The following is a 72,089-nucleotide window of genomic DNA, read 5'->3' as shown; positions in this document are numbered from 1 at the left end:
CAGTCCCTCGGAAGAGGAGGATGACGAGGAGCAAGAGGAAGGCGGCACATCGGGGGAACCCTCATCCGCGCCAGGGGATGGCAATGGCGGGGACACGTCTTGCCTGGAGGAGAGCCGGGGGAAGTGTTGCAGGGGAGTGTAGCTCCTGTGCCCAGTGGCATCCTGCCACGTGGGAAGGGTCGGACAGCTCGGCGGCCTTCTCCACAGAGGGGGGAAGTGTTGCAGGGGAGTGCAGTTGCTGGGCCCAGTGGCGTCCAGCCACGCGGGAAGGGTCGGCCAGCTCGGCGGCCTTCTCCCCAGAGGGAGAGTCCGGCCTCCAGTCCGGAGACGGTCCTCGCCCAGGAGGTGCGCCTCCTTGATCAAATGTCCGCGGACTCGGATCGTCGCCACACCGAGTTCATGGGGGTTGTGGCACGGTTGCCTGAGGCCATTGAGTCCCTGGCTCATAGTGTGGCCGATTTCGGGGCCTCACAGGCCAGGGGTTTCGACCAACTCGCGGCAGCACAGGCCAGGGGTCTCGAACAATTCGGGGCATCACAGGACGCGAGTCGGGCAGAATTCAGGGCATCACAGGACGCGAGTCGGTCCGAATTCAGGGCAGCACAGGCAGCGAGTGGAGAGTTGACGAGTGGTGCCGTGCAGTCACTGGCTGGTCTGATGCGGGCACAGACCAGGGCAGTACGGGCACTCACTGCTGCCACACTCGCTGTGTCACGCATGCATCGCCAGGGCACCCGCCGCGCTGCTGCAGCACAGCGGTCTGGCCTTCACCAGATTGCTGCGCTTGCTGCAGTGCCAGCCCGGCCGACTGCCAGTGTCTCTGGCGACCAGCGAGCGCCTGGCATCAGCCAGCTTGCCCCCATTGCTGCAGCCGCCACTGCCACTCCCCCAGCAAAGCTGCGACGAGCTGCTGGAGAGACTGATGCTGCCCAGCCACAGCTGCAGCAGTCAGCAGCCGGCCCCTCCAGGGCCGGAGCTCGTCTAGGCCGACCCCCAAGGGCATCTGCCGTCACGCATTGTGCCCCTCAGGAGCCTTCCCCCAGCCTTGCAACACCCACAGGGCCCAGATTGAGGCGGAGCAGCAGGTCGGCCAGGGGCCGGAAAAGCCTGGACAAGGACTCGCCCTCTCGGCACACAAAGTAGAGTGTGTTGCCAAATGTTTTGTTATATGGGGGTGTTTGTGTTCTGTATGGGGGGGGTTTATTTTGGTAAGGCCGAAGATGAAGGCAACTGTTTTTTTATATGGGGGTGTTTGTGTTCTGTATGGGGGGGTTTGTCTTGGTAAGGCCGAGGATGAAGGCCATTTGGATGGACAAGTTTTGTTATTCCTCCCCACGTTGTGGGAGTGAGATATGTTTTTGACTGTTTTTTGGGGGTCTTGTCTGTTTTTGGGTTTCATGTGGGAAGGGCCCTGAGTTTGTTCAATAAAGCTTTTTATTTATTCAGCTTGTCCATGTGTGATGTTTCAAGTGGTTGTTGCGTTAACCGGCTGAGGGCTTGCGGAGCGGCTGCATTCATGTGCCTTCATTGCCACAAGCCATTCCCTGACAGGGGGCCTAGAAGTGTCATTCAATAAGCCGCCGACGGACGGCCCTTGGACCTTGTGGCTCCCTGCTGGGCTGGTACTCCTCCTCCTCCTCCTCCTCCTCCTCATGGTCCTCCTGCTCGTCCTCCTGAGGTGGTGGTCCAACGTGAGGTGGCAGTGCCTGAGTCCTGCAGATAGCCAGGTTGTGCAGCATGCAGCAAATGATGACGAACTGGGAGACTCTATCCGGTGAATACTGTAGAGATCCGCCGGAACGATCCAGGCAGCGGAACCATTGCTTGAGGACGCCAATCGTTTGCTCTATGATGTTCCTTGTGGCTTGATGGCTTTCGTTGTATGCCTCTTCAGCAGGGGTCCTGGGCGCGCGGAGCGGGGTCATGAGCCATGTACACAAAGGATAGCCTTTGTCCCCGATAAGCCATCCTCTTGGGGGAGGCTGTGCCTGGAACATGTCAGCCACAGTAGTCTGGCGCAGGATAAATGCATCGTGGCTGCTGCCTGGAAAGCGGGCATTGACAGCTAGGATGCGCTGCCTGTGGTCACACACCAGCTGTACATTGAGGGAATGGTAGCCCTTCCGGTTGCGGTAATCCTCGGCATTGTCGATAGGTGCCCGCATAGCCACATGCGTGCAGTCAATAGCGCCCTGCACCATGGGGAAGTCGGCGATCCTCGCAAATCCGACTGCACGCTGCTCCTGCCTCTCTAGGGTCATGGGGAAGGAGATGAATTGGTGTCTCCTTGCGAAAAGGGCATCGGTGACCTGCCGGATGCAGCGATGCACGGCGAACTGGGAGATGTTCGCTATGTCCCCAGCAGCGGCTTGGAAGGAGCCGCTTGCATAAAAGTTCAGAGACACCGTGACCTTCACTTCCACCGACAGAGACGTCCTGCACATCAGCTGTGGATGCAGATCTCTGTGAAGCAGCTGGCAGATCTCTGCAACCACCTCCCTTCTGAAGCGCAGCCTCTTAACACAATGCGCGGCAGTCATGGTGAGATAGGACACCTGCTGGCGGTATTCCCTGAGTGGGTAAGGCCTACGTTGCCGACGCCTGATGGCCCCTCTGCGTCTAGGCATGGCTGCCCCTCTCACACAGCGTCTGCGAGCCCTTCGCACATAATGCTGGAACTGAGGGTTGGAACTCCATGCAGCCCCCATAATATACTTGCAAACAGTGAAATCACAATGAGTCAAATTTCCAAGCTCTGGCCAGAAGCCAAAAATACCTCTCCTATGTTGGCCCAAATCAGTAAGGTCTCTTCCTTGGTCTCTGTCCAGAAATCCGTAGCACTAAAGTCATTGCAGCAAAATGGCTGGCCTTTATAGTTCAGTCTAAGTGTCCTTTAATTAGCGCTCCCCGAGGCCCGCAGGGCCTCTGCTACGTTCCACTTCACAGTTCTTAACAGCGCCACGCCCACATTGGGCGGGCGCCACCGAAGTTCCGGTTTGGGGCGCACAAACGGCGTTGCACGACGAAATGACGTCATAAGCTGTGCGCGCAGCTGAGCGCGCGCAAACACTTTGCGCCGGCGCTAAATGTCAACTGAAGTTGGGCGTAGGCGCAGATCGGTCTGCGCCCGGGCGCTAAGTGCCTAGCACTCGAAATCTACTCCTCTTATGGCGCTAACGGCTGGCGAACGCAATTGAATTTCTAGGCCGTTCTGTCTTAAAGGCACATACACTACAATTCTTCCCCTTTTAGATTAGTCGTACCCATAATATTCAAATAACAATTAACACTTTAACATTAAACAACAATAGTCCATTTATAGATACAGGGCTAGATTTTCAGTATAGGCAGTTTTGGGGCGCTAACCTTAGCGCCCGCCCGAAGTTAGCGCCCGCCCCAAAGTAGCGCCCCGTTGCCGGGAATTCAGTGGCTTCGCCCTAAGAGGTTGGTGGAGCGCTAAAAGAGGCGTTCCACTACTCTCTTTAGGCGCTAAGCCGGCGGTCCAGAGGGATAGCGCCCAGGCGGGGCGCAGCACGGGTGCGGTCATTTTTGCACTGACAGCAGACCCCGTGGTGCCGACCAGCTCTTAAAGGGGGAAGGGACGAATTGGTCTGCTGCCACGCCCTGCACACTGCAGCCTTGCAAAGAGGCCTCAACACTGCTGCTCAGCCCCAGGGAGTCATGGCAACGCCAGAGAAGGCCCGTCAGCGTGCCCTGCGCTTCTCAGAGGGTGATCTGGACATAATGGTCACAGCTCTGGAGGTGAGGCGCAAGATCTTGTTTCCAGAGAGTGGGAGGAATCCAACCCACCACGACTACACCAAAGCCTGGAAGCAGATCGCCCAGAGGGTGACGTTCACCGGCGAGGCCCCCAGGACCCACACACAATGCCGTAAGAAATACAACGATCTGACCAGGATTGTGAGGGTGAGTAGCCTTTCCAGTCTCCTCCTCATTCTTGCATGTACACCTGACATGATGGGCAAAGGGACCTGAAAGTCCTTTTGGCCAGCCCTCAGCCAGCAGCATTGGGACAGTCATGAGCATCAAATGGCCATTCGGCACTCTACACTTTGGCCAAGCTATTCCACCATGGGAGGCAGTGGACAGTACATCAGGGCTTCACTCTGTCCAAGCTATTCCACCATGGGAGGCAGTGCTCACTACATCAGGGCTTCACTCTGTCCAAGCTATTCCACCATGGGAGGCAGTGCTCACTACATCAGGGCTTCACTCTGTCCAAGCTATTCCACCATGGGAGGCAGTGCACACTACATCAGGGCTTCACTCTGTCCAAGCTATTCCACCATGGGAGGCAGTGCACACTACATCAGGGCTTCACTCTGTCCAAGCTATTCCACCATGGGAGGCAGTGCACACTACATCAGGGCTTCACTCTGTCCAAGCTATTCCACCATGGGAGGCAGTGCACACTACATCAGGGCTTCACTCTGTCCAAGCTATTCCACCATGGGAGGCAGTGCACACTACATCAGGGCTTCACTGCGCACTTACAGCCCGTCCTTTCTCTTGCAGGCTAAAGTAGCGTTTAATCGCCAGGCCCGTGCCAGGGGTGGCCGCGCCAAGCTGCAGAAGCTCACTCAGCTGGAGGAGCGCGTGTGTGTGCTCATGGGAGCACGTGTGATTGTCCCCACAGCGTGCGGTGTATCCGACCCTCCACTGCCCGGCAATGGTAAGGACCTCACCTTTTGGCCCTCTCGCGTCGCACTGGCCCATCCGAGCTACCTCCTTTGCCACTGTCCCACCAATGCGCTGAATCCCACCAGTCCTAACTCCCTCGCTGACGCCGTCTCCTCACTCTGAAGCTACTCTTGTGCATTCCTGCTTTCAGCTGGTGACGACCAGGACCCTGAGGCTGCCAGTGACAGCACCTCCAACCAGGAGGAGGAGGAGGAGCAAGCCGGACCTTCGGGGGAACAGTCACGTCCCGCAGGAGAGGAGGAAATGCTCGACACCTCCTCACTGGACGAGTGCCTGGAGGAACTGTCGCAGGGCAATGCAGCTTCTGGGACCAGTGGCGTCCAGCCACCCAGCAGCCGTGCGCGTGGCCCGCGGCCTTCCCCCCAAAGGGGGGAAGGATCAGAGGGGAGTGCTGCTGCTCGGCACACTCGCCGTCACCAACGCGGCAAGGGTCCCCTAGTTCGGCCCCCTCCTCCCCAGCGGGAGAGTCGCGACTCCAGTCCGGACACCTTCACTTCGGAGGAGGTGCGGAAGCTCGATCAGATGGCCGACGACTCGGACCGGCGCCACACGGAGCTCATGAGCGTGGTGGGGCGCATGCCTGAGGCCATCGAGTCGCTGGCGACCAGTGTGCGCGAGTTCGGGGCAGCAACTGCCGCGACTGGCCGCATGCTAACTGATGCCGTCAAGACCCTGGCGGATGTGATGCGCGCGCACACCAGGACCACAGGGCCACTCACTGCTGCCACACGCGCTGTCTCAGGCAGGCATCGCCAGGGCAGGCGCCGCGCTGGACCATCCCAGCAAGCCGGCCGTCGGCTGATTGCTGCGGATCCTGCAGTGCGGGCCCGGCCGAGTGCCACCGCGCCACAGCACCAGCCAGCGCATCCCAGACGCCTGCTGGCCCACATTGCGCCATCCGTCGCCGCCATTCCCCCTCTGGGCCGTCAAGGGCAAGCGGCTGCAGCTGATGGTGGCCAGGCTCAGGTGCGCCACTCAGGAGACGGCCCCTCGAGGCCCAAACGCCGTGTAGGCCGCCCCCCAGCGGCATCTGGCGGAAGGGCATCTGAGCCTCAGGCGCCTTCCCCCAGCCTCGCAGCAGCCACTGGGCAGAGCTTGCGAAGGAGCAGCAGGCAGGGCAGGGGAGGCAAAATGCTGGCCAAGGTCTCGCCCTCGCGGGCCACTCAGTAGAGGGTGTGGCCAGCTTTCCTTTAATATGGCGGTGGCCATCTTTATTTTGCCCATGGTTGTGCTTTTGGAGGGCTTTTTTTTTGCGTTAGGCCGACGTTGAGGCCCGGTTTCAATAAAGGTGGAGTGGCTCCTCCCCAGTTTGTGGGAGTGAGTCGTTTGTTGGGCTTTTTGTGGGGCCCGTTTATTGTTTTTGGGGATTCATGTGGGAAGGGCTTTTCATTTTTGTTTAATAAAAAATTATCTTTATTCATGCAGTCTCCATGGTTGTTCTTCTTAGTGTTTGTTGGCTTCGCCGGCTGAGGGCTTGCGGAGCGGCTGCATTCATCTTCCCTCATGGCCCCTGGCCATTCCCTGACAGGGGGCTTAGAAGTACCGTGTAATAAGGTGGCGTCGTGCGGCCCTTGGCCCTGGTCGCTCCCTCCTGGGAACGTACTCCTGCTCCTCCTCCTCCTCCTCCTCCTCCTCCTCATGCTCCTCCTGCTCCTCCTCCTGAGGTGCTGGTCCAACGTCAGGTGGCAGTGCCTGAGTCCTGCGGATAGCCAGGTTGTGTAGCATGCAGCAAACCACCACAAATTGGGAGACCCGGTCCGGCGAATACTGGAGAGCTCCTCCGGAGCGATCAAGGCAGCGGAACCGCTGCTTGAGGACCCCAATAGTTAGCTCGATGATGTTGCGGGTGGTTTGATGGCTCTCGTTGTAGGCCTCTTCAGCAGCGGTCCTGGGCGCGCGGAGCGGGGTCATGAGCCAGGTGCACAAAGGATAGCCTTTGTCCCCGAGTAGCCATCCTCTTGGGGGAGGCTGTGCCTGGAACATGTCATGCACAGTACTCTGCCGCAGGATAAAGGCATCGTGGCTGCTGCCTGGGAAGCTGGCATTGACTGCCATGATGCGCTGCTTGTGGTCACAGACCAGCTGCACATTCAGAGAATGGTAGCCCTTCCTGTTGCGATACTGCTCGCCATGCTCCAGAGGGGCCCGCAAAGCCACATGCGTACAGTCAATGGCGCCCTGCACCAAGGGGAATTCCCCGAGTCTGGAAAATCCCAATGCGCGCTGATGCTGGCTCTCCAGGGCCATGGGGAAGGAGATGAATTGGCTTCTCCTTCTGAACAGTGCTTCGGTCACCTGGCGGATGCAGCGATGCGCGCCGTACTGGGAGATGTTTGCTATGTCCCCAGCAGCGTATTGGAAGGAGCCGGTGGCATAGAAGTTCAATGCCACTGTCACCTTCACTTCCAACGACAGAGACGTCCTGTACCTGAGCTTTGGCCGCAGATCTCGGCGAAGCAGGTGGCAGATCTCTGCAATCACCCCCTTCCGGAATCGGAGCCTTTTAACACATCGCGCGGCACTCATGTTTAGGTAGGAGCGCTGCTGGCGGTATAGCCTGACTGGGTAAGGCCTACGTGGCCGACGCCTGTAGCCCCCTCTGCCTCTAGCCAGGGCTGCCCCTCTCACAATGCGTCTGCGAGCCCTACGGACATGGAGCTGCAGCTCCGCGTTGGCACCCCATGCAACCCCCATCAAATCCTGGCAAACACTCTAATTTCCAAATGGCCACTTGCAGCGCTGTTGCCTGAGTCCAAAAATACCTGGCTCTTGCTGCTTGAAACCAGTTAGCTATCCTCCTTGTTGTGTCTCCAGAAATGCGTTGCACAAGACTGTTTTCTGAAATAATGGATGGCCTTTATACTGGAGAGGACGTTCCCTTTAATTAGCGCCCCCCGGGGCCCGCGCTGGTTGTGTTGCGTTCCTTTTTCCAAACGCTCCGGCCGCCCGCCGCACAATGGGGCGGTCCGACTGAAGTTTGCAATCGGGGCGGCCAAAGGGCGTTGCACGAGGATGTGACGTCATTTTCTGCGCGCGCATCCGGGCGGGCGCTAAACTTTGCGCCGGCGCTAACGGGCAACTTAATTTGGGGCGGGGCGCAAACTGCGCTGCGCCCGGGCGCTACACGCATAGCGCCCGGAAATCACTTCTCTTAAGGCGCTAACTGCTGGCGCAAGCAACTGAAAATCTAGCCCACAGTCTTTGGGGCGGCTTCCTAAGGTTCTTGTTCTTGGTGCAGAGGCGATTCTGACCCCTTTTCATCGGGTAGTTCATTGGGCTCCACTGCTACTGGTTCTGAGGTAGATGCTACCGGTATGTCGGGTTCATCCCCAGGTACTCGAGACATGGGGTTGACGCGTTCTTGTGACGCTAAGATCTGATCGACGTGGCGTCTCACAATGTTCTCCCCGACATCCACTGTGTACATTAATGGCCCCTGCCTTGTGCATATCGTTCCGGGTTGCCATTTCTCTGTTCGATAGTCATGGGCCAAGACTGGTTGTCCTACATTGAAGCTTCTTGTCGGCTTCTCATTGATGTGCTGGAATTGTTTGTCCTCAACATTTCTTCGCACATTTGGTCTGAGCAAGTCCAGACGAGATCTCAACCTTCGGTTAAAGAACATCATGGCCGGGGTCTGGTTGGTAACTGCATGTGTCGCGTTTCAGTAGGCTAATAAGAAATTGTCCATCTTATGCTGTAGTGGAAACTCATCGTCGCACATGGCCTTTATCGCCTTCTTAAAGGTTTGTACGAACCTCTCAGCCAATCCATTTGTGGCTGGATGATACGGGGCGGATGTGCAATGCCTTACCCCATTCCTTCTCATAAATTTTTGAAACTCTTCGGACACAAACTGTGGTCCATTATCAGAGCAAATCTGCTCTGGCAAACCGTTTATGGCAAATATGGTCCGTCGGACTGCAATCGTTTTCTCTGTAGTGGTTGAGGACATTTTTATCACCTCAGGCCACTTCGAATGAGCATCCACTGCTATTAAGAACATTGAGTCAATGAATGGACCAGCGAAATCAATATGCACCCGTTGCCATGGAGAGGAGGGCCACTCCCATGGGTGTAGAGGGGCATGTGGTGGTGCATTTTTGGACCTTCTGGCATCCTAAGCAGCTCTTAGTTAGGTCTTCGATTTGTTGATCAATTCCCGGCCACCACACATAAGCCCTAGCAAGGCTTTTCATTTTCACCCCTCCCAGATGACCTTCATGTAGCTCATTTAGCACTCTCTCCCTTAACTTGGGTGGAATCACCACTCTGGATCCACACATCACTGTCCCCTGGCATACTGACAGCTGTTCTCTTCTGGATGAGAATGCTGGCAACAGTGAGTTGCCATGTGTTGGCCATCCCCTCACCGTCAAATCATATACCCGAGACAGCGTCGGATCATTGTGGGTCTCCTTCTCTATATCTGCGTTCGTTACTGGCAATCATTCAATTATTGACGAATAAAATATCTCGATAGGGTCCACTGCTGGTGCTTCCTCCACAGTAGGCAGTGGCAGCCGCGATAGCCCATCAGCGTTCCCATGCTGTTTCGTGCCTTTATATTCTATTTCATATTGATTCACCCCTAGAAACAGGGACCATCTTTGTAACCGTTGTGCAGTCATCACTGGAACACCCTTCTTAGGATTAAAGATGGAGACAAGTGGTTGGTGGTCAGTCAGCAAGGTGAACTTCTGCCCATGCAGATAGTGGTTGAATTTTTTTACTCCCCATACTAGGCTGAGGGCCTCCCTGTCAATCTGGACGTAGTTGCGCTCGGCTGAGGTTAGTGACCGAGACGCAAAGGCTACTGGCCTCTCCAACCCGTCTGGGAATTTGTGCGACAGCACCGCTCCAATACCATAGGGTGATGCATCACATGCCAAACGAATTGGTAGCGCTGGGTTGAAATGGGCCAACACCTCTTTTGATGTGATCAACTCTTTACACTTTTGGAAAGCTCATCTACGTTCGTCGTCCCACTTCCATGGTACCCCTGTTTGCAGTAGGGTGTTCAGTGGGTGTAATACCGTGGACAAATTTGGTAAGAACTTGTGGTAGTAGTTTACCAGCCCGAGGAACGACCTCAGTTGTGACACATTTTCCGGTGCTGGAGCCTTGACTACTGCCTCAATCTTTTCAGGGGACTTATGTAACCCCTCTTCATCGATGACGTGGCCACAATACGAGATCTGTTTCTGGAAAAACTCGCACTTGTGGCGATTAGCTCGTAGCCCTGACTCCTTTAATCTGGTGAGCACCTTCTCCAAGTTGGCGAGGTGATCACTGTCATTTTCGCCCGTGACCAAGATGTCGTCCAAATAACACTGGGTCCCTGGAATCCCTTGCAGGACTTGATCCATTGCCCTTTGCCAGATAGCCGGAGCTGAGGCTACCCCGAACACCAGCCGGTTGTATTGATAGAGACCTTTATGAGTGTTAATCGTAAGGTATTGTTTCGAAGCTTCTTCTACCTCCATTTGCAAGTACGCCTGGGCTAGATCAATTTTGGTGAAGCATTTACCTCCAGATAGCGAGGCGAAAATATCCTCAATTCGTGGAAGCGGATATTGTACCGTGTGAAGGACTGGGTTCACTGTCACCTTAAAATCCCCACAGATGCGGACCTTCTTTGGTTCCCCAGGTGTATTACTCAACGACCTCTTCATTACAGGAATGATGGGTGTAGCCCACTCGCTCCAGTCCACTTTGGACAGTACTCCTGAACGTTCCAACCCTTCCAGCTCCGCTTCGAAGGCTGGTCTGATCGCATAAGGCACTGGTCTGGCCTTAAGAAACTTTGGACTTGCATTTTCCTCTATTTTAATCGTTGCTGTTATGCCTTTTAGTGTTCCTAGTCCCTCCTGGAACACTTCTTTTGCGTCAGTTAGCATTTTTGACAGTCGTCCAGGTGTGACGTCGTCATCCTTTTTGGCCCCAACCTTCAGTGCCTGTATGGAATGCCAATCTAATTGTATCTTCCGGATCCATTCACGTCCTAGCAGTGGTGGTCCTCCATCTGGCAATACATACATATCCATTTTAGGTATTTCCTGGCCTTTATATTTCACTTTCACCCTTATTTTTCCTTTGGGGTAGACTTTTTGCCCCGTGTACGTCCTCAAGACAATCTCTGTAGCTTTCAAGGGTATATGTGAAAATAGCCGCTTGTAGTCCCTTTGGTTTATGACTGTTAGGGCTGATCCTGTGTCCAATTCCATTTTCACTTGGACTCCATCTATCTTGAGTGTAACCCAGATAGTCTGGTGATCCTCCATTTTGGTTACCTTATGTAGTTTCAGACAACCCAGCTCCTTGCTTCCGGAGTCTGTGTCACTTTTCTGTTCATCTGAACTACTGTCCATCACCTGGTGTGCCTTTTTGTACTTCTCCTGTGGAGATTTCTTACTGTTGGTTTTCTTCCCAGACCTGCAGACTCTTGCTATGTGTCCTGCTTTTCCACACTGTCTGCACACTTGGTCCTTGAACCAACAATCCTTCTGGTCATGTGTTGTTCTGCCGCAGCGAGAGCACTTCCCTGTTCCATAGGACATTTCATTGGTGCCATATTCTTGCGGTCTCCATTGTATCTCTGCAGCGCCCCTTGCGGCTGCTTTGTGTGATACTGCCATACTGAAAGCCTTGTCCAGCGTAAGATTCTTTTCTGATAGAAGCCGTTTCTGGGTTCCTTCACTTTGTAGCCCACACACAAACTTGTCCCTTAACGTATCTGCTAGTCCCGCTCCAAACTGGCAGTGTTTCGATAGCTTGCGCAGTTCCGTTAGGTACTCAGCATTGCTTTCGTCTTTGTGTTGGTTCCTTTTATGGAACTTAAATCATTCTGCTATCAGCAGCGGTGTGGGGTTTAAGTGGTCCTGTAGGATTTCTACTATGCTTTCGAAATTCTTGTTCGCCGGCTTCTCTGGAGTTATTAAATTTCACAGTAACCCATAAGTTTTTGCACCCATGCAATTTAACAAAACCAATGCTTTACTAGCATCTGGCACTTCATTCGCCCTGCAGTACACCTCAATACGTTCCACATATGTCGCCCAATCTTCGACTTCATTGTCGAACGTAGAGATACTGCCACTCTTCGGCATCCCTGGGTGTGATTTAACTGTCAAAAATGGCGTCTCCCGCACTTCCCCTTCTTCTCCGCTGGCACAAAATGGCGTCTCCCGCACTTTCCTTCCTTCCCGCGCTCGCCCTTCTTCTCTGCTGCGGCTTCTAAAAATGGCATCTCCCGCGCTCTTCCTTCTTCTCCGCGGCTCAATGGCGTCTCCCGCACTCTCCCTTCTTCTCCCCGCGGACACTGTTCAGCCCTTGAGCCCTGGCTGTGCTCTGCGCGTTTTTTTTTTGTTTTTTTTTCTCGACGCCGCTCGGTCCTGAACCCGACTGTTGCTTTACCCTCTCTCTCTCCGTTTTTTTTTTTTTTTTTCTCGACGCCGCTTGGTTTTCAACCCCCGGCTGCGCCGTGTGCGCTTCACCCTCTGTCTTACCCCGTCGACGCTGCTCGGCTTTCTCTCCGCCGTCGGTCGGCTCCAGTCGCCGCTGTCTGGGAAGGGTCTGCGCTGGACCTGTCGTCAGTCTCTTGCTGATCGTCGTGGCTGGGGAACCAAGCCTGGCTCTCCACAGCCTCCCCTGTGATGTTCACTCTCTGCCGTATGACTGGGCGGTTGCTCGTGGTCGACACCCATGTTCCTGGCCTTGACTTTTTTTTTGTTACACTGCCCTCCCGGAGCGAATCCTCGAAGGGAAATGCAGAGTTGCAGGTAGATTCAAATCGACACTCGTCGCCACTGTTGGATCCGTGATTCTGAGAGTATGATGTTTTTCAATAACCACACGGATGCTGTAACTTAACAATAAACAGGTCTTTACTGGAGGAGGGTAGTCTCAAGACTGGGGGTACAGAGACATGCGCAAGGCTTATATACAGGTGTGGCCACTGCCGGTACTACAGTATACAGGAGCTGTAAAAGTTGTTCTGTCTTAAAGGCACATACACTACAGATGGTGGGGGGGGGAGGCAAGAAAAAAAGGGAAGGCCTGTGATAGGGTGGAAGGCAGGAGAGATTAAATGACAAAAGGCACTGATGTAATAAAACTCATTACACACTTGGTTTGAGCATAAAGCAAGGCTTTAATCAACTTGTTTCAGAACATGGAAGTCTAGTTGTATTTCACTAGCTCCTTGTCTTACAAAATGTCCCTGACAAGCTGGGCCCACGCCCGAGTATTTATACTCCTTGGATGGCGCCACCAGCTGGCCGTCCAGCGTTATTTCATAAGTAGTTTGTTGATGATGAGATTTATAACATTCTTCCTGCCTAAAAGATTTGGAAATCCGACGACTTCCTCTTAACGGATTAGGCGGACCACGAATAGCCGCAGTCATTTAGATTTTTGTTTATGGCCAGAAGGCACATCTCCCCGGACCGTGTCTTGGTCCCTGGGCTGCTTGATCCGTACTGGTGGATCGACAGGGCCCGTGTTGCTCTGATCGACCCGAGGGAAGCTGGGGAGATCGCGACTCCGGGTGCAGGTCCCCACAGGCGCAGAACTGGCTTCATCCTGTTGGATGGCCGGGGATTGACCGGGGTCCTGGCCTCGGGGTGGCCATCCCACGGGGAGCGCTCAGCTCCCCGAGCGGATCCGGCGGGGCAGCCGGCAGATCTCTCGATATCCCAGGTAGGGCATCATCCTCGGGGGAGCGCAGAGTGTCGGCATCATCCCCGTGGGTCCCTCCATCAGTTGGGTCCGTGGAACCAGCTGGACAGGGAGCCAGGTCCCGGGGTGAAATTGTGGACTCCCAGCCATCCGTGTACCACACGTGGGCATATGTGGGGTTGATATCCGTAAGTTCTACCTCGTCGACAAGAGGGTCAGTTTTAGACGATTGGACGAATCTTCGGAGCAGCACAGGGCCAGGAGCTGCCAACCATGACGGTAGAGACGTCCCATGGGTGGAGCGACGCTGGAAGCTGAAGAATCGCTCATGAGGTGTGACATTGGTAGAAGTAGAAAGGAGAGACCTGATGTAATGCAACGCGTCAGGGAGCATAGTTTCCCACTGCTGGTCTGGTAGATCGCGTGACCTCAGTGCAAGACGAACAGCGTTCCAAATGATAGCGTCGTATCTCTCAACCTGTCCGTTACCAATGGGATGGTACGGTGTCAGTATACTTGTGGTGATTCCCCGTTGGGAGAGATAACTTTTGAGTTTGCTTGACATGAAGGAGGGACCCCAATCAGAGTGGATGACATTGGCCGTACCGCAAAGGGAAAAGATTTGATCAAGGCATTTGATCACTGTGGAAGTAAGCATATTGGGACAGGGGAAAGCAAAGGGAAAGCGTGAATATTCGTCCACCATAGTCAGTAAGTAGGTGTTTCGCGTTGAGGAAGGCAATGGCCCATTAAAGTCAATGCTGATTCGCTGCATAGGCTGCATAGCGTGTATGAGCGAGCCATCCGATGGACGGGAGAATTGCACGTTCTTTTCACATCCTCCGTAGAAAATGGGAGATTTTTAAATCGCACAAAGTGCAACATACGGGTAATGCCAGGATGGCATAAGTCAGTATGAAGATCCGCCAGAGTCGAAATTGACATAGAAGAGCAGAATGCCCACGTGAGGGTATCCGGGGCCACATTCTCTTTGCTGGGTCAATACTGTGGTGTATCCAAAGGCAGCCAATTCCATCCTCCAGAGTTGTATTTTGTTATTCTTGATCTTAGTGCATTTCCGGTTATCCAGCATAAAGGCAACGGAGCACTGATCGGTTATAAGTGTGAAATGGCGACGAGCAAGAAAATGACTCCATTTACATACAGCTTCGATGATGGCCGTAGCCTCCTTCTCGACAGGAGGATAATGGAGCTCGCTACCCTGCAAAGTTCTGGACAGAAATGCAACGGGTCAACCACCTTGATTCAAGGTAGCAGAGATCGCCACATCCGATGCATCACATTCGACCATGAAAGGAAAATTTTCATCAATGGAACGAAGCGTGGCTTTTTCCAGTTGTCGCTTGAGGAGGTTGAAAGCTGAAATAGCCATTGCCTCCAATGGAAATTACTTAGCGTGAAGCAGGGGCTGGATCTTGTTGGAGAAGTGGGGTATCCATTTCGCATAATAGGCGAACATGCCGAGTGCCCGATGAAGAGAGCCGAGATTCGTAGGGGGAGGGAGCTCCTGAAGCGGACGAAGTCGCTCCAGATCCAGTTTGATGACACTGTTGCCCACCCAGTAGCCAAGGATGTTGACTGATGGTGCTGATTTCACAGATTTGGACTCATTTAAAGTTAAGTTGCGATGACGGAGAACGTCAAAAAATTTCTGGAGGTTGGCATCATGCTCCTTCTGGTCATGACCAGCAATGGTGATATTATCCAGATATGGAAAAGTGTCCATTAAGTTCTCCTGTTTGACTAGGCTATCCATTGCCCGTTGAAAGACAGCCACCCCATTGGTGACCCCAAATGGAAGGCGACAAAACTGGTAAAGCCGACTATTGGCCTCAAAGGCTGTATACTTTTTGTCAGAGTCCTTTAACGGTACTTGATGATATGCACTCTTTAAATCAAAAGTTGAAAATACCTTGTATGTTGGCAAGCTTATTGACCATGTCATCGATGCGTGGTAGTGGGTAGGCATCCAGGTCGGTATACTGGTTAATAGTTTGCGAGTAATCGATGCAAAGATGTTTCTTGTGTTGCTTCAGTGGATTTTTAACAATGACGACTTTAGCCCGCCAGGAAGATGAACATGGCTCAATGATACCATCAGCTAGAAGGCAAGAGATTTCTGCCTCGATAAAGGCTCGATCATCTTGGCTGAAACATCGTGATTTAGCGACTATGGGCTTACATCGGGGGGGAAGATTGGCAAACAAGGAGGGCTCGTCGAGTGAAGCTGCCGAAAGCACACAAAACGGTACTTTGGAAATAGTAAGCTCTGGCTTTGACCCTCCAAACTCGAAAGTGAGTCTTTTTTGTTGTTTCTGGAAATCCTGTCCCAGGAGCTCATCACTGCATAGGTTCTTGAGCACCCCGAGCCGGGTGGAGAAATAAGTGCGGCCATTGAGGATAAGATCGACAAGACAAAAGCCGGAAGAATTGGTGGTCAGTGTCATCAGAGCCATTGCAATTTCCCTGTCCGAGGGGTAAATATGCAGTTTTAACTTACTGACAGCCTGCTCACTAATGAAGCTGTCAGAGCTGCATGAGTCGATTAGTGCACTCAAAATGTGTCCATTTACCGAAACCTTCGTGGCTGCATGGGACAGACTTTGGGGAAAAACAGCTGTGATGGGAGGAGGGGCAGTTTTACCCTTGACAGCTGTAACCTTAGTAGTGGTTCTTGGGGGAGGAGCAGTTTTATAGATTGCAGCTGTAACCTTAGTAGTGGCTCTTGGGGGAGGAGCAGTTTTATAGATAGTAGCTGCAAAACTAACAGGAGCTCTCGACCGGTATACCTTAGAAAAGTGGCCTTTCCTACTAACAGTGGCTCTTGACTGGCATACCTTAGAAAAGTGACCTTTCTTGCTGCAATGATTGCAGGTTGCGTTACGAGCAGGACAAAATTTCCTATAATGGAACACACCTCCACAGAAGAAACACTTCCTTACAGATTGCCAAGATGCCGCTAGGGTGGGGTTGTCATCAGTGTAGGTTTCTAGGGTAGGGTTGCCATCAGCCAGGTTGGAGTCGTCATCCGTGAGGGCTTCCGCCAGAGGCCTATTGAAGGAGTCACTAAAAGTGATAGCAGCAGCCCATGCTCATGGTGAAAGATAGGTATCTGCATTCCTCTTTGCTAAGTCCAGAGAACATGCCTGGTCATAGGCAGCCTGTATCTTGAGGGTTTTATTCTCCAACAGACGCTGACGTATGAAGGGAGACGCAATCCCATTAATAAAGGAATCACGAATTAACTCCTCCTGGTACTGCTCAGCTGTAACAGCTTTAAGATTACAATCCTTGCTGAGCCTGTGAAGTTACTGAAGGAATTCATCAAGTGATTCCCCGGGTTGTTGTCGAGTTGTGGCCAGCAGATGCCGAGCAAAAATTTCATTTGGGGGCTTGACATATAGCTGCTGTAGTATTTGGATAGCGGCGTCATAGTTTACACAGTCTTCGATATAATCAAACACATGAGGGGATATATAATTCACAAGTATCTCCAGTTTATCAGGAACATTTTCACCACACACCCTGAGGAAGTTGCTGAAAGTACGATACCAGTGTTTCAATACTTTAGCAGCTGTAAGTGAATTCGGGTCCAGGTCAAGATGGGCGGGGCTGAGTAGTTTCTCCATGATGGATCGATTACTTGTCTGAGTTCCCTTCTACAGTTCGAGTCGTAGCTGGCTGTTCCCGAAATCACCCAAAGCATGGAGTCGATATCAAGTTGATTAAATTGACGTAATAAAACTCACTACGCACTTGGTTTGAGTATAAAGCAAGGCTTTAATCAACTTGTTTCAGAACATGGAGGTCTAGTTGTACTTCACTAGTTCCTTGTCTTACAAAATGTCCCTGGAAAGCTGGGGCCAACGCCCGAGTATTTATACTCCTTGGACGGTGCCACCAGCTGGTCATTCAGCATTATTTCATAAGTAGTTTCTTGATGATGAGATTTATAACAGGGATGATGGTGCAAGGCAAAAGGAAATGGTAATGTGACAAGTAAAGAAACAAAAGATGAGCCTAGAGGAGCTTTAAATGGCAGAATCATCAACAGCTTCCATCCGAAAAAAAGGGGGCAGAGGTTATGGTCTGAAATTGTTGAACTCGATGTTGAGTCCAGAAGGCTGTAAAGTGCCTAATCGAAAGATGAGGTGCTTTTCCTCGAACTTACGTTGAGCTTCATTGGAACAGTGCAAGAGGCCGAGGACGGTGAGGTCTGAGTGGGAGTGGAGCAGAGAATTAAAATGACAGGTGACCAGAAGCTCAGGGTCACTCTTGCGGACTGAATGAGATGTTCCGCAAAGCGGTCACCCAATCTGCATTTGGTCTCCCCAGGAGACCGCATCGTGAGCAGCGAATACAGTATACGCAATTGAAAGTAGTACAAGTAAATCGCTGTTTCGCCTGGAAGAAGTGTTTTGGGCCCCGGACAGTGGGAAGGGAGGAGGTAAAAGGGCATGTATTGCATCTCCTGCGCTTGCACGAAAAGGTACCGTGGGGAGGTGAGGGTCTGTTGGGGGTGATTGATGAGCGGTCTAGGGTGTTGCAGAGGGAACTGTCCCTTTGGAATGCTGAAAGGGGAAGGGAGGGGAAGGTGTGTTTAGTGGTGGGATCACACTGGAGGTGGCAGATATGGCGGAGGATGATCTGTTGTATGTGGAGGCTGGTGGGGTGGAAGGTGAGGACAAGGGGAATCCTTTCGTGGTTCTGGGACGGAGGGGAAGTGGTGAGAGCAGACGTGCGGGAAATGGAACAGACACAGTCGAGGACCCTATCAACCTCAGTGGAGGAGAATCCTCGGTTGAGGAAAAAGGAAGACATATCGGAAGCACTGGTATGGAAGATGGCATCGTCAGAACAGATGTGACGGAGATGGAGAAACTTGGAGAATGGAATTGAGTCCTTACAGGAAGTGAGGTGGGAGGAAGTGTAGTCAAGGTAGCTGTGGGAGTCAGTGGGCTTATCGTGGCCAATAGCCTATCCCCAGAAATACAGACAGAGAAGTCGAAGAAGGGAAGGGAAGAGTCGGAGATGGAATCTTTGGAATTCTCTACCCCAAATGGATGCTGAATCGTTGAATATATTCAAGGATGCGATAGATAGATATTTGGACTCATGGGGAATCAAGGGATATGGAGATAGTGCTGGAAAGTGGAGTTGAGGTGGAAGATCAGCCATGATCTTATTGAATAGCGGAGCAGGCTCGAGGGGTCTTATGGCTTACTCTTGCTCCTAATTTTTATGTTCTTATGTTCTTATGGACCATGTGAAGGTGAAGGAAGGATAGAAATTAGAAGCAAAGTTGATGAGATCTTCCAGTTCTGGGCGAGAGCAGGAAACGGCACTGATACAGTCATCAATGTACCTGAAAAAGAGGTGAGGGAGGGGACCTGAGTAGGACTGGAACTAAGAATGTTCCACAAATCCCTTTTGTCATTTAATCTCTCTTGCCTTCCACCCTGTCACATACTTTCCCTTTTTCTCTTTCCTCTCCTCCCCTCTTTCCCTGCATCAGTACTTGCTTAAAACCTGTTACACGTCTAACTTTTTCCAGTTCTGATAAAGGTCATCGGCCTGAAAAGTTAACTCTGTTTCTCTTCTAAAATTCTTCTGTGCATTTCTCTCAGTGCTGGGCCCTGAAATTCCATCTGGGAGCATTTGCCATTTAAATCTGGCATTGTGAGACCAACAGGTGGCCCATAATAGCAAGATTGCCTGTAGGCTTTTAATTTGTCAGATTGCTCATCCGACATCCAGTACTGGATGAGCAGAAAGTTCCTCCAACTAAATATTGGGAAAACCGAAGCACTTGTCTTCGGTCCCTGCCACAAACTCCGTTCCCCAGCAATTGGCTCCATCCATCTCATGAGCATCTGTCTGAGGCTGAACCAGACCGTTCACAACCTTGGTGTCATATTTGACCCTGCGATGAGGATTCAACCACATTTCTGCACTATCACCCAGACCACCTATTTCCACCTTTGTAACATCGCCCAACTTCACACCTGCCTCAGCTCATCTGCTGCTGAAACCGTCATTCATGCATTTGTTACCTCTAGACTGGACTATTACAACGTTCTCCTGGCCGGCCTTCCATCATCCATCCTTCATAAACTTGAACTCATCCAAAGCTCTGCTGCCCATATCCTAACTTGCACTAAGTCACATTCACCCATCACCCCTGTGCTTGCTGACCTACATTGACTCCCGGTCCTGCAAAGCCTAAATTTTAAAATTCTCATCCTTGTTTTCAAATCCCTCCATGGCCTCACTCTTCCCTATTGCTGTAACCTCCTCCAGCCCTACAATCCTCCAAGATCTCTGAACTCCTCCAATTCTGGCCTCTTGCCCATCCCCTATTTTCATCGCTCCACCATTGGCGGCCGTGCTTTCAGCTGCCTAGGCCCTAAGCTCTGGAATTCCCTCTCTAAACCTCTTTGCCTCTCCACCTCTCTCTCCTTTACAACGCTCCTTAAAACCTACCTCTTTGACCAATCTTTTAGTTACCTGACCTAACATATCCTTATGTGGCTTAGTGTCAAAATATCTTTGCTGACGCAATGTAAAGCGCCTTGGGACGTTTTACTACGTTAAAGGCACTAAATAAATGCAAGTTGTTGTTGTTGTAGGTACACTTACCACTGACTGCTATAGAACCATATCTGGAGGATTTACAAAGGAGCCTGCGACCTCCTCAGATATGTCGGGGCAGAGGGGACACAGGTAGAAAAAGCACTGAACACCTTCTATTGGAAGTTTCCAGTTCTGCAAGGAAGGGGTGGCGGGGATGCCTTCCGCCCTAATTTCCAGCTCTTCCACTCCCAGGATATCTGATTTCCCTCCCCAAAAAGAAGCAGAAGTTCTTGGCTCCGATGTTTAACTCAACCGGATATATCTTACATACCATCTTACTGTGTGTTCTCAACTTTATAACTGGCAAGGGATAAAAATTAAATGCATAGGTAAAGGAATATACATATAAAATAAAAGCCACTCATTTATGTTTTTCACAGAATAATGGGCAAAGTACCAATAAAATTCCCACAATTCCCTTTAATAAGCTTCTTATGTGATGATTCAGAAACTCAAAGCTGCATCCAGCTAGTCAGCTCCTTAGCTCCTTCTTAGAGTATTGTTATAAAAAATAACAACAACTTGTATTTATATCACGCCTCTAACATAGTAAAACGTCCCACAGGAGTGTTATGAGACAAAAATTTGACACCGAGCCACATAAGGAGAAATTATGGCAGATGACCAAAAGCTTGGTCAAAGAGCTAGGTTTTAAGGAACATTTAACTTAAAGTAGAAAAGAGAGGCAGAAACATTAGGGAGGGAATTTCAGAGCTTAGGGCCTAGACAGCTGAAGGCACAGCCACCAATGGTCGAGCGATTATAATCTGGGATGCTCAAGAGGGCAGAATTAGAGGAGCAGAGATACCTCAGTGGGGTTGTGGGGCTGGAGGAGATTACAGAGGGGCGAGGCCATGGAGGGATTTGAAAACAAGGATGAGGATTTTGAAATCGAGGTGTTGCTTAACTGGGAGCCAATATAGTCAGTGAGCACAGGGGTGATGGGTGAACGGGACTTGGTGCGAGTTAGTACATGGGCAGCCGAGATTTGGATGACCTCAAGTTTACGTAGGGGAGAACGTGCGAGGCCAGCCAGGAGTGCGTTGGAATAGTCAAGACTAGAGGTAACAAAGGCATGGATGAGGGTTTCAGCAACAGATGAGCTGAGGCAGGGGTGGAGACAGGGTGATATTATGGAGGTGGAAATAGGCGGTCTTAGTTATGCTGCAGATATGTAGTCGGAAGCTCATTTCAGGGCCAAATATGACACCAAGGTTGCGAACAGTCTAGTTCAGCCACAGACTGAAGTCAGGGAGAGGGATGGAGTCAATGGCTAGGGAACGGAGTTTGTGGCAGGATCCGAAAACAATGGCTTCGGTCTTCCCGATATTTAATTGAAGAAAATTCCTGCTCATCCAGTACTGGATGTCGGACAAGCAGTCTGACAATTTAGAGACCGTGGAGGGGTCGAGAGAAGTGGTGATGAGGTAGAGCTGGGTGTCGTCAGCGTACATGTGGAAACTGACACTATGTTGTCAAGGGGCAGCATGTAGATGAGAAATAGGAGGGGGCCAAGGATAGATCCTTGGGGGGCACCAAAGGTAACGATGTGGGAGCGGGAAGAGAAGCCATTACAGGTGATTCTCTGGCTGTGATTAGATAGATAAGAATGGAACCGGACGAGTGCAGTCCCACCCAGCTGGACAAAGGTAGAGAGGCATTGGAGGATGGAGTGGTCAACCGTGTCAAAGGTTGCAGACAAGTTGAGAAGGATGAGGAGGGATAGTTTACTTTTGTCACATAGTATGTCATTTGTGACTTTGATGAGAGCCGTATCGGTACTGTGGCAAGGGCGGTAAACTGATTGGAGGGATTCAAACATGGAATTGCGGGAAAGATGGGCATGGATTTGGGAGGTGACAACACGTTAAAGCACTTTGGAGAGGAAAGGGAGGTTGGAGATGGGATGGTAGTTTGCAAGGCTGGAGGGGTCAAAGGTTGGACTTTTGAGAAGAGGGGTGATGACGGAGAGGGAGAGAAGCACAGTATCTGAGGAAAGAGAACTATTAACAATGTCAGCTAATATGGGAGCCAGAAAAGGAAGTTGGGTGGGAATAGGGTCGAGGGAGCAGGAAGTGGGTCTCATGGACAAGATGAGCGCGGAGAGGTCATGAGGGGAGATTGGAGAGAAACTGGAGAAAGATGCGAGTTCAGGGCTAGGGCAGGGGGGAACCTTAGAGGAATTTGACCCGATGGGCTAGGTGAAGGAAGGGAAGTGGCAGAAGCAGCTGAACGGATGGTTGGAGGCGAGGGTGGAGGAGACACAGGAGAGGGGTTTAAGAAGAAGGCTAGCAGTAGAGAATAGAAGCCGGGGTTATCTTTGTGTTCCAGGGTGATTCTGGAATAGTGAGCAGTTTTGGCAGACGAGAGCAGGACCCGATAATGCTTTATGTGGTCCAGCCAGATCTGGCAGTGAATGGCTAAACCAGTTGTCCGCCATATCCGTTCAAGTCTGCGTCCCTTGGATTTAAGGGAGCAGAGATGAAGGCCGTACTGGGGGAAGGTTCAGGGTGAGAGAGAGTAATGGTTCTAATGGGTACTAGGGCCTCAAAGGTGGTGGTGAGATTGTGGTTGAGGAGATCGATAGCTGCAGAAATGTCATGGTGAATGGAGGGCCAAAGGCTGGACAGTGGGATTTCATAAGTGCAGTTGTAAGAGAGTTGGGAGAGAATTTTTTCCAGGGACGGAAGTAGGGTTGGGTGGGTGGATGTGGGTGGAGAGCGATACGAGGAAGTGCTCAGAAATGGCCTTATCTACGATTGACAGGATGGGAGTAGCGAGGCCACAAGAGATGGCAAGGTCAAGGGGGTGGCCGTGAATATGGGTTGGGGCATTTACATGGAGGGAGAGATTAAGGGAGGATAGGAGGGTAGTGAACTCAGAGGAGAGAGAACATGATGAATTGAGATGGAGGTTGAAATCACCATGGATGAGAACTTGCTCGGTGCAGGTGCTGAGGGAGGAAAGCGGTGAAGCTTTCTCGGTAATAAAATTTTGAAGGTACTTGGGTGGGCGGTTGAGAACGAGAATTTTAAATGAGAAGTGAGAGGGGTGGAATAAGGTGAGATGCTCAAAGGAGGAGAAAGTGCCAGAGAAGTAGGGGGACAGACCAAGGTGTGATTTGGTGATGAGAGCCACACTGCCACCACGGTGGTCTGGGCGGAGGAAATGGTGGAAGGTATAGCCAGGTGGGAAAGCTTCATCTAAAATAGGGTGTCATCATCCCTCAGCCAAGTTTCCGTCAGGGTCATGATGTCAATGCAATCATCCACGATAAGCTCATGGATGGCAAGGGCCTTGTTCTCAAGTGAACGGACATTCTGGAGGGAGATGCGGAGAGGTTCGGTGATGGCTGACCCACTGCCAGCATCCACAGGGTCAGCACTGGGAGGGGTGAGTTTGACGGGGAGGAGATTAGCAAGGTTAGTGTAGTGTCCGCGTATCAATAACACACGGACTGCAGGAGAACGGTAATAACAGGTGTTTACTGAACAGAGGGTATGCTGGAACTAACTACAAATTACTACACGGTGCTATATACAGGTGTGGTCACTACTGGTACTGCAGTATACAGGGGCTGTAAAAGATAGTTCCTCTCTTAAAGGTACATACATTACAATTCCTCCCCTTTTAGATAAACAGTACATAACATTCATTTAACAATTAAATAATAACTAATTACAATTACAATTTTCTTTGTACTATATACATCAGCTGAAAGTAATCATTTATAAATTCAGTCTTTGAGGAGGCTTCCTGATCCTGTCTGGATAGCGCCTTTCTCGAGTATCCTGTTCTTGCGGCGGAGTCGATTCTGGCTCATTGTCATTGGTTGGTTCGTCAGCTTCCAATGCCACTGATTCTGAGGTAGACGCAATCTGTACTTAGGGTTCATCACCAGGTGCGTATGATCGTGGCATGGCTTTGACTTGTTCCTGTGACTCTAGAATCTGGTCAGCATGGCGTCTCACGATGCTCTCTCCAACATCCACTGTGTACATTAGTGGTCCCTGCCGTGTGCATATCGTTCCTGGCTGTCATTTTTCTGTTTGTTAGTCGCGGGCCAAGACTGGTTGCCCTATCTTGAAGCTCCTGGTTGGCTTCTCATTGATGTGCTGGAATTGCTTATTCTCAACATCTCGTCTTATGTTTGGTTTGAGCAAATCCAGGCGACATCTTAACCTTTGGTTAAAGAACATCATGGCTGGAGCTTGGTTGGTGACTGCATGTGTCGCATTCCGGTAAGCAAACAAGAAATTATCCATCTTGTGTTGCAGTGGTATGTTGTCATTATACATCGCCTTTATTGCTTTTTTAAAGGTTTGAACAAACCTCTCAGCCAATCCATTTGTGGCTGGATGATATGGGGTGGATGTGTAATGCTTTACCCCATTATTCCTCAAAAACCTCCGGAAATCCTCGGACACAAACTGTGGTCCATTGTCGGAGCAAATCTGTTCTGGCAAGCCATTCCTGGCGAAGATGGTCCATAGGACTGCAATAGCTTTCTCCGTGGTGGTGGAGGACATTTTGATGACCTCTGGCCATTTCGAATGTGCATCCACGGCGATTAAAAACATTGAGTCCATAAATGGACCAGCAAAATCAATGTGTACCCGTTGCCATGAAGATGAGGGCTACTCCCATGGGTGTAGCGGGGCCTGTGCTGGAGCGTTTTGGACTTTCTGGCATCCTGTGCATCTCTTGGTCATTTCCTCGATTTCTTTATCGATTCCCGGCCACCACACAAACGCCCTGGCTAGGCTCTTCATTTTTACCCCTCCCAGATGACCCTCATGAAGCTCATTGAGCACTCTATCTCACAACTTGGGTGGAATTACCACTCGGGATCCACACATCAAGGTCCTCCGGCACACTGACAGCTGTTCTCTCCTTGGCGAGAATGCTGGCAACAGTGAGTCGCCATGTGCTGGCCATCCCTTCACTGTCAAATCATAGACCCGAGAGAGTGTCGGGTCATTTTGGGTTTCCTTCTCTATACTTGAGTTTGTAACAGGTAGACATTCGACTATGGTCGAATGGAATATCTCAACAGGGTCCACTGCAGGTGCTTCCTCCACCGTAGGCAGCGGCAGGCGCGACAGCCCATCAGCGTTTCCATGCTGTTTCGTGCCCTTATACTCTATGTCGTATTGATGTGCCCCTAGAAAAAGGGACCATCTTTGCAGCCGTTGCGCCGTCATCACCGGAACGCCCTTCTTTGGGTTAAAAATGGAGACAAGAGGCTGGTGATCAGTCAGTAAGGTGAATTTCTGCCCGTGCAGATAGTGATTGAACTTCTTCACCCCCCACACCAGGTTGAGGGCCTCCCTGTCAATCTGGGCGTAGTTACGCTCGGCTGAGGTTAACGAGCGTGATGCAAAGGCTATTGGCCTCTCTGAACCGTCAAGGAATTTGTGCGACAGCACCGCTACAATGCCATAGGGAGACGCATCACATGCCAACCGAATCGGTAGTGTTGGATTGTAGTGGGCCAATACTTCTTTTGAAGTGATTAGGCATTTACATTTCTGAAAGGCACGCTTACACTCATCACTCTATTTCCATGCTACTCCAGTTTGCAGCAGGGCGTTCAGTGGGTGCAGAATTGTAGACAAATTTGGCAAGAACTTATGGGAGTAGTTCACCAACCCGAGGAACGACCTCAGTTGTGACACATTTTCTGGTGTTGGAGCCTTGACTACTGCCTCAATCTTCTCTGGGGACTTATGTAACCCCTCTTCATCAATCACGTGGCCACAATACGAGATTTGTTTCCTGAAAAACTCGCATTTGGGGCGGTTGGCTCGTAGCCCATATTCCTGTAATCTAGTGAGCACCTGCTCCAGGTTGGCAAGGTGTTCACTGTCATTTTCGCCCGTAACCAGGATGTCGTCCAATTAACACTGGGTCCCCGGGATCCCTTGCAGGACTTGTTCCATCGCCCTCTGCCAAATAGCCGGAGCTGATGCTACCCCGAATACCAGTCAGTTGTACTGGTAAAGACCTTTGTGAGTGTTTATCGTGAGGTATTTTCTAGATGCTTCTTCTACCTCCATTTGTAGATACGCTTGGGCCAAATCAATCTTTGTAAAGCGTTTCCCTCCAGACAGTGAGGCAAAAATATCTTCTCTCCGCGGAAGTGGATATTGTACTGTGTGAAGGACTGGGTTCACAGTTACCTTAAAGTCCCCACAGATGCGAACCTTCTTCGGTTCCCCAGGCGTGCTGCTCAATGATTTCTTCATTACAGGAACGATGGGTGTAAGATTCAAAATTTTCATTAATAACCACGCAGTAAAATAGGGTTAATAAGACAGTTTTATTGACCAAAAGATGCTTGTACAGAGAAACCTTTGAAAAAAAGGACACACAAAATGGCCGCCGGACCTCGTGACCAGTTTCTGGGACCATTTGAATTTCTGTTACTGCAAGTCAGACAGGCTTGTGGATTGAGGACATTAAGCCCGCGAAAACCAGTTTCGGGAAACCGAAACTCAGGGAACTGAGCATACATATTAATTAAATTATAGGTACAGGACAGATTTGGGTAGCAGGATGAGGCCCATCAAGAAATGGGCGGACAATTGAATGAACACTTTAACCCATTGACTATACAAAGAAAAGCCGTTTAACAGCCATCAAGGGCAATCTCCAGACCGATCAATATACAAACCGAGTTACGGTGACAAAGCAAAGACATTATCGGCCCAGGAAGGCCAGTTCAGCTACCACCAACTCCCGTTATGAAGATAAAACACCCCTGCAGAGAATTCTGCCCGCCAAAAATATTACAAAGACAGGACTATGATTTGGCGGGAGATAAGAATGTTCCATAAAGGTATAACTGTGGATTGAAAAGGTCCATCAGCACGCTCAACGCTTGGGAGTACGCTTCGGAACTTCTGCGGGACGCTTCACTTCACGATTCACTACGCTTCACTTGTAGTACACTTCTTCAGGACGATTCGTAGCTTTGGAACTTCTATGACTCTTCGGTTAAGGCAGCACTTCAGTTTCGGAACGTGGTCGGTGTTCGGCCAGGCAAGGCTCGGCCACGACGGGAAGCCGACGAGGGTGGCCCGGGTACTTTTGTCGGGAGATCATCGACGACCAAGGCCGAAGGAGAAGACACCCTCGGGGAAAACGACGATCCAGGCCGGAGATAAAAGGACACTCCGGGCCCAGCACTCCAGTGCCTCAACATCCCATCGGTAACACAGGTGAATTCAGTGCTTCAGCTTCACTTCGGTTGTAATGGATCCATCCGTGGCGAGCGCTCACCAAGGCTGTATCGGCAGCCTCATCGCGGGAGAACCAAGAGGAAAACAAGCTGCGCCAGAAGTTTCCAAATCCACGTGACGACGGAAAGCTGTGCCAAAAAGACTGCAAACCCCTTTTCGCAATTCTGAAAGTGGTGAGCATGATCCTGAGTTCCTCAAGTCAAAACTTAGTTAGGTCTAGGGGAGGGGGTTAAGGGTAGTTGTAATGTGTCACCCCTTTTACGATGTGCCGTGTGTTCCCCATTTCCATAGAGTTAAGTTCATAGATGTGTGCATGCTTATAGTAGCTTTAATCTGTGCTTATGACATGTATTTTATAATGCTGCAAACTGTTTAATAAAAGCATCCATTTCGTGCTATTCAACCTGGTCTATTGAGTTTTTCTCTGCACTACAGTTCCCTGCACCTAAGTCCAAGGCCTAGAACCGTAGGGAAGAGTGGGTCGAACCACTCAAGGGTAATTATTGCAAGAAGCCTGGCAGGAGACCAGAGCAAGCAAAAGAAACCCCCTACAGAGATGGCGACCGTGGCAGGACCTTGGCAGCAGGAATGTAGTGTTTTAGATCAAGGTCTGAATAAACTAAATGTGATGGATGAGAGAATAGCGGACTATGTTTTTGGGAAGGTAAACCTTACAAAATAGTGGATATCCGACCTATTAAGAGATAGGCACCCGCTAGACGCAGCCATCAAGTGGACAGAAAGCAAAGAGCACAAAAGATCTGTAGAAAAAGCGGTCTGGCTGATGTGCTACAAGAAGCAAGTCCAGCTTTTGGACCAAGTCGTTGTAGCACAGACGGCCCAGATAAAAGGGTTACTAGCAGAAGTAGAGGAAAAGGTTGCGGGAGGAAAGAGACTGATTGCATCGCTCAACGCGCTGAATCAGGAACGCCAATCCGTAACCAATCGCCATGAGACCAAGATAGATTACTTGGAGTGTCAGGTCACTGAGGCCAAGTCCAGTGAAGGAAGAATAAGAGACAGGTGTGTCCGCCTAGCTCAGCAGGTAAAGGCACAGGAGGAGAGTATTCTGGAAGCTAGAGCAGCGTACAAGATGGCCATCGAGGATAGGTCTGAGAACGCCGACCATAGCGCTTGCCAAAGGGAGCTAGAGGACCTGAGAATGGCCCTAGCGAAGGCAAACGGCTTGGTGTGTCTCATAAACCCACCAGCGAGCCATTTACAGTTAGCCAGGGAATCCAAAAGACCGATTCCGCGAGAGGCAGTTGGGGTACCAACCCCCGAGCCCTCGGCACCTCCCGCCTATACTGAGTCTTGGACTCCGGGGAAGGAAACGGTGAAGTTAGACAAAGAGGTTCCTGAGGTAGAGCAACCCCAGGTAGCAGAGTCGGGGCCGGCGCCGATGTGTCCAACTCGACACCGGAGGCTCGGTCCGGGCGTAGCGGATGGCGAGGATGGACCCCTCGTGAATCAGATCATAATGCCCCACAGCGCACAACAGCTGAGGGCAATGATAAGTCACATCCCAAAACTCTCCGAGTCAGGAGACCCCTCTGTCCATTTTAGGGACGTGGAGCAGACCGCAGCAGTTAATGACTGCGACGGGGTTGAACAGTCCAAAATGCTGCTGTTCTCCCTGGACAGCTCGCTCCTCCAGTGTCTCCCTGACGAGAGCAAGAGAGGGCACAAGGCGTATGAGGAGTTACGGGACGAGATCCTGGAGATTATAGGGGAGGGTGACGGAAGTCCGTTCCTCCGATTGGAAAGGACGATACAGCTAGAGGGAGAACCCCCACGGGTTTTCGCCGGAAGGTTGTGGCCAGTGTATTGGCGCAGCTGCCCGGGCGGGCCGGCCCGGGCCGGGCTGAATGATGACCAAAGGGCTCATTGGCTCCGGTGCCTGGTCGCCAATTGCTTGCCACAGGTGAGGGAGCAGGCCAAAACATGGTTTGACCCCACTAACCCCCGCTCCACGGAGGAACTAGTACTTGATCAGCTCACGATAGGTTACAGGAACAGCAAGAGTAGGGATGTGCCTTCCTCAAAGGGAAAGGTGCATGAGGCGAGGCCTGCAGCTCCTGCTAAAAAGGAATGGCATCAGGAGGGGAATCGCCCTCCCCAAGCCAAGAGCAGTTGTTACGAGTGTGGGAAGGAGGGTCATTGGCGCCGGGACTGTAAAAATCCCTGGAAGGATTTAAAGGGAAAAACTCCCTCAGCCCCAGCCCAAACGCCCATCCGGGAGAAAGGAGCCGATGTGTCGATCCATCCTGATACGATCGAGTCGGTTTTAGAGGAAATGCGGTCTCTAATGACCTCGCAGGGGAAGGTGGCAGTCGTCAACAGCCCTGTTGCTCCCCCAACCCAAACCGCAGAGCCCAAATGACTGAAGCCCGCGCAGCCCGTCTACCTGTGTCCGCCCCGCTATGACGCGTGGAGAAGACCCGTTGTGGAGATGGAGGTGGAGAAGGAAAAGGGTAGTTACCTGTTGGATACGGGAGCATCATGTACCATGATCCACACAGCTAAGCCTTTTGCCTCACCTCTGTCTACCCAGGCTCCATTCTCAGTAGCGAGTTTCACAGGCAAAGAACAGGCTGGCGCGTACTCCATCCCGCTCTCCATTCATTTGGGAGCACTCCACACCACATGGACGTGTATCCTGTTGAAGTGGAATGAGGGGGGTGGTAAAGGCATCCTCGGGTCTGATTTCTTGGTGGAACACGGGATCCTCATGGACCTCAGAAATCACTGTCTCTGGGGAGCCGAGAATGGGTTAGGTAAGGTAGTCGTGATCCCAGGGAAGGGAGAAAAGGGGACCCTGTGCACCATGAAGCCGTCAGGGGGTTACGACCTCGAGCTTCTGGTCGCAGACATCCCAACGGACTTGCAAGCGTGTGTGTCGGAAAACCTGACCGCGTTTGCCACCCACAAGCACGACTGTGGGAGAGTCACCGGGTTTGAGGTCAGAGTAGACGGGGACCCCATGATCCGACCCCAAAAGCAGTATAACTTCCCCAAGGAGGCAGAACCCGACATGGAGATAGCAATATCTTCATTGGTGCAGCAGGGCGTGTTGAGGCCAATAGCCACTCACGTGAACTCCCCATTATGGCCGGTAAAGAAGCCAGACAATTCGTGGAGGGCTACGGTGGACTATAGAGTCCTCAACAGTAACAGCCCAGCCTGCGCGCCCACGGTAGCAGCAGTTGCCGACCTAATAGGGAGTATTCCAGCATCGGCGATCACGTTCACGGTGCTGGATATCTCGAACGGTTTTTGGTCCATTCCGCTGCGGCGGGAGGATCAGTACAAGTTTGCTTTTACTTTTAAAGGGCAACAGTACACTTGGAACTGCTTGCCACAGGGTTTTCACAACAGCCCCAGCATTTTCCATCAGGGCATGGCAGGAATTTTAAAAGAATTTAGCCAGCCCAATCAGATAGTGCAGTATGTGGACGACTTGCTCCTGTTCACGGACTCAAGAGAGGACCACAGCCCACTATTAGCCGAGTTATTGGAGCTATTGGAAAGGAAGGGTTTCAAAGTAAACCCAAAGAAAGCACGGATCGGCCAGCAAGAGGTGAAATTCCTGGGTCTGGCCATCCGAGCTGGGGAAAGAGCCATAGATAAGGCTAGGCGGGAATCAGTGCAGGACTTGCCGATTCCTAACACAGTAACGGGTGTGAGGTCCTTTTTGGGATTGACCGGGTACTGCAGAGATTTCATCGAGGACTATGCAGCCACAGCAGCCCCGCTACTCCGACTCTTACACAAGGGGGTCGAGTGGTTTTGGGACGAGGGTTGTCAGGCAGCATTCGAGAAGTTGAAAAGGGATCTGCAGACCGCGCCAGCCCTAGGGGCCATAGATGGGAGGGAGGAGTTTTTCCTGGAAGTGGCCGTTAGTGGGGACAGCCTGAGCGCCGTGCTGCTCCAGGAGCGGCACGGCAAGCTGAGACCAGTGGTCTATTCCTCCAGGGTGCTCACGGATGTGGAGAGGAGTTTTTCCAATTGCGAACGGCATCTCCTGGCCACGCATTGGGCTGTGAACAGATCAGTGATCTTCACAGGAACCTCTCCCATCACTCTCCTCACCCACCACACACCCACAAAGATGCTTCTGGATGGAAGGATTAAGGATGGGACCGTAAGCAGCGCTCGGATTGCACGCTGGACCCTCCTCCTTTCCCAGATGGATCTCAAGGTTAAAGGTCTTTGCGAGCCGAAGCTCGCGGCGAACATGGTATATCCCGGAACAGCCCATCGGTGTTCCGTCGAAGGGGTATGGGAGGTCAACATAGGTTTACGGGCCGGGATACACCCCACAGGCCGCGAGATCTATGTAGACGGTTCCAGCATGGTATCTGCTGGCGAACGACTCACAGGGTGTGGAGTTTATGGCCCTACGGCAGACATTGCCCTGGCGATTAAGCTCCCCAGCACTATGAGCGCACAGCAGGCTGAACTGTCCACGATGGCGTACGTGGTTACCCACCCCGAGATCTTCCCAACCCCATACACGATTTGCTCGGACAGCATGTTCACATGCAATTCGTGCACGGAGTACCTCGCCATCTGGTCCCGCCGCGGATATACCTCCGCGGACAGACGACCTTTAACAGTTAAGCCCTTGCTGGAAAAGATCCTGGCAGCAGTGGGGGAGGAAGGGGAGGTGTTCATCCACAAGGTGAAGGCTCATTCCACCACAGAACCCCGCAGTTAGGGCAACCAGCAGGCGGATGCGCTAGCCAGGGAGGGTGCCCGCAACGGCATTTTCTGGGACCCCTATGGACCCGGACCCGTGGCAGCGATCCAAGGAAGGGAGGGGACTCCAGGGAACACAGGGGTGACACTGCCCCTAGACCTAAAGACCGTCCAAACCCTAGATCCCGCCCTAAAAACAGTCCTCAAAGCCATTACTGAGGGCAAGCAAGTAGAGGGTCCGTGCAGTACGGCAGCCCTCTCAGTCAAGGAAGGCATGCTGTTCCGAGAGGAACAGTGGGTTGTGCCGCAGCAGCACCGGAGGGAATTCCTTCAACTGGCCCATGAGGGTCCAGGGGCAGGACACCCCGGGCCTGAGGTTACCTGGCAACGGGTAGAGCAGGCGGGATGGTGGCCGGGACTTCGAGACGATGTCCGCGAGTTCTGTGCAAGTTGTCTTGTGTGCGCCACGAACAACCCAGACCCCCAGAAAAGGAAGGTGCCTATGGGGCACATCAGGAGGGTAGAGGGACCATGGCAGTCGATACAGGTCAACGACATAGGGCCCCTGCCCACCGCACAGGGAGGCTATAAGTACTGCCTTGTCCTGGTGGATGTGTTTACCAAGTGGGTAGAAGCCTTCCCATGTAGAACAGCTATGGCGCTGGGTACTGCTAAGATCTTGGTCCGGGAAGTGTTCTCACGGTGGGGGCTCCCCCGTTTTGTGGAGTCCGACCGAGGGAGTCAGTTCACCGGTCAAGTGATGCAGAACACCTTCATGCTCTTGGGCATCGAAGAGAAGTGGCACGTAGCGTACAATCCCCAGTCATCCGGGATCGTTGAACGTATGAACCGGACCCTCAAGGAAAAGCTGAGGAAAGAGGTGATGGGCTCGCCCCAGAAATGGGCGGAGATCCTGCCTCTAATCCTCATGGGGATCCGGGCCAGCCAGTCCAAAAGTACGGGGCACTCCCCGCACGAGTTAATGACTGGAAGGATCATGCGAACACCCACCCATGTACTAGCCCCGGTGCTCACTGAGGGCCAGCTCCAAGAGGTGAATCGGGACAAGTTCGTCCAAACCCTCTTGGAGCGCCTGAAACGGATTTATGAGCAAGCGGCTGGGAACATGGGGAGACAGCATCAGGGCAATCGACTGTTGCTGGAACCTCGTAAGCAGCAAGAGTGGGAAGTCGGAGACCAGGTCATGGTTAGGAACTATGCCCGAGTAGGGAGTCTGGAACCACTGTACATGGGGCCTTACAGCATTGTAGACAAGGCCAGCCCCATGGTTTATGCAGTGAAGGTACCCCGACGTACTAAATGGTTTCACATTAACCAGTGTAAACTGTTTAAGCTGGGTGCACAAGGGCCAACAACAGGGGCCAGGTCTGAGGACAAAAATCCTCAGCCTGCGACAGAGTCACAGACCACACAGGCTGGAACTGTAGCCTGCGTGAAGGGAGGAGTCATCCCATCGGAGTGGGAGGTCTCCCCTCTAGTTTGGGATTCGGACGAGGAAGAGCCTGAACAGCTCGACCCCGCCCTTGACCCGATCACGGAGGAGGAAGAGTCAGAGGACGAAGATCCCGCCCTCGACTCAAGCTTAGGGGAGGTAGGGATTGGGGGCGGAGACTCACCACCTGTAGGGACAGGTGAGGTGGAGTCGGATGCCACAGATCCCGGCCCCGGGGGGGTGGAGCCTGAGGAAAGGGAGCCGGAGCCGGCAGCTGTGGTGGGACCACAGGCTGTGACGGTGAAGGTCCCGATCCCCGGTCCGTCAGCCCTGGGAGCCTCGCCCAAGGCGCCCCCTCGTAGGTCGGTTCGGACGCCTCAGCCCAGAAAGACTTGGCCAGATTCTCCGTATTTTCCCCAACCTCGGTCCAGGGTAGCCCCAGGAAGGCACGGTTCCCGTTCAGCAGCGACAGGCTGCGGGGGATCAAAGCCGAAGGCCAGTGCAGCCCCGCCACAGGGAGCGGCACGCTGCAGCCCTCACAGGAATTAGGTAGGCCGCCCAAAGGAGGGCAGCGCTGTACATAAGTTTAGGTAATGATGTTAAGTTTAAGTAATTTTAATGTTAGTTTAAGGTATGTAAAGTTTAAGATGATGGGGATGTTTTAATAGGTAGTTTTCGGAGTCTGCCCAGTATGTGTGTGTGTTTGGAAGCGGGGTCAGGGGACCCCAGTGTCCGTTTAATTAAGCCAGCACCTATTGGGAGCCTGGCTACATCATCTTATCAGTTACAGAAACCAGGAATACAATGGAGAGGATTCTCGTGGTACTCGCGGCGATCGGGTGCGGGTTGGCCTACCGAGGCCGCACCAAGGACGTCGTCGTGTTCGGATGCTCCGGGGACACAGCCCCCATCGCGACGGATGGGACGGGGAAGCGAGAGGTTGAGGAAACCGCCACCTGCTTCCACGAAGGGAGATGGCCAGGATGGCTGGGGTCGAATTCCACAGAATACTCCAGCAAATCCGGGTTTGCCTACCAAGAGAATTCATTACTGTGCCCTCGGGTGAGGATCATTGCACCCAGAGTCAGCGTTACCGTGGGAAAGAGAATCTGTTTGGTGTGTAATGGGAACGTACCGCTAAGTAGATGGTGGTGGCTGCGAAAGCTGGGAAAGAATATGAAGAACTCTACAATCGAGTGGGAGCAACTGTGTAACAATACCCATCGGACAATTACGGGGACTCACGGACAGTTACGTGTGTGTTGGGACAAATGGTGGGAACCAGATGAAGGGATATATGTCTGCATGTGGGGTTCGAAGCGCGTTTGCCCCAAGGGCATATCCATCTTTTTCCAGAGGCAGTGGCAGGATGAAGGAAAAGGGATGAGGTGGGACGTCAGCACCCGGGCGTGCGGAGCCCCATTCTCCCCGATTCCGGTAAACGCCACTGAACTCATCACCCGCCCACGCAAGCCCCTGCCCACGATTCCAGTAGCACTAGCCCAGAAGGAAGGGTGCCCCACCACCACAAAGGGGCCCGGGAACGGTTTAGTATTGGTACCCACCGGTCAGGTGCTGTACCAAGGGGTACACTACGCGGTGGCCTCAGTGATTTTAAACCTCACTGAGGTACGATTGCCGGAGTGGTGTCCCAAGGAAACGGAACAATTGTACCAGGTCTTGTTAACCAGAATGTTCAGACAATTTTATGAATTTGACTTTGCCGACATCGACAAAGCCAAATTGTACACCACACCACAGGAAGTTTTGGATCAGGTAGGGAGGCAAAGAAGGGGTACTGTAAATGACATTTTCACTGCTTTTAGTACCGGGACATCTGTTGCCAACGCTCTAGACAACATGGAGCTGCAGACACAGGTTAATGGTTTAAAGGCCCAGTTAAGGAACATACTGACAAACTACATGAGGATCAGGCCATGACACTACACTTAAAAGAAATAATCGCTGAGCTGGCGAAACACGCTAGAACGGTAAATGCACTCATTAGGGAGGATTGGAATGCGCCCGATCAGGCAGCACAGAATGAGGCTTGTGTGCTATACGGGGCGTGGTTACTGGGCAAGGGCCGCAGTAATCTGGAGGATTTAAAACAAGGTTTGGTCCCGTCCTGGATCAGCAACAAGCACTTGCAAGCGCTCCACCCCTTTGAGAATGCATTAAGTCCGTGCCAGCTCAGGCTAGCTGCAGAGGCGTACCCAGTCCCAGTGGACTGCGGACGCTCGAATCACACTATCATGGGAATAGTGGTAAGGATGCCGGTGTTGGGTCCCACAGCAAAGCCCGCCCCGGTATACAGGGTGGAGAACATTGGAGTCATACAGGGGGGTGCGCACATTCGTTACGCAGTGGTCCCGCCTTACGTCATCAGATGGGAGCATACGATGACAGGCACTGACCTCTCAGGGTGTCGTAGCCGGGGAGCACACATCATCCTGTGTCCCCAGCACTTGAATGCATTTTTGAAACCACAGTGCGGGTTCAGAGCCGCTAGTGCGAAGCCGATAAATTGCACCATGGAGGCAATGGCAAAAGACCATGTGCCCCCGCAGGTGGCATATATCGGAGGTGGGACATACTGTGTTACCACTGCAGCGCCTCACTACCAACACGGACAGCACGGGTGGTGTCCGGTCAGTGACAGCAGTTTCTGTTTCAAACCCAGGGCTGAAGTTCAAGTGGCACAACAGCGAATTGTCCCCATTCCTGTACCTTCCACCATTCACCTCACTGTAAAAGAGAATTTCACGGATTTGTAGCGATTCGTTGCGCATTTTAGTTATGTCATTCCCCCTCTCCCCGAACACCTCACCAAGATTTTAAAAGCTGTAATAGTCTCACAGAAGCATTTTTACACACTAGAGCAGAAGACATTGGAGATAGGGAACGACATATTAGACATAGTCACCCCACCATGGTGGGACCTGTTCACTAATATAGAGATCCCACCCTGGATTAGAATAGCATCCCACATCCTAGTAGTGTGTCAGGTTTTGATTGTAATATTTTTACTGGTCGTGCATTGCAAGAGAGGCAAACGCCTCCAGAGGCACGAGAACACAGGAGAATGGAGAGAACGCTATGTACGAGTGGGTGAAGAGGACACCCCAGTTTAAGCTGCTAAGTATTCAAGGATAAAGCGTCCCTCCACTTTTGGTTTTAGTTACTGTATGATTTAAGTGTGTGAATACTGTTGCGTTATAGCCGTTCAGAAGGTTTTCGTTTTTTTGATTAATAAAGTATGTATGCAGGTGGTGTAAGGGGTATCGGCCCCTTCACATCTGAAAGATGAATGTGTTATAGTTTAAGGTAGTGCTGCCTATGATTGTCCAACTGAACACAATGTAATTTTTCTGAAATGGGAACTGCATGTGTCGTGGGGGTCATAGATAGCTAATTACCAGGAACGTTTGGATGTGGGGAATCAGGGAAAATTTGCTCACCAAGGGTTATTGATACTTTAAGCAAGCTATCAGTATCACAGGAGGGACTGTAAGATTCGAAATTTTCATTAATAACCACGCAGTAAAATAGGGTTAATAAGACAGTTTTATTGACCAAAAGATGCTTGTACAGAGAAACCTTTGAAAAAAAAGGGCACACAAAATGGCCACCGGACCTCATGACCAGTTTCTGGGACCATTTGAATTTCTGTTACTGCAAGTCAGACAGGCTTGTGGATTGAGGACATTAAGCCCGCGAAAACCAGTTTCGGGAAACCGAAACTCAGGGAACTGAGCATACATATTGGGCCAGAAATTCCAGAACGGGGCTTGCAGCGCGTGCAAGCCCAGTATTTGCACTTACCCCGCGCTCCTGCCGATCAGCTCCAGGGACGCCTGCACTTCCAGAAACTGAAGCAAGAATCCCGGGCAGCGTATGACGTCACGCCGCCCAGGAGCGCAGCCAGCGCGGACCCAGGAGCGTGCAGTGTAAGTGAGACACGCCCCTTGAGGTCTCAGTTTCACTGGACACGCCCCCAATGTTTCTGTCAAGCTGCTTTGCTTTTTTACATGCAAAGCAGCAGTTTAAATAGGTTTTTGGAAGTTTTTTGAAGATTTTGGTAACTTTTATAAACTTTTTAAAATGTTTACATTATTTTGAGTAATCTGAAGTAGTTTTAAAGAGAATTAAAGCAATTTAAAGACTTTTAAAAGCCCTAAAAGAATTTTTTTAATTCCATTTATTTATTTAGCAATGTCGTCGTCATACGTGTCTTCACACTGTTCCCTTTCGGGAACTGTATGAAGTGGTGGAAGGATTTATGGCCGTGATTAACGCTCATTCCGTGACCGTAACCATCTTTGAACCAGCCATTAGGGCGGTTAGTCCTATGGCGGGAGGGTTTTACGGGCTCCCACAAGCTATACAAGGAGGGGGGGCCACCCACACCCACGGACGCAAATATCCCACTGGATGTCAACCCAGAATTTAGAGCCGGAGCTCAGACTCCACTTGCCGGGACTGTCTGGAGCGGGGTTCGAAACCCTACCCTGATCTGGCCCAGCGGCGGGGATCCTACTGCTATGACAAAGGCCCAATCCGATTAGCAACGTGAAATGGCAGCATAGGGCTCCAGTCACGGGGAGGGAAAAGGCGCAGGAAACGTATGGGTGTCACCTTTTGTGCGGAGTGGGCCTTTTGCGTAGCAGTAAGCATCCCCGCCGATGGGCCAGAAGGAGTAGGGTTTTGAACCCCACTCCAGACAGTCCCGGCAAGTGGAGTCGGAGCTCCAACTTTAAATTCTGGGTGGACATCCAGCGGGATACTTGCGTCCGTGGGTGTTGGTGGCCGCCCCCCCCCTCAGATGGGTTGTGGAAGCCCGTAAAACCCTCCCGCCATAGGACTAACCACCCTAATGGCTGGTTCAAAGATGGTTACGGTCACGGAATGAGCGTTAATCACGGCCATAAATCAATCCACCACTTCATACAGTTCCCCAAAGGGAACAGTGTGAGGATACGTCCGATGATGACCTCTTGCGCAATGCACCTCCTTGGACCCTCAGTCGCAGGGGGCAAGTGGTGCAAGTGTTAAATTTTTTATTTTATTGACATGTAAAATGTTGGCGCAATAATTCCCTTCCAAATGCGCTAGTACGGTCGGGGTACTTACGCATCTGGCCGGATGAAATGCCGGTTTTCAGCATGCACAGTGCATGTGGGGAAAACCGGCATTTCCTGTCCTCTGAACGAAGGGGTTCAGAGGCAGAACGCGTGCGACTGCACATGCAGCGTGTGCGCAGTATAATTTGCCGCTTTCATTAATGCTTTCAGTGAGGTCCAGTCATTACAACTTACACATGAAAAAAGCATGGGTACAGTTGCTACAGAGGCTGTGGAGGAAGATATTTCTTATCGTGGAGCTTCTGTAAGTATGTATGTCTGTATATATTCCTTTGCGTGTTATGTATATATTCCTTTCCTTATGTGTATGGATGTATTATTTAATTATGACTTTCAGAGAAAGTAACTTATTGGAAAATCATAATTAAAAACATACATTCATAGTAAAGGAATATAAAACATACATACATATACGTAAAGGAATATATGTGGACATACATACATAACTCATTCTCACATTCCATTCACACAGCCACAATTGCTCCTTCTACCTACCGTTCTGAAAGCCCTTTAAAAAAAAAAAATTTAAACTTTAAAACTTACTTAAAATTTCTTAAAGTAACTTCCCTCCCTTTCCCAAACAAAAATATTGCATTTCAAAAGCTCCACGATAAAATATATCTTCCTCCGCAGCCAATGAACCACTTTACACTTGCTTTTTTTCAGTGTAAGTTCTGAGGACTTACCCTCACGGATTTCATGAATGAAATCCACGAAGTTCACTGCGCAAGCGCTGCCTGTGCAGTCGCACGCGCTCGAGGTCTGGAAATGCCGGCGTTCCCCGCATGCGCTGTTCCTGCTGAACGCCGGCATTTCCAACGGCCAGAAGCGTGAGTACCCCGAGCGCACTCACGCTTCTGGCCTGGAATTTCTGGCCCAGTAATTAGATTATAGGTACAGGACAGATTTGGGTAGCAGAATGAGGCCCATCAAGAAATGGGCGGACAATTGAATGAACACTTTAACCCATTGACTGTCCAAAGAAAAGCCATTTCACAGCCATCAAGGGCAATCTCCAGACCGATCAATATACAAACCGAGTTACGGTGACAAAGCAAAGACATTATCAGCCCAGGAAGGCCAGTTCAGCTATCACCGACTCCCGTTATGAAGACAAAACACCCCTGCAGAGAATTCTGCCCGCCAAAAATATTACAAAGACAGGACTATGATTTGGCGGGAGATAAGAATGTTCCATAAAGGTATAACTGTGGATTGAAAAGGTCCATCAGCATGCTCAACGCTTGGGAGTACGCTTCGGAACTTCTGCGGGACGCTTCACTTCACGATTCACTACGCTTCACTTGTAGTACACTTCTTCAGGACGATTCGTGGCTTTGGAACTTCTCCGACTCTTCGGTTAAGGCAGCACTTCGGTTTCGGAACGTGGTCGGTGTTCGGCCAGGCAAGGCTCGGCCACGACGGGAAGCCGACGAGGGTGGCCCGGGTACTTTTGTTGGGAGATCATCGACGACCCAGGCCGAAGGAGAAGACACCCTCGGGGAAAACGACGATCCAGGCCGGAGATAAAAGGACACTCCGGGCCCAGCACTCCAGTGCCTCAACATCCCATCGGTAACACAGGTGAATTCAGTGCTTCAGCTTCACTTCGGTTGTAATGGATCCATCCGTGGCGAGCGCTCACCAAGGCTGTATCGGCAGCCTCATCGCGGGAGAACCAAGAGGAAAACAAGGTGCGCCAGAAGTTTCCAAATCCACGTGACGACGGAAAGCTGTGCCAAAAAGACTGCGAACCCCTTTTCGCAATTCTGAAAGTGGTGAGCATGATCCCGAGTTTCTCAAGTCGAAACTTAGTTAGGTCTAGGGGAGGGGGTTAAGGGTAGTTGTAATGTGTCACCCCTTTTACGATGTGCCGTGTGTTCCCCATTTCCATCGAGTTAAGTTCATAGATGTGTGCATGCTTGTAGTAGCTTTAATCTGTGCTTATGATATGTATTTTATAATGCTGCAAACTGTTTAATAAAAGCATCCATTTCGTGCTATTCAACCTGGTCTATTGAGTTTTCACTGCACTACAGTTCCCTGCACCTAAGTCCAAGGTCTAGAACCGTAGGGGTGAGTGGGTCGAACCACTCAAGGGTAATTATTGCAAGAAGCCTGGCAGGAGACCAGAGCAAGCAAGAGAAACCCCCTACATGGGTGTGGCCCACTCGCTCCAGTCGACCTTGGACAGCACACCCGAACGCTCCAGACTCTCCAGCTCTGCTTCGACGGCTGGGCGGATCGCATACGTTACCGGTCTGGCCTTAAAAAATTTTGGGTTTGCGTTATCTTCAATTTTTATCGTTGCCGTTATGCCTTTTAGAGTCCCAAGTCCTTGCTGGAACACCTCTTTCGCGTCAGTTAGAATTTTTGACAGTCGTCCAGGTGTGACATCGTCATCCTTTTTGTCAGCCACAGTTAGCGCCTGAATGGAATGCCAATCCAATTGTATTTTTCGGATCCATTCACGTCCCAATAATGGTGGTCTTCCATCTTGTAGTATATATAGATACAGTTTCTGTGTTTCCTTGCCGTTGTATTTAACGGGCACCCTTATTTTTCCTCTGGGGTAGACTTTTTGCCCCGTATATGTTTTCAAGACAATGGCGTGTCCTTCAAGGGTATGTGTGAGAATAGCCGCTCGTAGTCTTGTCGATTCATGACTGTTAGGGCTGATCCTGTGTCCAATTCCATCTTTACTTGGGACCCTGCTATCACGAGGGTGACCCAAATGGTTCAGTGATCCTCCTTTGCGATCACATTGTGTAACTTTAGACAACTTAGTCTCCTGCTCCCGGAGTCATTGTCACTCTTCTGATCTTCTGAACTACTGTCCGTCATCTTTTGTACTTTCTTGTACTTTTCCTTAGTAGTTCTTTTAGTGTTGGTTTTCTTTCCTGACCTGCAGACTCGTGCTATGTGTCCCACTTTTCCACATTGCCTGCATACTTTGTCCTTAAGCCACCAACCCTTCTGGTCATGGGTTGTTCTGCCACAGCGATAGCACTTTTCTGCTCCATATGCCATTTCATTGGTGCTATATTCTTGCGGCTTCTGTTGTATTTCCGCAGCTCCCCGTGCTGCTGCTTCGTAGGATACTGCAACGCTGAAAGCCTTTTCTAGCGTAAGGTCCTTTTCCGAAAGTAGTCGTTTCTGGGTTCCTTCACTCTGGAGCCCGCAGACAAACTTATCCCGTAAGGTATCTGCCAGTCCTGCTCCGAACTGGCAGTGTTTCGATAACTTGTGTACTTCCGTAAGATAGTCAGCATTACTCTCCTCTTTGTGCTGGTTTCTTTTATGGAACTTGAATCTTTCTGCTATCAGCAGCGGTGTCGGGTTTAGATGTTCCTGTAAGATATTGACAATCTCTTCAAAGCTTTTCTTCATTGGTTTAGCTGGGGTAATTAAATTCCGCAATAGGCCGTACGTTCTCGCGCCCATCAAATTCAATAATACCGATGCCTTCTTTTCATCGGCCACCTCATTTGCCTTGCAGTACACTTCAATTCTTTCCACATACGTGGTCCAGTCTTCTATTTTGTTGTCGAAAGCAGTGATGCTGCCACTCTTTGGCATCTTGGGTGGTTTAAAATGGCGCCTCCCACGCTTTTCCTTCTTCCCCAATGGATTAAAATGGCGCCTCCCGCGCTTTTCCTTCTTCCCCCTGCTGCCAATGCTGCTCCTAGCGTTCTAAATAGTAATGGCGGCTTTCTGCGGCTTTCTGCGCATCTCTCTTTTGTTAATTAATTTTCTTAGTTTTATTCTTCTTCGACGCTGTCCACTGCACGTCTCTTTTCCTTCCCCTTTTTTTATTTTCTTTAATGCTGCCCGGCTCTTGAGCACCGGCCGCGCCCTGTGCGCTCCACCCTCTCTCTCTCTTTTTCTTCCCGACAACGCTGCTCGGCCCCCTTGCAGAGCCGCTCGATTGAGCTCTAGCCCGCCGCAGTCCGGGAAGGGTCAGCGCACTACCTGCTACCAGCCCGATTTGCTGGAACACCTTGACTGGAGAACCAAGCCCAGCTCTCCACAGCTTCCCCTGCGATTCTCTGAACTCCGATGGATCACTGGGCGGTTGCCCACGGTCGACGCCCGTTGCGCTGGCTTCGACCTCCAAGAAGCTTCTTTTCAGGGATGGATCCCTGTGAGGTGATGCAGTACTGCAGGTGAGTTTGAACCTGCTCGTCGCCACTGTAGTGTCCGTGTATCAATAACACACGGACTGCAGGAGAACGGTAATAACAGGTGTTTACTGAACAGAGGGTATGCTGGAACTAACTGTACAAATTACTACACAGTGTTATATACAGGTGTGGTCACTACTGGTGCTGCAGTATACAGGGGCTGTAAAAGATAGTTCCTCTCTTAAAGGTACATACATTACAGTTAGGCCCCAGCGGGTGCGCTGGGCGGGAAGATCAGTGAGAGAGTAGGATGGGACAGTTGGGGTGGTTGCTCGTGAGGAGGCAGTGATGAGTGCCACTGTGGGCCTTTCGGAGGATGCCAAGAGAGGCACAGGGGGAAGCTGTAGGCTTATCAAACCAATTGATGTTTCATGTAGTTCAGTTTACATGAAAATATGTTTGTTACAACCTCCATTATATAACTTGTCGCAAAGATTATTTGTCTATTTGAAGCTATTGTGGAAACAATCATTTTTAAAAATCACCAAGGTTTTGCTTGATACAGATAATTGAAAAATGGGACACATTCATTTTCATCAGACTTCCCTTATTAACAACTTCAGTTATGTCACAGGTTCAGTTTGGATTTAATGCATAACTAATTTGACAAGAAATGTAATCCTTCTTTCCAATGGGTGTACGTGACAGGTGTGCTGGAAATCTATACTGGGGTCAGTACTGTGCTTTTATTAGGTAAATGTTTTTTCAGATTCTATTATACTGGGGGAAAAGTCAACGAAATGCACAGAGACTTCACCCACCGTGTTGCTATACAGATAAATATTTACACCTCTCAGCAATAGATGGGATATGTTTCACTGGTTTTCAGCTAGGCTCCACTGCAGGTGAAAATTGCTCAAAGAGAACAAAAAACACTTTGTACTACAACTCATTTAGCCTCTGCAGACTGAACATCATGTACTTTATATTGTCAGAGGTAATACTCCATACAACGCTGGTGTTCAAACAGAAGCACTACAGTTTACGTGCTCAGAACGAAATATTATTAGCTTTTTCTGCCATGTCTTATCTGCTCATTTAACAGTACAGACAAAAATTCTTTTTTTGCAACTGGAGCATTGCAATGTGTGCAGTCATTATGCGAAAAATGTATTATTAAATACATACAAATTTATATGTTAGAGGCCAGAACTTATTCTAGCGTGAGGACTGAGATTAATTTCCTGCACTCCTCTTGCACGGCTTGAGATAAGACTCCAAAATGGTTCAGTATTGACCATTTTAGGGCGCTGACATCGCCTGGGTGCAAACTTTAGCGCCCGGCGTCGACCGCAAGATTCCATTTTAATGCCCCAAGAGGGAAGTGGAGCGATAAATTAAGTGCTATACACTTCTCTTAGGGCGTTAACATCGGGGAGAAGGGCGCACCGCAGAGCCCTACTCAAGTTCAGGCACTGTCAATTACAAGTACTCAGACAGACTGCCATCTTCCAGTTCTTAAAGGGGAGGTTCAATCATGCTGCACAGCTTCATTCTGATCATTGCTGCTTGTGACCTGGGCCTGCGAGGAGCTGCAATCCATCAGCCACAAATCTCCTGACTGATCAGAGGCCCAGGGAGAGAGCTCGCCGGTTCAGCAACCAGGCATTGGAGGCTCTGGTTGTGACGCTGGAATGCTGATGGGCAGTGCTGTTCCTAGACACTGGCAGGAGGCCATTGCCGCAGGAGTTCAGAAGGATGTGGAGGGAGGTGGCCCAGTATGTCTCGGCCAGAGGCGTTGTCCACAGGACTCACACCCAGTGCCGCAAGAAGTCCATCGACCTCACTCGGGGGGTCAGGGTGAGTACATGCTTCAAACACCTCTACATCCCACCATCTCAACCTCACTCTGTGCACAGACGGTATAAACCGCCAAATCCCCAACACTCACCCACCAACTATGCCCATCTACTAAAAGTCACATCCACATCTCACACGTTGCATACATTAACAGCTATTCAACTATGGTAGGCACATCTGCCAAACTCATGGCTGCACACTCACTCACACGCTGTCCTTTCTCTTGCAGGCCAAGCTTGCTCATAACGGGAGGGAGCAACAACGCACGGGAGGAGGCCAGGCAGAGCTGCACCCACTTACACAGCTAGAGAAGTGAGTGCACAGCATCACGTGGCCCAGGTCGTGGGCGCTGTGGCAGTCGAAGAGGTTGACCCCCTTGGGGACAGCAACGGTATGTTTATCATCTCTCTCTCCTCTCTCATACCACTTCCCCCTCACAACACCAGCCCTTCCCACTTCCCATCTAACTCTACTGTCTCCATTCCTTGCTCCCTTCCTGACCCCTCCCCTGACATTAAACCCACTCTTGTGCTTTAATGCTTTCAGATAATCAGCCACCATCTGACCAGCCTGTCCCTCAGACTCCCAGTGGCAGCGACGCGGGAGAGGAGGAACACCAAGCCGAAGCCTCACTGCCTGTCCGACAATGGGGCCACGCGGTCACTGGAGGGGAGCAGAGGACATGGCTGTGATGTGGGTGAAGCTCCGGGACCCAGTGGGCTGCAGCAACACCATGGGGGAAGGGAAGCTCGCGGGCTATCTCCCCGGAGGGTGAGTGTGCGCACGAGTTCTGCTGCACAGGACTCGGATGAGGACCTCGATGTCAAGGCAATGACCACACAGGCGATGGTTATGCACACTGAGCTCATGGGTGCAATGGCAAGGGTGCCCAAGAGCATGGGTGCACTGGCGGCTAGGAGCATGGAGAAGTCTGCCTCCAGCATTGCTCTCATCTCTGCGCAAACCATCGAGCCCATCCTTGGCACTTTGCAGAGGATGGTTGACTCGCAGAGAGACTGTGGGGACCCAGACCTCATGCCGCGTGTCATGGGTGAGGTGACAGCAGCTATTGCAGCACAGGCCGAGGCAACGCAACGGCTTAGTGCTGTAATGGAGTCAGTGGTTGGTGCCATCCAATCTCAGACTGCTCTCATGCAGTCCCAGATTGATGCCATGCAAGCGCTGACTGCTGCCATCGCCGCTGGGTCACCCATTGTCCACCGGGGATCACACAATGCCGCAGCAGGCCAGCAATCTGTGCTTGAGCAGATTACTCCAGATGCTAAGGTTCTGCCACGGGGGAGTGGCAGTGTGTCGGTCGTGCAGGAAGGTGCTGTCCTCTCTCAGGATGACAGCATTCCTGCTGCCACCACTGCCACTCTGTCATTGCACTTGCCACAGCCTGTAACCCAGCCAGCCCAGACTGCTGCCGCCCATGCAGAGTTGGTGCAGTCTGCAGGCGGTACCTTCAGGCCCAGGGTTTTTTGAGGGCATCCTGCAAGGCCATCTGCAGTCTCTGGCTCCCAGACTCAGCAACCTTCCACCAGCCTTGCTGTAGCCACTGGGGCCACATTACGGAGGAGCAGTAGGGTTGGGAGGGGAGAATTGCAAAGGGGAGGGATATCATTGAGGAAGGCTCAGTAAATAAAATGTTAATAGCAAATGGGGGGAGTGTGTGTACAAAAGTTTATGGGGGAAAAATTGAGTCGCTCCCCCTTGGAGCGCTATCTAATTAGCGCCCCGAAAAAATTAGCGTCTCCGCGGCCGAAATTCATCAGTAGCGTCCCAAGAGGGAAGCGGGGTGCTACTGGAAGCACCTGCCTCCCTCTTGGGGTGCTACGAGTGAATATCGCAGCACATCGCACCGCGGTACTAAAGGCCTTCCTCCCCTTCTTAAAGGGGTGGGGGCTAGCGCAGCATGACCCAGGGCCCAGCTGGGCACCAGGGATTGGAGTGGTGGCAAAAGAGCCCAGCACTCAAGAGAAGTGCTGGGCTCACGGAGCGCAGCCGGCACTCCACGGGGTGGTGGGGGCTTCAGAGGAGGCCGGGGACGGCAGAGGGGGGCAGGTGCTGGCAGGCGGCCAGCAACAAAAATGGCTGCCCGGCACCTTCCCTTTAATTAGCGCCGCCGCGGCCACAGGTAGGCCCCGTCGGACATAGCATTCAGCAGTAAGTATGTGGGCGCTACCAAAGATTGTGGCCGCGGTGCGAGCGGGGCGCTGGTGGCACAATGCCGCAGGGTGCTAACGGTTACTGCTGCTGCTAACCTCCCGCTGAGGAGAGATTGGACATGTTGGGACTGTTGTCCTTGGAACAGGGAAGGTTAAGAAGTGACCTAATAGAGGCTTTCAAGATGATGCACGGTTTTGACAGAGTAAATCGAGAAAAACTATTCCCTCTGCCGACTGGGTCAATAACCAGAGGTCATTGATTTAAAATCATTGGCAAAAGATCTAGAGGGGAGATGAGGAGAAATAATTTTACATAGGATTACACCAGATATATGGCACAGAAACAGGCCATTCGGCCCAACCAGTCCATGCTGGCATTTATGCTCCACTCGAACCTCCTCCCGTCTTTCCTCATCTAACTTTATCAGCATAACCTTCTATTCCCTTCTCCCTCATATGCTTATCATATGCTTTTTCACTCAGAGAGTTGTCTGGATCTCCAGCGCTCTACCTGAAAAGGTGGTGGAAGCTGATTCCATAAATAATTTAAAAGGGAGTTGGACAGATACTTGAGGATGAGGAACTTACAGAGTTATGGACAAAAAGCAGGGACACGGGACTAAGCAGGGCTGCTCTTTCAAAGAGCCAGCACAGGCACGATGGGCCGAATGGCCTCCTTCTGTGCTGTAAGTTTCTATGATTCTATGAGATGTGGGCGTCACTGGCAAGGCAAGCATTTATCACTAGTATATTTTAAGAACCAGTTATGATGCCAGTTAAATATGACAGGGGCAAAAATCGGCTCTTTTGTGCCTGCTGTTAGCGTCACTGGGGCATTGCTGAGGCACTACCCGATAGCGCACGCCCCCGCCAGTAGCACCCCGGGCCGCCGTGCCACTGGCGATGATGTCATCGCCGTGCGCGGCGACCCCTTAGCACCCTGTGGCAGAAATTCGGCTGTGCCTTGAGAGGCTGCCGCAGGTGTTGTTAAAGGGGAGGTGCAGCCGTGACCCATGCCATCATTTTCTTTTTTTGGCCGACCACCAGGTCGGCCCTTCGTGGTGTGCTGTGGCATGGTCCTGGTTGCCATCACACAGCCCGGCACACCACGGAGTGTCTAGTTGCCTAGTTGGTGGCCTAGTTGGGGCCATCGGAAGCCCTGCAGAGTGCACAGCGGCCCTCTCCTTTAACTGAAATTTGGCTCGGTTACTGCCCCACCAGGAAGTGGAACGCCCGACATTGCACTCCACTTCCTGGGTGGGGCGGTAAGGCGAATTTCGTGGCCAAGATGGAATTTCCTCACCGGGTGAAGGATGTCCCACCTCGCCAGCGTTACCGCTCCAAAATGGGACGCTACCGAATTTCGCACCCTTTTTATAAACCCTAGTAACCCATATGGTTTTTTAACCACCTTATCAACTTGCCCTGACACCTTTAAAGATTTGTGTATATGGACACCAAGGTCACTCTGATCATCTACACCGGGGGTTCTCAACCACAGGTCCGCGGGCCCCTAGCGGTCTGAGAGAAGTTTCAGGGGGTCCACAATAAGTAACATCCAGGATTTACAAAAAAAAGAAAAATGCACCATCGCTTAAAGGTGGGATTGAGCTGAGCAAACTGGCGGCTCTGGCCCTGACACGGACCCTTGCTCCCCCTCCCGAATGTCTGTATGATGATGGCAGCAGCTTTTTAAAATTTATTTGTTCCTGGGTTGTGGGCATCGCTGGCAAGGTCAGCATTTATTGCCCATCCCTAATTGCCCTTTAGAAGGTGGTGGTGAGCCGCCTTCTTGAACCACTGCTGTCCGTGTGGTGAAGGTACTCCCACAGTGCAGTTAGGGAGGGAGTTCCAGGGTTTTGACCCAGTGACGATGAAGGAAGGGCGATATATTTCCAAGTCAGGATGGTGTGTGACATGGAGGGGCACTTGGAGGTGGTGGTGTTCCCATGTGCCTGCTGCCCTTGTACTTCTAGGTGGTAGAGTTCGCGGGTTTGGGAGGTGCTGTGGAAGAAGCCTTGGCAAGTTGCTGCAGTGCATCTTGTAGATGAAACACACTGCAGCCACGGTGTGCCAGTGGTGGATGGAATGAATGGTTAAGGTGTTAGATGAGGTGCCATTCAAGCGGCCTGCTTTGTCCTGGATGGTGTCAAGCTTCTTGAGTGTTGTTGGAGCTGCACTCATCCAGGCAAGTGGAGAGTGTTCCATCACACTCCTGACCTGTGCCTTGTAGATGGTAGAAAGCTTTTGGGGAGTCAGGAGGTGAGACACTTGCCACAGAATACCTAGCCTCTGACCTGCTCTTCTAGCCACAGTATTTATGTGGCTGGTCCAGATAAGTTTCTAGTCAATGGTGACCCCCAGGAAGTTGATGGTGGGGGATTCGGCGATGGTAATGCTATTGAATGTCAAGTGGCCGGTGGTTAGACTCTTGCTTGTTGGAGATATTCATTGCCTGGCACTTGTGTGGCATGAATGTTACTTGCCACTTATTAGCCCAGGCCTGAATGTCGTCCAGGTCTTGTTGCATGCGGGCATGGACTGCTTCATTATCTGAAGAGGTACGAATGGAACTGAGCACTGTGCAATCATCAGCGAACATGCCCACTTCTGACCTTATGATGGAGGGAAGATCATTGATGAAGCAGCTGAAGATGGTTGGGCCTAGGACTCTGCCCTGAGGAACTCCTACAGCGATATCCTGAGGCTGACATGATTGACCTCTGTAGGGGGGCATCTTTTACCTGGTTTATGGTAATTTACCTGGTCAAGCAGTCTTTCTGCCACTGCTTCTGTGACCAATACCACACAGCGGTTTCGAATCGCTAAACCCACCCTTCCAGTTCTGACTGGAGGAACTTATAATTAATGATATATTAAAACGGACAAATGGTCTGGATGTGAGAAAATCAAATTTTATTAACTAAAGAAAACTACACCACACGATTTTAGTACAACAGTTAAAATTGCTTAACAAGGGAAGGCAGACGGCAAAAACGAGGGATAAATGGCTACAATGTAAGTCTTACAATCTTAGCAATTTCCCTTAAATTACCACCCCTCGAACTCCTTACTAGATTGCCTTGCTGAGGAGTCAGAAACCTGCTCACCTGTGGTCCAAAGAGTAAGAGAGAGGGAAGAGCTCACCTGCAGTCCAAGGGAAAAAAAAGAGAGAGATGCTTCTGAGAAGCTATCTTTATATCCTGTGAGCTCCTGCTGTTTTGGCGCTGAAAAGGTCTGTGTGCAAATTCGCACCGAAAAGTTCGAATACACAGGAGAAAGGCCATGATTGGCTGATTCAAACAGGCTATTTCCCAGTGGCCAAACTGCTCCCATTGTCTGGAATGGGTTTTGAATAAAGCTTGGGATGGTTTGAATGTGTCTTCATTCTGGGGCCGAAATGTTCCCGCCCACATCTGGAGTTCACCTGGCTAAAACAAAAAGGGACCCAACTGCCCTATTGTCTGAGTAATGGGTGATTCCAGACCATTCATTCCTTTTCTTAGTCTAAAAAAAGTATTTTCTGTAGTTTAGGTGTGTCTCAATTGTGTGCTGGGCTTTGAATGGAGTTGGATTACTATGTAAACAGAAGCCCCTTTGTCCTGCGGTCACCGAAACTGCAGTCTCAAGTGGTTTAATCCCTTATGTCAACAAGGCAGCAGTTTCCTGTAAACAAACATTGCCTCTGTAGGGAAGGGAAACTCCCTTTTTTTGATTGACAGAATTTGACTGCCATTGCTTCATCCTCCCCTTTTCACAGACATCCTTGAGCTGCTTTCTTTTGTCCTTGGCCATGCTTTTCTGATGGCCATTTTTAAACCCCTTTGCAATTTACACAGTTCAAAACTCAAGAGTACATTTTTTAAAATAAAATGTGCTGTCTTAAAGTGTGCAAATTTTTCCACCAAGTTCCTCGATTCCAGTGTTGTCCACGTGCTGCCCAACTCAATGCAGCCTTTTGCGGTTCTAGGCACATTTTAAAACATTGTCCAACCCAGAGACAATTTAAAGTCACGCACAGTCTCCGTCCACGATGTGGATTAATATCTCCAGTATCTTTGGGGCTGAGGGATTTTACAAGCTTCCCAGCCTGCTTCTAGAGTGGTTCCCCCTATGGTGTGGGACTCTGGGGAGGAAGGGATAGCAATTCCTCTTGCAGGGGAGCCAGTACCAGGTTTTGGACCTGGAGAGGAAGATTTTCAGCCATCAGCAGTGGGTGGTGAGGGGATACCTGCCCCCAGTACAGGAGTGGGTAGGGAAAAGGAGACAAACCCAGAGTACCGGCAGGCTGCCAGGTATATTAAACAGTGCGGGCTGTTTGCACCAGGGGGAGAAGGTTCCCAGCCAGCTAGGGCTGTGACCCAGGCTCAGGGTCCATCAGCCAAAGTTTCCCCCACAGAGACGCCCCTCAGAAGGTCTCTTCGGGTGCCCCAGCCCAAGAAAGCATGGTCACCCACTTTACAGTGGAGTAGTGCGGTCTCCTGAACCAGGGAGAAGCCAAAGGGCAGAGGTCCCCAATCAGCAGCCATAAGCTGCCAGGGACCAGAAGCTGGAATCAGTCCAGCTTCGCTGCAGGCAGCAGTAATCTGCGACAGTGACACCAGAGATTAGCCTGGCTGTCCAGAGACAGGCGGCATTTGTATTATAGCTTTGTGTTAAGTAACTGTTGTTTATAGCTGGTTTTTAAGGTGTTTGAATTTTAAGTTTAGAATGTAACTAGTTTTGAGTTTAAGTTTAAAGTTTAAGTTTAGAAGTGTGCCAAATGTTTGTATTTTGGTCCGACCATGCCTTCACCTAAGGCAGCAGGTCAGTGAGAGACCTGGCTGCATGTCCTTTTAAGTTTTTTTACAGGAGAGTGGACAAAGTAGCAGCCCTGTTCGCCCAGCCTGAGCTGGGCATCGAATGAAGATATGGATACAGAATGTTGGGGATCACCTAGCCACTGGACAAATCCAGGAGGAGACCCCGCAGCGACCTTTGGGAGAAACCGGACAGGGTCCAGAGGAACTTGCCTACTCATCCTACGCAGAAGAGATGGCCCCAGCTGGGTGGGGCACGGCCCCCAACCCAGCACTATCCTGACCGAATTTCACTTGCGGGAGACCTCACTATTGAGGAGTCATGGTGGGGAAGCGCGGGCGCCTTGGCAGATAGGGACGCGTTCCCCGGGAGTGGGTGATGATGGCCCGGGAATGATTGGAAAGGGGAGGGGGAGACCCAAGAGTCGCGTGGGTGTGTTCGGGGAAGGGAGGAACTCACCCGGGGCCCACGGGCAAGGCTAGAGTGTAAGTGTGGCTGGGGAGGATGAGTGGGTGGCCGGATCTGGGATCCAAGTTTGAGTGTGGGGCCAGTGAGAGCCGCCACACAGGCACCCATCATTTTCTCCAGCCAGTCGAGGGAAGACGGGAGGGGGAGGGACTGGGAGTTGCGATCCAATACTCTCCGGTCTCGGTCTGTGAAACAGGAGGGGTACCCCGCCTCCACAAAGGGACAAGGGAATGGCTCGGGGTTGGCGGACCAGACTGTTCTGTAAAATCCATTTTAAAAGTTTAAGACCATTAAAGGGGGGGGGGTGGAAGGAACATTTACTGCCCAGGTGGGAGGAGCAGTACCCACTCGAATTTTGCGACCCATCATTGGCACGTGATGGTCGGGGTTTATTTCAGCCTTTTGTTCAAATGTTTAATGGAGATTTTTGTATCTTGTTTTACAGTTCCAAGTGGTGCAGAGGCGTAGAACCCTCTCCGTGCTTGGAATCATTTTGATTACATTGTATAACCAAGATTGCAACATTTTGTAATATGTTATAATGTAACAAGTGATGCAAGGGTATGAGACCCCTTGTTGTAACATTTTGTGGTTGATGTATCTGTAGATGCCTACCGTACCACGGTTTTTCTCGGATTTAAGGGGAATAGACGGGTCGGGGGATCAGTGACAGGTAGCTATAGGTAAATACAGGGGATGATTGTTTGTCGGGGGTCAGAAAATGTTGCTCACTTTCTTCAAGTGGATACTACAAGCAAGTATCCAAAGGGAGGAATGTGGGGTTCGCAAAATCCCTCAGCCCCGAAGATACTGGAGATATTAATCCACATCGTGGATGGAGACTGTGCGTGATTTTAAATTGTCTCTGGGTTGGACAATGTTTTAAAACATGCCCAGAACTGCAAAAGGCTGCGTTGAGTTGGGCAGCACGTGGACAACACCGGAATCGAGGGACTTCGTGGAAAAATTTGCACACTTTAAGACAGCACATTTTATTTTTTTAAATGTACTCTTGAGTTTTGAACTGTGTAAATTGCAAAGGGGTTTAAAAATGGCCATCAGAAAAGCATGGCCAAGGACAAAAGAAAGCAGCTCGTGGATGTCTGTGAAAAGTGGGGGGATCAAGCAGTGGCAGTCCGATTCTGTCAATCAAAAAAAAGGGAGTTTCCCTTCCCTACAGAGGCAATGTTTGTTTACAGGAAACTGCTGCCTTGTTGACATAAGGGATTAAATCGCTTGAGACTGCAGTTTCAGTGACCACAATGAATGGGTTTCTGTTTATAGAGTAATCCGACTCCATTCAAAGCTCAGCACACAATTGAGACACACCTAAACTACGGAAGAGACTTTTTTTTAGACTAAGAAAAGGAATGAATGGGTTTGAATCACCCATTACTCAGACAATAGGGCAGTTGGGTCCCTTTTGTTTTAGCCAGATGAACTCCGGATGTGGGCGGGAACATTTCGGCCCCAGAATGAAGACACATTCAAACCACCCCAAGCTTTATTCGAAACCCATTCCAGACAAAGGAAGCAGTTTGGCCACTGGAAAGTAGCCCGTTTGAATCAGCCAATCATGGCCTTTTTCTTGTGTATTCAAACTTTTTGGCGCGAATTTGCACACAGACCTTTTCGGCGCCAAAACAGCAGGAGCTCCCAGGATATAAAGATAGCTTCTCAGAAGCATCTCTCTCTCTTTTTCCTTGGACTGCAGGTGAGCTCTTCTCTCTCTTTGGACCATAGGTGAGCAGGTTTCTGACTCCTCAGCAAGACAATGTAGTAAGGAGTTAGAGGGGTGGTAATTTAAGGGAAATTGCTAAGATTGTAAGACTTACATTGTAGCCATTTATCCTTCGTTTTTGCCGTCTGCCTTCCCCTGTTAAGCAATTTTACATTGATCGTGTGGTGTAGTTTCTTTATTGCTTTGATCGTGTGGTGTAGTTTCTTTATTGCTTTGATCGTGTGGTGTTGTTTTCTTTAGTTAATAAAGTTTGATTTTCTCGCATCCAGACCATTTTGTCTGTTTTAATATATCATTAATTATAAGTTCCTCCAGTCAGAACTGGAAGGGTGGGTTTAGTGATTCGAAACCGCTGTTTGGTATTGGTCTCAGTGCAGTGGGAAAAAAAGGCTGCTTGACCAGGTAAATTACCGTAAACCAGGTAAAGGAAGGTAAATTACCATAAACCAGGTAAAAGATGCCCCCCTACAGATGATTGGCCTCCAACAATCACAACCATCTTCCTTTGTGCTAGGTATGATTCCAGCCAGTGGAAAGTTTTTCCCCTGATTCCCATTGACTTCAATTTTATTAGGGCTCCTTGATGTCACACTCGGTCAAATGCTGCCTTCATGGCAAGGCAGTCGCTCTCACCGCACCTTTGGAATTCAGCTCCTTTGTCCATGTTTGGACCAAGACTGTAATGAGGTCTGGAGCAGAGTGTTCCTGGCAGAACTCAAATTGAGCATCACTGAGCAGGTTATTGGTCAGTAAATGGTGCTTGATAACACTGTCAATAACACCTTCCATCACTTTTCTGATTATTGAGAATAGACTAATGGGGCAGTAATGGTTCTGCTTTTTGCAGACATGACATGCCTGGGCAGTTTTTCACATTGCCGGGTAGATGCTAGTATTTTAGCTGTACTGGAACAGCTTGGCTAAAGGTGTGGCTAGCTCTAGAGCACAAGTCTTCAGCACGACAGCCGGGATGTTGTTGGGGCCCATAGCCTTTGCTGTATCCAGTGCGCTCAGCCGTTTCTTGATATAACGTGGAGTGAATCAAATTGGCTGAAGACTGGCTGCTTTGATGGTGGGGACCTCAGGAGGAGGCCGAGATGGATCATCCACTTGGCACTTCTGGCTGAAGATGGTTGCAAACGCTTCAGTCTTGTCTTTTGCACTCACGTGCTGGCTCCTCCATCATTGAGGATGGGGCTATTCATGGAGCCTCCTCTTCCCGTTAGTTGTTTAATGGTCCACCACCATTCACGAATGGATGTGGCAGGACTGCAGAGCCTTGATCTGATCCATTGGTTGTGGAATCGCTTAGCTCTGTCTATTGCATGCTGCTTTTGCTGTTTAGCATGCATGTAGTCCTGTGTTGCAGCTTCCCCAGGTTGGCAGCTCATTTTTAAGTATGCCTGGTGCTGCTCCTGGCATGCTCTTCTACACTCCTCATTGAACCAGGGTTGGTCCCGTGGCTTGATTGTAATGGTAGAGTGAGGGATATGATGGGCCATGAGGTCACAGATTGTGGTGGAGTACAATTCTGCTGATGCTGCTTGTAGAAAGGGGGGGTGGGTACTGGGGTTATTGTCTCTGGCCAGTCAGAAGTATCTGCGCTGCTCCAGAGCCCCGTGCGGTTTCGAATCGCTTCCCTTTTCTGGTTCTGACTGCCGGACTTATTTCAGTAGCGATATAGACAAAACGAGACTCGTGGTTGGGTGCAAAGAAGACCAGTATTTATTGAAATAAAGAATAAATTGAAAATAATGATGAATACAGCACACTTTTGCTTACTACAGCACACCTTTACTTAATACAGCACACCTTTGCTTAATAGAGCACACCTTTGCTTAATACAGCACACCTTTGCTTAATACAGCACACTTTTGCTTAATACAGCACACCTTTGCTTAATACAGCACACTTTTGCTTAATACAGCACACTTTTGCTTAATACAGCACATTTTTGCTTAATAGGGGAGGAGAAACGGACACATTGGGGGAAAATTGACTAAAATTACAATTTAACAAAATTCCCCTTTAATTCCCACCCCTAATACCTATCTAGGTTGCCTTATAAAGGGCCAGAAAGTTTTATGCTCACCAGTGAACACCTGCTCCATGCCCCTGCAGTCTGTCTTAGATTCTTCACCGCCCCGAAGTAGAGATACCCCAGTAATTCAAAGTAACTGCTGGTATTCCACTTTCTTTGGGCGGGCTGCTGAGCTGTTCCTCTGTAGGCAGGGCACGGAGGCAAGGCAGCAGAGAGAGAGAGAGAATGGCTTCCCGAGAGGCTATCTTTATACCCCATTGGGAGCCGTTGTCTTCGCGCCCAAATCTGGATGTATCTGGGCTATACAAAAGGGTATTTGTATAGCCCAGACCGATCTGTCCCCATTGACTGTAATGGGTTTGAATGTATTACCCATTCATTTTAACTGGTTTGTGTTTAATACAAAATGTCCCAGGCATTCTTAAGTGTTCAGTCAACAGCACTCAAGTGGTTTGTAAACAAAGCATTGTCCTGCGGTCACCGCCCAACCGCAACTGATTGACAGCTTTAAGTACTTAAGCCTTTGAGTCAACATTGTAGAGAGTTCTGTAAACAAACACCCTTTGTCCTGTGGGTGAAACTTCCTAAACTGCAGTTGATTGACAGTTTCAAGTCCTTCAACATTCGCGCAGGCTGGTGTTTTCTCAAATCCTTTGTCAGCCAGTGATTGAAGGTATACAGCCAGCCTGTCTTTTGTCTTCTGCCACGAGGCCTGACAGCCATTTTGATGCCCTGGGTTTTTAAGGTATATTCCACCCAGGTTTTCTTTAATAAAAAATAATCTTCGGGAGCTGTAGAAATTTCCGAAATACTTGCGAACCTTACAGTTCCCCATTGGATACTAAAACTTGATTGTAGTATCCTGTTCAAAAGTGAGCACTAATTTCTGACCCCCCACAAACAACCTTCCCTTATACTTATCTATATCTATCTTTGATCCCCCGACACCTCCATCCCCCTTACCCAGGGAGAATCGCAGTACATGGTAGGCATCTATCGACAGAAAAACATAATTAGTTACAATAATTCAAACACAGAGGGGATCCAATGCCCCTGCACCACTGAGTACTTACAATAATTCAAGCATGGAGGGGTCCAATGCCCCTGCACCACTTGTGACATAGTTTTAACACGATACAACATCTTTAATGGGATTACCACCAAGCCAAAACATACCTGTTAAAAATACAAATAGAAGAAAATGAGTTTCCTTTTCTTTTTTTTACAATGTAATTGCCTGACACTTTAATAAATGGCACCATTCTACAGCCATAAATGTATTTCAAATTTCCACAATCTGCAAACACAACAATTCACAGGCATATGCAAATTTTCAATTGACTCCAAACAAATAGTACAATCTCACAGTTAGGAACTAAATTCGCACATTATTTCCTTTGGAGTTGGGACCAGTACATAATACAAAATATAAAATAAGTAACAAGCTTTTGTAAACTCTTAGGCCTAGAAATTCAGTAGGCTTTGCGCCCAGTTTTCGCCCAAAGAGGGCTTTTGCGCCACTTGCTGAGCTTTCACCGATATTCAGCGCTGCGGTAATGGCGGCGTTAGCCAGTAGCGCTGCGCCGCCACTGATGACATCATCGGTGTGCGCAGTGCCCCGCTACCGCCCCGCTACCGGCCCGACCGCCATATTTAGTTGCGGCCGCCTCTTCCGCAGCGGCCGCAAACAGCGATCAGAAAACGGGGCCGTACTGTAGCCTTAGTGGGGCGCTTTAAGGTGGAGGTGCGGCCGGCCGCTTTTTCGGCGGCCGCCTGCCCGCACCTCCTTCCCCGGCCTCCTCCACCCCCCCCCCGCGGCATTGCCGGCTGCTTTCCGCGAACCCGGCACTTCTCCGTGGTGCCGGGCTCATTTGCCAGCACTATCCAGCGGCGATCTCCCCGTTGCAGGCACCTCCCCCTTAAGAGAAGGAGGAGGCCTGCAGTACCACAGCCTGCCGCTCCGCAGCGGGTGGCGCAGCGGCGCCTAGAGCGCTGAAATTCAGTTTCAGCGCCCCAAGCAGGGGCGGGCACACCCTGGAATAGCGCCCAGTTCCGACTTGGGGCGCAAAAACCGAATATCTGACGGGCGCAACTGGCTCCGCGCTCAGCGCTAACTTTTGGGCGCACGCCAGCTGGCGGGCCCAAAGTGAATTTCTAGGCCTTAATCTTAATCTGGATTTCCAATAACAGTTTAATTGCTGTGGGCATCTGCCTCCTGCAGACCCCTCCCTTCGTGGGCTAGGGATGCTCCCTTCCTCGAGCATCCAAAGACACGATGGTCCTCTGTAACTTCCGGAACTCTGAAAAAGACTTAAAAAAACATCTAGCCAGGTTCCCTGGCTCGGGGGAATGTGATCGGGTCCCGCAACCTCGGCTCAGATAGACAACACTCTGGAACGGTACCATACTTAAAACTTATACTCTAATAATTAACACTACCGAATTGCAATATAAAATTAAAATTAACATATTCTAACTTAATCCTCTATACATATTACTTAAACAAAGCTATATACAAGCGCCGCCCATCTCCGGGCGGCCAGCCTAATCCCTGTTTGGGCTGCCACAGGCTGCTCCCTGCGGCATGGCTGGACTGGTCCCATGCAAGTCACCTATTCATATCAGAAGAGGGAGTCCTATTGGAAGGTTCGCCATGTCCCCTGAGTTGCTGGCTTGACCAGGAATCCTGTTCATTACCCAGCTCAACTCCATTGTTGGAAGATTGAGGCTTTTATCTCTTGTGAAATGGACAGAAACCCTCTTGGAAATAGCAATTATATTTATTTATGAGCCTCCTTTATAATTAATAATATATATCTGACTACATACCGGCATAATTTTTAATTAACTTTGTCAAGGAAGCAAAATCTCATTTCTTTTCTGTACTTAATGTTTCACCCTCACATTCAGTATTCAAACAATTAATTCACCAACAGAGCTAAAAGATTATTGTTTTTTTCTATGGCAACCTTTCAGCCCAGAAAATCAGTGCAAAACAGTGACCTTGAAGGAAATTGCAGCCATCACGGCTTTCTTTAAGGCACTTTGAAATTTTAGTTCTGTAGTTTTAATAATAACTAGTAAAGCAACTGCAATATATCATAAAGCTCTTCCTAATACTTTTTATGCATTATTGCCATAAAAGGCAGTTCTTGTAAGCAAGCCCACAGTCCATAGTGTGATGCAAGACAAAGAATTTTCCCTTAGATTGTAAACTTGCTACTGGATGGTGCATGAGATTCCATTTTGCCTCAAGTCACCCAGAAGACATTGGCATAAGAACATGATAAATGGGAGCAGGAGTAGGCCATTTGGCCCCTCGAGCCTGCTCCGCCATTCAATAAGATCATGACTGATCTTTTACCTCAACTCCACTTTCCTGCACTATCCCCATATCCCTTGATTCCCTTAATATTCAAAAATCTATCGATCTCTGTCTTGAATATACTCAATGACTGAGCCTCCACAGCCCTCTGGGGTAGAGAATTCCAAAGATTCACCACCCTCTGAGTGAAGAAATTTCTCCTCATCTCAGTCCTAAATGGCCAACCATTTATTCTGAGACTGTGACCCCTGGTTCTAGACTCCCCAGCCAGGGGAAACACCCTCACTGCATCTACCCTGTTAAGTCCTGTAAGAATTTTGTATGTTTCAATGAGATCACCCGAAAATGATTCTTCTAAACTCTACAGAATATAGGCCTAGTCTACTCAATCTCTCCTCATAGGAAAATCCCACCATCCCAGGAACTAGTCTGGTGAACCTTCGTTGCACACCCTCTATAGCAAGTATATGCTTCCTTCAGTGAGGAGACAAAAACTGTACACAATACACCAGGTGTGGTCTCACCAGGTACCTACATAATTGCAGTAAGACGTCTTTACTCTTATATTCCAATCCTCTTGTAATAAAGGCCAACATGCCATTTGCTTTCCTAATTGCTTGCTGTACTTGCATGTTAACTTTCAGTGATTCATGTAGAAGGACACCTAGGTCCCTCTGAACAGTATCATTAACCAATCTCTTGTTGCCGGAGCCACTAAAGGACTCAGACCGTTTGTATATAATTCCCTTTAACAACATGTTAGCTACAGCCTGAGTCTGTATCTTTATTTATACTGCTTACTTGTATAGAGCATGATTACTTTAACAGCGCGGGTAAACGCGATGACGTCACGCCGTACATCACATGATCCCCCACTGGCGGGAAGAATGTGATGACGTCATGATGTCAACCACAGGACCAGCCAGCAGTCCTCATGGAGCCTCCGAACTGAATAGACCTACACTCGATGTTCTCCTGCAGTTACTTGTTTAAACCTGTTAGCTTCCATTAAACTTCGTTTTGTTTAAGTGCCTGAGTGGACCTCAGTCTTTGGATAGGAACTAGGCATTCCTACATTGGTGACCCCGACTTTTGCGAACGGTTTTCGCAGAAGATAATCAACATGGAAATGAACGCCGTTACCTTGAAGCTACCGCAGTTCTGGGAGCAACAACCAGCCGCGTGGTTCATCCAGGCTGAAGCCCAGTTCGCCATCAGGGACATCGTTGCGGATCAGACCCGTTATTATTACGTGGTCTCCGCCCTCGACAGCGCCACAGCCTCGCGGATCATCAGCCTACTCGGTAGTCCGCCTACTGATCGCAAGTATGACACCTTAAAGGCGCGGTTGCTGCAGGTCTTCGGGCTCACGAAGTTGGAGCACGCCCGCTGGCTGCTCGCTATGCCCGGCCTCGGGGACTCCAAGTCGTCCGAGCTCATGAGCCAGATGCTCACGCTCCTCGGGTCCGAGCCGGAATGCTTCCTCTTCAGGGAGCTATTCCTCAGCCTAATCCCGGAGCAAGTTCAGGCTGCCCTAGCCAGGTCCGAAGTCACAGACTGCGCGGAGCTTGCTGCCGAAGCGGACAAGATTTTCGCGGTGACACAACATCACTGTGCGGCCATAAGGCGCCCATCCCCCACAGACGCTGCTCCAGCTCCTCAATCAGTGGGGTTGTGCTTTTAGCACGCCCGTTTTGGTGCAAAAGCAAGATGCTGCCGCCCTCCCTGCAGTTTTTCGCACAAAAAAAACATCTACAGACACCCTGACGAAAGAGGACCGGGTCTAATGAGCGCCCCACGGCTGCGACGGCCATCGGAGACTCAGGGAAGCTTCTCTTCATCACTGACTCCCTATCTGGTCTTCGCCTCTCCACATTGTTCCGAAACCCGGCGGCGGATGGCGGCCATGCGGCGACTACCGACGCCTAAATGACGCCTCTACTCCTGATCGGTACCCGATCCCGCATATCCAAGATTTCTCGGAAATACCTTTTTCGAAAGCCAACCTCGTCCGCGGTTACCACCAGGTCCCCGTGCACCTGCAAGACATCCCGAAAACCGCTGTCATCACCCCATTCGGCCTGTTCGAATTTCTGCGGATGCCGTTTGGCTTAAAGAATGCTGCACAGGCTTTCCAGCGCTTAATGGACTCCGTGCTTCGGGACCTAAAATTCCTCTTCATCTACCTCGACGACATCCTCATCACCAGCCCTAGCAAAGAGGAGCACTTCTGCCATTTGCGTACCCTCTTCACATGCCTCAGTCAACACGGTTTGATTATCAACCCGGCCAAGTGCCAGTTCGGCCTGCAGCGGATTGATTTCTTGGGCCACCGCATTACATCAGATGGCGCAATTCACTTACAGACGAAGGTCGAGGCGGTTACATCTTTCCCGCGCCCGCAGACCGTCAAGGCCCTACAGGAGTTCCTCGGGATGGTAAATTTTTATCACCGGTTTGTCCCTAAGGTGGCTCTGCTTATGCAGCCCTTGTACGAGGCCCTCAAGGCCAAGTCCGGTAAGGATCCGATCAGCTGGACGGCCAAGATGGACCGGGCGTTTGTCGACACCAAAGGCGCCTTGGCCAACGCAACTATGCTGGTGCACCTGCTTCCAGGTGCCACCATTGCCCTTACCACCGACGCGTTGGACTACGCAATCGGCGCAGTGCAGGGACAGTGGGTGAATGGGACATGGCAACCGCTTGCGTTTTTCAGCCATCAACTACGGTGAAATGAAAGAAAGTACAGCACTTTCGACCGGGAGTTGCTGGCCCTTTTTCTAGCCATCCGCCATGTCCGGTTCTTAGTAGAGGGACGTCTGTTCACGGCTTATGTGGACCACAAGCCACTAACGTACGCTATGGCCAAGACCGCCGAACCGTGGTCAGCTCAGCAACAACGTCACCTGACGTTCATTTCAGAATTCACCACGGACATTCAGCATGTGTCCGGCAAAGACAACCTGGTGGCGGATTGCCTCTTCTGCGCGACTGTGCACGCAGTCCAACTCAGAATCGATTATGCCCTCATGGCTGCAGATCAAGCCTCGGACCCGGAGGTCCAAGCATACAGGACCAGCCCCTCTAGCTTCCAAGCGGCCGACATCAAATTCCATGCCGCAGGCACCATGCTACTTTGCGACGTCTCCATGGGAGTTCCCCGCCCTACAGTTCCAGTCGCCTGGCGCCGAAAAGTGTTCGACGCCATACACGGTTTGTCACACCCTGGCATGAGGGCCTCGCAAAGGCTGATGTCGTCAAAATTCGCCTGGAGGGGTATGCACCTGGATGTCCGCGACTGGGCCAACACCCGCGTGGTCTGCCAAAAGGCCAAGGTACAGCGTCATGTAAAAGCTCCATTGGCCACCTTCCCTGTTCCGGAGCGTCGATTCAGCCATGTGAATGTGGACCTCGTGGGGCTGCTTCCACCTTCTCAAGGTTTTACACACATCCTCAAAATGGTAGACCGCACCACTAGATGGCCAGAGGCAGTTCCTTTGGTTTCCACCACTTCGGCAGACGTGGCCAGAGCTTTCATCTCCTCTTGGGTTGCTCGTTTCGGCGTATCGGCGGACATCTCTTCCGATCGTGGACCGCAGTTTTCCTCTGAGCTCTGGAACGCTGTGGCTCAGGGGCTCGGCACCAAACTACATCGCACCACCGCCTATCACCCACAGGCGAACGGCCTGTGCGAGCGATTCCACAGGTCGCTCAAAGCCGCTCTGCGGGCCAGTCTTCAAGGCGCGGGATGGGTGGACAGACTTCCCTGGGTCCTTTTGGGTCTTCGTACGGCGCCCAAAGAAGATTTACAATCCTCCTCGGCGGAACTCGTATATGGCCAACCACTACGAGTACCAGGGGATTTCCTCCCGTCTCCAACAGAGCCATGGTCCGCATCCCAGCAACTCGTCAGCCACCAGGAAGCAGCCAGATGTTTCGCTCCAGTGCCTACGTTGCATTACGGCTTACAGAGCTCCCACGTCCCAACTGAGCTGAAAAGCACCGAGTACGTGTTTATCCGCCACGACGCTCACTGGGACCCGCTCAAGCCTCCTTACTCTGGTCCCTTCCATGTCATAGAGCTGGGAGACAAATCCTTTTCGGTTGATATCGGAGGTAAACCGGACCACATATCGGTTGACCGGCTGAAGCCGGCACACTTAGACCTGGACAGCCCAGTCAAAATCGCTCAACCGCCAAAACGGGGCCGACCGCCCACAGTCGCCGTGCAAGCTCCTCCACAACTGCCCGACAGCTCAACCACCGGCCATCAGCTTCCACTTCAGGGTTACAGAAGTCGCTCAGACAGGCTTGTCAGGCCTCCTTGCCGTCTCACTTTTGCTGTTAAAGACAATTCTGGGGGGGCGCATGTGGCAGAGCCACTAAAGGACTCAGACCATTTGTATATAATTCCCTTTAACAACATGGTGTGGGGATGCCGGTGTTGGACTGGGGTGGACAAATGTAAGAAGTCACACAACACCAGGTTATAGTCCAACAGTTTTATTTGAAATCACAAGCTTTCGGAGCGCTGCTCCTTCGTCAGGTGAAGTGGAGAGATGCATAAAGACACAGCTTATATAGTCAGAGCATAATGCCAGATGATTACAGGTAATCTTTCTAACTGCCATTTATCACACCTTGGCAGAGAGATAATCACAGCAATCAAAGGTGTGAATGGTGTCCAAACAGGTCAGTCAGGAAAACATTACATCAAAGAACAATGAGGTGGGGTCACAAGGGGTCAAATGTTACAGATGCTGGGGTCTGTATGAAAAACAAAAAACAGACAATAAAACATTTTTTTTGCTGGAAATCAAAGCAGGTTCGGCCGCATCTGTGTAGAGAGAACAAGCCAACGACGACTCGAGTCTGGATGAGCCTATCTCAGGTGGGGTTACATGTAGTGTGACATGAACCCAAGATCCCGGTTGAGGCCGTCCTCATGAGTGCGGAACTTGGCTATCAGTTTCTGCTCTACGATTTTGCGTTGTCGTGTGTCTCGAAGGCCGCCTTGGAGAATGCTTACCCGAAGATCGGAGGCTGAATGTCCTTGACTGCTGAAGTGTTCCCCGACTGGGAGGGAACACTCCTGCCTGGCGACTGTTGCATGGTGTCCGTTCATCCGTTGTCACAGTGTCTGCATGGTCTCGCCGATGTACCATGCTCCGGGGCATCCTTTCCTGCAACGTATGAGGTAGACAACGTTGGCCGAGCCACATGAGTATGTACCATGTACCTGGTGGGTGGTGTCCTTACATGTGATGATGGTATCTGTGTTGATGATCTGGCATGTCTTGCAGCGGTTGCCGTGGCAGGGTTGTGTGGTGTCGTGGTCGCTGTTCTCCTGAAAGCTGGGTAGTTTGCTGCGAACGATTGTCTGTTTGAGGTTAGGTGGCTGTTTGAAGGTGAGTAGTGGAGGCGTGGGGATGGCCTTAGCGAGGTGTTCGTCACCATCGATGACATGTTGAAGGCTGCGAAGAACATGGCGTAGTTTCTCCGCTCCGGGGATGTACTGGACGACGAAGGGTACTCTGTTGGTTGTGTCCCGTGTTTGTCTTCTGAGGAGGTCTATGCGATTTTTTGCTGTGGCCCGTCAGAACTGTCGATCGACGAGTCGAGCGTCATATCCCGTTCTTACGAGGGCCTCTTTCAGCGTCTGTAGGTGTCCATCGCGTTCCTACTCGTCTGAGCAGATCCTGTGTATTCGCAGGGCTTGTCCATAGGGGATGGCTTCTTTAACGTGGTTAGGATGGAAGCTGGAGAAGTAGAGCATCCTGAGGTTGTCCGTGGGCTTGCGGTAGAGTGAAGTGCTGAGGTTTCTGTCTTTGATGGAGATTCGTGTGTCCAAGAATGAAACCGATTCTGAGGAGTAGTCCATGGTGAGTTTGATGGTGGGATGGAACTTGTTGATGTTATCGTGTAGTCTTTTCAGTGATTCTTTGCCGTGGGTCCATAGGAAGAAAATGTCGTCAATGTATCTGGTGTATAGCGTTGGTTGGAGGTCCAGTGCAGCGAAGAAGTCTTGCTCGAACTTGTGCATGAAGATGTTGGCATATTGGGGTGCGAATTTGGTCCCCATGGCTGTTCCGTGTGTTTGGGTAAAGAACTGGTTGTCGAAGGTGAAGACATTGTGGTCAAGGATGAAGCGGATGAGTTGTAGGATAGCGTCTGGAGATTGGCTGTTGTTGGTGTTGAGTACTGAGGCTGTCGCAGCGATGCCGTCATCGTGGGGGATACTGGTGTCGAGTGCCGAGACATTCATTATGGCGAGGAGTGTTCCTGGTTCAACTGGTCCGTGGGTGCTGAGTTTCTGTAAGAAGTCTGTAGTGTCGCAACAGAAGCTGGGAGTTCCCTGTACGATGGGTTTCAGGATGCCCTCGACATATCCAGAGAGGTTCTCACACAGGGTTCCGTTGCCTGATACGATTGGACGTCCGGGTGTGTTGGCTTTGTGTATCTTTGGGAGGCATTTGAAGTCTCCCACCGGAGAGTACAACCCAATGAGACAACCAATGATCCGGAACAGCAGACAGAGGGATCCGCAGTGCAGCAACCGAAGAAGAGTCAAATTGGACCCCTCCGGAGGGTCGCTGCCCTAAGCTTGACATGTATGCTCAAGCTGTCAGGAGATGCATCAATGCCAGATTCATCAGCCGCACTCACAAGACAGTCCAGAATGTCACCCGAGCACAACGCAACACCATCCACGCTCTCAAGACCAACCGCAACATCGTCATCAAACCAGCAGACAAAGGAGGAGCCATCGTCATACAGAACAGAACGGACTATTGCAAAGAAGCATACCGACAACTGGACAACCAGGAACACTACAGACAGTTACCCGCAGATCCGACCAAAGAACACACCCGCCAACTCAACAGACTGATCAAGACCTTCGATCCAGACCTTCAAAGCATCCTACGCACTCTCATCCCACGTACTCCCCACGTGGGAGACTTCTACTTCCTCCCAAAGATACACAAAGCCAACACACCCGGACGTCCTATCGTATCAGGCAATGGAACCCTGTGTGAGAACCTCTCTGGATACGTCGAGGGCATCCTGAAACCCATCGAACCCTCAGCTTCTGTCGTGACACTACGGAATTCTTACAGAAATTCAGCACCCACGGACCAGTTGAACAAGGAACACTCCTCGCCACGATGGACGTCTCAGCACTCTACACCAGTATCCCCCACGATGACGGCATCACTGCAACAGCCTCAGTGCTCAACACCAACAACAGCCAATCTCCAGACGCCATCCTACAATTCATCCGCTTCATCCTTGACCACAATGTCTTCACCTTCGACAACCAGTTCTTTACCCAAACACACGGAACAGCCATGGGGACTAAATTCGCACCCCAATACGCCAACATCTTCATGCACAGGTTCGAGTAAGACTTCTTCGCTGCACAGGACCTCCAACCAACGCTATACACCAGATACTTCAACGAAATTTTCTTCCTATGGACCCACGGCAAAGAATCACTGAAAAGACTACACGATAACATCAACAAGTTCCATCCCACCATCAAACTCACCATGGACTACTCCTCAGAATCGGTTTCATTCTTGGACACACGAATCTCCATCAAAGTCAGACACCTCAGCACTTCACTCTACCACAAGCCCACGGACAACCTCAGGATGCTCCACTTCTCCAGCTTCCACCCGAACCACATTAAAGAAGCCATCCCCTATGGACAAGCCCTGCGAATACACAGGATCTGCTCAGACGAGGAGGAATGCGATGGACACCTACAGACGCTGAAAGACGCCCTCGTAAGAACGGGATATGATGCTCGACTCGTCGATCGACAGTTCCGACGGGCCACAGCAAAAAATCGCATAGACCTCCTCAAAAGACAAACACGGGACACAACCAACAGAGTACCCTTTGTCGTCCAGTACTTCACGGTAGCGGAGAAACTACGCCATGTTCTTCGCAGCCTTCAACATGTCATCGATGACGACAAACACCTCACTAAGGCCATCCCCACGCCTCCACTACTCGCCTTCAAACAGCCGCCTAACCTCAAACAGACCATCGTTCGAAGCAAATTACCCAGCTTTCAGGAGAACAGCGACCACGACACCACACAACCCTGCCACGGCAACCGCTGCAAGACATGCCAGATCATCAACACAGATACCATCATCACACGTAAGGACACCACCCACCAGGTACATGGTACATACTCATGTGACTCGGCCAACGTTGTCTACCTCATACGTTGCAGGAAAGGATGCCCCGGAGCATGGTACATCGGCGAGACCATGCAGACACTGCGACAACGGATGAACGGACACCGCGCAACAATCGCCAGGCAGGAGTGTTCCCTCCCAGTCGGGGAACACTTCAACAGTCAAGGACATTCAGCCTCCGATCTTCGGGTAAGCATTCTCCAAGGCGGCCTTCGAGACACACGACAACGCAAAATCGTAGAGCAGAAACTGATAGCCAAGTTCCGCACTCATGAGGACGGCCTCAACCGGGATCTTGGGTTCATGTCACGCTACATCTAACCCCACCTGACGTAGGGTCATCCAGAATCGAGTCGTTGTTGGCTTGTTCTCTCTACACAGATGCGGCCGGACCTGCTGTGATTTCCAGCAAAAAAAATGTTTTATTGTCTGTTTTTTGTTTTTCATACAAACCCCAGCATCTGCAACATTTGACCCCTTGTGACCCCACCTCATTGTTCTTTGATGGAATGTTTTCCTGACTGACCTGTTTGGATACCATTCACACCTTTGATTGCTGTGATTATCTCTCTGCCGAGGTGTGATAAATGGCAGTTAGAAAGATTACCTGTAATCATCTGGCATTATGCTCTGACTATATAAGCTGTGTCTTTATGCATCTCTCCACTTCACCTGACGAAGGAGCAGCGCTCCGAAAGCTTGTGATTTCAAATAAAACTGTTGGACTATAACCTGGTGTTGTGTGACTTCTTACTTTAACAACATGTTAGCTACAGCCTGAGTCTGTATCTTTATTTATACTGTTTACTTGTATAGAGCGTGATTACTTTAACAGCGCGGGTAAATGCGATGACATCACGCTGTACATCACCTGATCCCCCACTGGCGGGGAGAACATGATGACGTCATGACGTCAACCACGGGACCAGCCAGCAGTCCTCGTGGAGCCTCCGAACTGAATAGACCTACACTCGATGTTCTACTGCAGTTACTTGTTTAAACCTGTTAGTTTCCATTAAACTTTGTTTTGTTTAAGCACCTGAGTGGACCTCAGTCTTTGGATAGGAACTAGACATTCCTACACTCTCACCATTTAAAAAATGCTCTGCTTTTCTATTTTTCCTACCAAAGTGGATAACTTCACATTTCTCCACATTTTATTCCATTTGCCATGTTCTTGCCCACTCACTTAGCCTGTCTATATCCCCATGAAGCCTCCTTGCATCCTCCTCACAACTTACATTCCCACCCAGCTTTGTATCATCAGCAAATTTGGATATATTACATTTGGTCTCCTCATCCAAATCATTGATGTAGATTGTGAATAGCTGAGGCCCAAGCACTGATCCTTACGGTACCCCACTAGTTATAGCCTGTCAACCCGAAAATGATCTGTTTATTCATACTCTCTATTTTCTGTCCGTTAACCAATCCTCAATCCATGCTAATATATTACCCCCAATCCCATGAGCTCTAATTTTGTTTAATAACCTCTTGTGTGGCACCTTATTGAGTGCCTTCTGAAACATAAAAACATAGAATATAGGAGCAGGAGTAGGCCATTCGGCCCCTCGAGCCTGCTCCGCCATTTAATGAGATCATGGCTGATCATCCAAATTCAGTACCCTGTCCCTGCTTTCTCCCCATATCCCTTGATCCGTTTAGCCTTAAGAAATATATCTAACTCCTTCTTGAATATATTTAATGAATTGGCCTCAACTGCCTTCTGTGGTAGAGAATTCCACAGGTTCACCACTCTCTGGGTGAAGAAATTCCTCATCTCTGTCCTAAATGGCTTACCCCTTATCTTTAGACTGTGACCCATGGTTCTGGACTCCCCCGCCATCGGGAACATCCTTCCTGCATCTAGTCTGTCTAGTCCTGTTAGAATTTTATAAGTTTCAATGAGATCCCCTCTCATTCTCTCATTAAAAGGTATGACGGAAGGGAAGCAATGGCTAGCACTTAAAGAATTAATTCATAATTTACAACAAATATACATTCCTTTAAGTTAGGTAAGGTGGCTATAGAGATAGTGGATGCATTGGTGGTCATTTTCCAAAATTCCATAGATTCTGGAACGGTTCCCATGGGTTGAAAGGTAGCAAAAGTAACCCCACTTTTTAAGAAAGGAGGGAGAGAGAAAATGGGGAACTACAGACCAGTTAGCCTGACATTGGTAATAGGGAAAATGCTGGAATCTATTATTAAGGACGTGGTAACAGGGCACTTAGAAAATAATAATAGGATTAGGCAGAGTCAACACGGATTTATGAAAGGGAAATCGTGTTTGGCAAATCTGTTAGAATTTTTTGAGGTTGAGACAAGCAGAATAGCTAAGGGGGAACCAGTGGTTGTGGTGTATTTGGATTTTCAGAAATTTTCAGACTGTTTAAAATCTAAATTTCCCAGCTTTAAGCAGGGTTATAAAGGAATATACAAGGCCTACAATTCAGAGCAGCTGAAGGCAGTTAATTAGGGAAAATAGATTAAACTGGATTTCCTGTAGCTGAGCTCAGCAAGTCTCCCTTGTTTCAGGGCCTGTAAAACAGGCTTTGAAGTGCGATTTTGCACTGAGTGCGGTTTCAACAGGCTGCTGCGAGTTGGGAGGGTCAGAGTTAGGTGAGGAGTGGAAGGAGGAGCTCCTTGCTTCACCTTTGCTTTTCCTAACTTTTCACCCTGTAGGAAGAGGCCCGTGTCGGGAGCAGCAGGAGAGTAGTGAGTCTTTAAACTAATTTTCGCAGGCTTTTTCTCAAAGGCCGGTCAATCTCGCAGACCAGCGACGGCGTTCCAGAGCCATGCCATGATTCAAAAAGTGACGCGGGCAAGAGGAAGAAGCTGATTGGGTGTGTATGGCCAGGTGAGTATTTATACTACTCTATAGTTTGACAGTTAAGGCTAATAGCTTATAAAGTTTAGAAGGTCTTAATTTTTGTGGTTATATTTTCTAAAGTCTCTGTTGTGTATCAGGGAGTGCTAGTAACTAAGGACCCTTGAGTATATCATTTAATTGTAGTGTAATTGGTGGTGTTGATTTGATTTAATTTAATTTAAATTAATTGAAGGGTAAGTCATGACAGCACAGCTCAGCCCCGTGGCATGCTCTTCCTGCACTATGTGGGAAATCAGGGACACTTCCTGTGTCCCTGACGACCATGTGTGCAGGAAGTGTATCCAGCTGCAGCTACTGGCAGACCGCATTGCGGCGCTGGAGCTGCGAATGGATACATACTGGAGCATTCGCGTTGCTGAGGTCTTTAATAAAAATATTCCCAACATTTCTTTAGACTTCCTACTTTTTGCCCTTCAAGGGTGATCTCCATCCCTTGCGCACTTCCCCCCTTCCCACCCTACTGCTCCTCCATTATGTGTCATGGTTGCTGTCACAGGGCCATGTAGACACGGGGCCGTGCTGTCAGGGCGAGGCTGGTTCTGGACCCAAGTGCAGACAGATGAGGCGAGAAGCAGATATGCAGTCTTAAATAACAGTACTTTACTAGAATCACACAGGTAAACAGTTGCAAAACATAAGAGCTCAAGGCAAGCTACCACATAGGCAAATGGCTAGTCAAGATAGGAACTCAAGACAAGCTACCGTGAGGCAACCAGCTTGTCAAGACTGAGCTCAAGACACGCTACCTCAGGGCAACCAGCTTGTCAAGATAGGAACTCAAGACAAGCTACCATGAGGCAACCGGCTTGTCCAAACTGAGCTCAAGACAAGCTACCACAGGGCAACCGGCTTGTCCAAAACTGAGCACCTAGTCAAGACAGAGCACCTTGTCAAGACTGACTCCCTTGTCAGGACTAAGCCCAGAGGGAAGAAACCACAGAACTTAAATACAAGCAAAAACAGGTGAAACCAATAAACCAGATAAAAGGCAGTTAAGTAATAAACACAGGAGACTAGAAACAATTAACAAAGGAAAACAAACCAGTGAAGGTGCCATCTAGGGGTTACTGAAGGAACTGACCGGCACCCTCACATTATGGGGCCCCAATGGCTGCAGCAAGGCTGCTGGAAGGCTGTTGATTGTCACAACCTGAGACTGCAGATGTCCTTGAAGGACGGCCTCGACCAGCTTTGGGCCTGGAGGTCCCGGCTGCAGACTGCACCAACTCTGCATGGGCGGCAACAGTCTGGGCTACGGCCGGTGGCAAGTGCAATGGGGAAATGACAGTGGTGGGAGCAGGAGTGCTGTCATCCTCAGAGAGGACAGCACCTCCCTGCTCGACCGACACACTCGCACTCCCACGAGGCAGCACCTCAGCATCCGGAACAATCTGCTGGAGCACAGATTGCTGGCCTGCTGCAGCGCGGTGAGAGCCCCGGGGAAATGTGTCTGCACCAGCGAAGATGGCAACAGTCAGTGCTTGCGTTACCTCAATCTGAGACTGCATGAGACCAGTCTGAGATTGGGTCACAGCAACCAGTGGCTGAATTGCAGCAGTTGCGTTGCATCCGCCTGTGCTCCACACTCCTTGCCAGTCCATCAATACTTTCGGGCACCCTTCCCACTGTACCCATGAGCTCAGTGTGCATGTTCACCGCCTGGGTGTTCATTTCAGTGATGAGCTGCTTCTCCTTTGCATCTAGTGCATCAGGACTCATTGGCCTGCTCTCCCTCCGGGGAGAAGGCCCCCGAGCTTCCCTACCCCTATCGCGTTGCTGCAGCCCGCTGGGCGCCGGAGTTTCACCCTCATCAGACCCTTCCCCTCTGCTCTCCTCCAGGGAAGATGTGGTCCCAG

This window comes from Somniosus microcephalus, chromosome 2 (genome assembly GCF_052327205.1).
Source record: "Somniosus microcephalus isolate GS21.2 chromosome 2, FLI_Smic_1.0, whole genome shotgun sequence".
In the NCBI taxonomy this organism is placed as follows: domain Eukaryota; kingdom Metazoa; phylum Chordata; class Chondrichthyes; order Squaliformes; family Somniosidae; genus Somniosus; species Somniosus microcephalus.
The sequence above is the reverse complement of the archived record's forward strand: the minus strand, read 5'-3'. Positions refer to the sequence as shown.